The following is a 72,089-nucleotide window of genomic DNA, read 5'->3' as shown; positions in this document are numbered from 1 at the left end:
TTTTGGTAGCTGAACTGTCAATACCCCAATTCTTAGATATAAATACCTAATTTTGAATTATTTAGACATTAACATTTATAATTTCATGTCTTTAATAAGTTAATAAGTGTTATTATGGTAGATGATTAATTTGTGTACCTTAATATAAAGTGTTACTGCGTTTTTAGCTACCTAGCGCCACATGTTTTGATGTCTGTTCTTGTTATTATCTCCGCGAGTTCGTATCATTGAGTGATAATGTCTGCACCCATCGATTCTGTGTCATCTCACGATGTGAGTTGGGTTGAGATGTGCAGCAAAGATAAATAATAAGGTTTTGTGGGTGAATTTCGGTGCAGTCATCTCAGCGTTAGCATTGTGGGGTTTTTTTTGGAAAAAAAATGTAAATGATCAGTTAGATGAGTTTCTTCCCGTTACATGGATATACAACATTCATAGTTTATTAAATAAACATGCCCTCAGACACTGTTTCCTGCAAGATGTTGTGGGAAGGCCCCGGTACCAGGGTCTGTCGGGCTTAACAGGTTAACCTTTATCTCTGTACGCAGATTGTCCTAGCTCTACGGCTGTCAGATTTTGCAGTTGCAAACTCATTCACACGTCAAACCAAAGTGTAATTGCACACACAAATAAAACAAATCCAAAGAGGTGATGCTAATCTGTCAACAGTGGTGTTGTTGATGTCTCGATATTGTTGTTAAAGAAACAACAACAACAACAACAACACAATTCTGGAAATCTTTTTTTGGATGAGAAACTGAGAGCCAGCTCCTCTCTGCCAAAAAAAAGCCCTATGTGAACAGAGGGCGTAAAAGGCTTGACATGTAAGTCCACTTCACTGTTTATCGAGTGTTTTCTGCGGCTTTGCGAGTTTAAGTGAGCCAACTGGTGTGATATGTTCTCTTGGCAGGGCCAATGTCACACAATATGATGCCCTTCTTTCAGCAGATTGTCAGTGATGGGACTGATGGAAAGTGACGCTCTCTGAATCGCACGGCAGCAGCTGAAAGTCACTTTCTCAATCACGTCTGTTTTTTTTGTTCTCAAAAACAGACACACACTCTCACAACAGCTGGAGCATGTAATTTCTTACACATTTTCCCGACACTGACCAGATGTCTCCCTGTAATCTCGGTGCACAGCTTCATCAATAACAGCCACCTGAGAGTGAATCTCATGTCACACTGCAGACCGGTGACATGTGCAAAAGGACATCCTTCAGAACCAAGTGAACATGCATATTTGTGGGGAGCTATATTTAAAAAAGGATAAAGGGTACTTCAAAACTTTATTCTTCCCCTTAAACTTAAACTTATTTCAGCCAATACTTTGGCACTCCATAACTTCAGCTTATTTTCAGCTACAGAAACCATTCAAATATTAAACTATTCAGCCTGTTCATGAATCGATGGGAAACCTTCAACTTTTTCAAAATAGTTCATACTTTTTGAAATATTCAGCTTTTTAAACTCTTTTTTTTACATTGAAGTCAATGGGAAGAGCCTTCAAATCAGCCAATACTTTAGCTCTCCATAACTTCAGCTTACTTTCAGCTACAGAAACCATTCAAATATTAAACTATTCAGCCTTTTCAGCAATTGATAAGAAACCTTCAACTTTTTCAAAAATATTTCATACTTTTGGAAATATTCAGCTTTTTAAACTATTTTTTTAACATTGAAGTCAATGGGAGATGCCTTCAAATTCTGTTTTCCTACACTTTGCGCCAAATGCATCTCCTTCCACATAATTTCAGCCAGACCCTTCATTCCAACTTTCAAATGACCACAAGACCTTCAGCTATTCAAACTTGACTTTTACTTTTGATATCTTTTAAACATTCTGAGATATTGAATTTAGTTTGGAGCTTGGTAGAGAGGCATTTTTCAGATTTTTACATTAGAGTGGATGGAGCAGCTCGTTAACTCTAGAGTGCTTTGATCTCAAAACAGAGTGCAGGACAGCTCAAAATTCTCCCCCAAAAATGTTTTAAACTTGCCATACTTCCCAAACCCTACACTCCTCAGACATATTTTTTCATGGAAAACGTAGGAAAACCTCTCCTAGATTGAAAAATAAAAATAAAATAAGAAAAAATATTAGACAAAATGCCTCTTGAGGGCATGAAGTGACAAAAACGTTCAACATTCCTCCATTGAAGCCCATTGTAATTTCAGGCAGATATTTCCTCACGGTAGCAGCCGCACACCTTTAGTTAAACTGCCAAAAGGCCACATTATTAACCCGAAACTACACAAAAATTACACTTCAGATACTCAACTTCGTTGACATGCTTCACGTTTTGAAATTTCACAGATATCTGTTACGGTTCTTCCACAACACGTTCACATGTAAGAGGTTTATCTCTCATTCAGAACAATGGAAACCTGTGATCTCTACAGAGCTCGTTAGCTCAACTATAAACACCTGTGTAATGGAACACGATGATGTCATCACTCCAACTGACATGCAGCAGACTTCAACAGTCCAGCTGTGAAGACGATTCCGGACAGTTTTGAGATTTCTTCAAATGCCGTTGCCATGGCAACACAATGCTCGCCTTGAAACACGGTTTTCTCATAGCTTCAGTGAAAATACTCCAAACAGCCCAGAACTTCACAGGTTTGATAACGATGCAGCCATAAATGCATCTAAGCGTAGTATGGGGTGTCATCAAATGTCGTTGCCATGGCGACAGACCACTCGCCATGAAACACGATGAGGCTGTAAATCCAATCGACACTGTCCAATCGTCCCCCAATCTTCACTTGTATATAACCGGTCCATGCCTCAACAGCTCTACGACAAATCTGAGATCTCACCATATGCCGTTTCCATGGAAACGCATCCCTCGCCATAAAATATGTCACTATAACTCCTATGCAAATGTTCAAAGAGTGCTCAAACTTCACATGTGTGCTAACAGTCCAGCTTTGAAGACATCTCCAAGACAGTTTTGAGATTTCTTCAAATGCCGTTGCCATGGCAACACAATGCTCACCATGAAACACGGGTTTCTCATAACTTCAGTGAAAATACTCGAAATGGCCCAAAACTTCACAGGTTTGGTAACAATGCAGCCATCAACACATCTAAGAGTATTATGGGATGTCATCAAATGCCGTTGCCATGGCGACAGATCATTCACCATGAAGTTAGTTCAAAAGTTTGCAGTTCAAATATTCTTCTGCTTTCCCAAGCCTTTTTACATTCTTTTCTCATCTTAATACAAATTCATTCACTACTACTTATATCTGATATTTAACTCCTTCAGCCTATTTTCAGCTGCAGAAAACATTCAACTATTACATTATTCAGCTATTTCAGGACATCAAGGCTACATGTTGTTGTTTATACCTTTTTTTAAACCTTTTCTTTGAAATATTAAGCTTTTTCTGCATTTTTTTTGCTAAAAGCAGATACCATTCAGCTAATAACATATTCAGCTTTTTCTGCATTTTCAGCTAAATTCAGCCATAAATGTTCACAGTTTACAGCATTCGCACGCATTTTCTGCAGGAAATGCATTTTCTAGTTCATTAGTGCAATCCACGGGTAATTGGGGGTTATAGTTAACATCATCCCACCGTGTTGAAGAGGTGAGGCATTTCCTAGATATATTGTCCTGTGAAGAATTGTCTCCATTACCAGGGAGTTGGAGTTGAAGCACATCAATCTCAGTGCTCTTAGCAGCAAATGTAATGATCCACTCCATTTGACTAATGTCAGCTTGTAGCGACCCATCCATCTATGACTTTATATAGGCACTCTTTTAACTGAGGCAGGAATTAAAGGCTCCAGATATCCATCATTGTTCTGTGGTCGTTTTACCTCCAGCTGCTTGACTCTTTGGTATGGACCAACAAAACAAAACAAAATATTTGAGCCAGTCTTTTGTATTAAAGGTGTGATAAAGCCTGGGAATGACAGCCGTAGTTTACATTAGGGCCGATACATTTAATCTGTGAGAAACCAACCCAAGAAATACATATATACAGTATCCAAATGAGACCCCTGATAAAAGGTATAAACTAATCCCTGACCAACATGATTGTAAATGATATACTAAAAACGTCCTTCTAAGGAAGTGCCATTGTGTTTGTGACAGCTTGTATTTTACTCCATTGACTTTTCACTGAACTAATTTGTCATGTGTTATAATTAGGGCTGTCAAACGATTAAACATTTTAATCAGATTAATCACAGCTTAAAAATTCATTAATCATGATTAATCACCATTCAAACTATGTCCAAAATATGCCATTTCTTTATGTATATTGTTGTGGGAATGGTACATACAGTATGTATGTATTATTATAACATTTTCCTGTGTGTCAAAATGAAAGACAGCCCACACACCTATCAATCATCAAACCGTGGGGTCTTAATTCATTACGTGTTGATTTCTATCAACGGGGGAGTACTTCAGGAAAGTCGACAGGGGGGGGGGGCTAGTGGAGTACTTCATGACCACAGAGTAGGCTTGTTTGAGACGCATTGCGGCTCGCCTCGAAAGTAGACGAGAATAACCGATCGCAGCCGGGGGAGGTCTCAAATAGCTCGGAGTCGGCTTCGTCTTCTTCTCTCGGTTTTTTGGCGGATTGCAAACAACTTTAAGGTGCATACTGCCACCTCTGGAGTCGGCTTGACTCGGTTTGCATTTATAAAGAATGCACGCATGTGTTTATTCGTTAATGTCAGATATGTACTAAGTAAATACATTTGTGCCTGCTCAAGATTAGATTCAACTTTATTGTTATTGCACATATTACAGGTACTGAGACAACGAAATGCAGTTTAGCTTCTAACCAGGTGCAACAAGCAGTAAAGTGAAAAGTAATGTACACAATAGACAGAATAAAATATGCAATGAATTGAATGATGAATAAACAGTGAGGGGTATGAATACACTAGATATCAGCCTGTGAGCAGTATGAACAGTGTGTATGAATACACTAGATATCAGCCTGTGAGCAGTATGAACAGTGTGTATGAATACACTAGATATCAGCCTGAGAGCAGTATGAACAGTGTGTATGAATATGCTAAGATATATAAAGTATGAAAACGGTAAGCAGTATAGTATAACATATATAGATATTAATTTCATGATGATAAACTTGTGGAACAATGATGAAAAATGGAAATGGAAGTGGCAACGTAAAACTGACACAAAACAACAACAAACTTTTGCCGAGCCAATTGGAGAGTTTCATCAGCAGCACGGGGTAAAAACCACCAATGAGCGCTCAGCTCGAGATACCAGCGAGTCGTTTCCATGGATGTATAATAAGAACTGGATACAGCGTGGGAGGCGGGGCCTCATTCATTCCTATGAGAGTTGGTCATTGGCGCATGATGATAAAATGGCCCAACTTTTGAGAGAGTGAAACGTCACAGATTACCCGGCATGCCTGATAAGTACCCGTATGTGCACTCATAGAGCATGCGCAACTTTAACCAAAATGCTCGTTCACATCAAGCACGTCAATTTGCGTACACGTAACAGCACCGCACGTTCATGGCGGCATGATAATGATTTGTTATCATGATGGATTTGATATTAACGAGGCGGCAGTTAGCAGCTAGCGGCTAGCTAGTAAGTATGCTAATGTACACATCAATCGTTATGTACTTATATTACGCTGTAACAGGATCTAGTGATATCCAAGCAACAGAGCTTCATTTAGCATGAAAGAATGATTGCACTGTATATATATATATAATATATCAGGGTTGCCAACTCTCACGCATCTGGCGTGTGACACACGCTTTCTCTCTCAATCTCACGCTCTCACGCTGCCGAACTATTCTCACGCCAAAAACAAGAATACCGAAGACTAGAAACGGTTTTGAAAACTTTTGTCAAGTAGTGATCGTCTGCCCAATAGAACATCTTTGATAATGTCTTCTGGCCAATCAGAATCAAGATAACGCTGTGGTGTTGTTGCAGGAAGTCCCCACGGAGAATACTTTTGCTGTAGTACATCTCTATATAGGCCTACATCGATACAACATTACGTGTTGATAGAAATCAACACGTAATGGAATAAGACCCCACGGTTTGATGAGTGATTGATGTGTGGGCTGTCTTTCATGTTGACACACAGAACAATGGGGGCTATCCACCCTTATCCACAATGTAAAGTCATTCACAGCCTCTTCCCTCTTCTCTCTGTGAGGAGCAGCAGGTTCAGCTTTCAGAACAAAGTAACACAAAACTAAAATGGCATTCATTTTTTAAATATGTCGTGTAGTAATATATTTATTTATTTGTCTTCTCAAGAGAGGACCAGAATGTGTATTTTATGTTAGTATTTCAAAAAATCTCAGAGAATCCCCCCAGACCCCCCTGCAGGGGTTGGGCTTTCAGCATGTCAACTATTTCACTTGTGGGGAAATTGCAGGATTGGCTCCAGGTCGCCCTTTTTATTTACTTCAAGACAAATGTTCCTTTTTATTTCATACAGTTCAATTTGGATTGAGACAGGGAAATAATCTAAACCTCACGCGTGGCGTTTCACTGTCAAGGGGAGCGTGTATGTAATTACATTGCAAATACTGACTTCACCCCACCACTGTATGGGTTAGCCCTACCATAGATTACCCAACACAAATACTCTCTGGCAACTGCCGACCCGTATTGCGCATGCGCAGATCTAAGATCCAGTAGAAATGATAAAAAAGTAAAAGTCTGCTGCCTTATCTTTCTTACAGTGCAGACGCTTTTCTGCTTGCTCCTGCCTCTGCTTACTTTTTATGCTGATTTTCCTACTCTTATTCTCTGAAAACTTCGAGCAGCGGCTCCTGGACATTAACCGATCACTGGGACAGTTCATCTTCGCAAATAGACGGAGGTTTTCAGCCATATTTCAACATTTTTACGACGACCCCAGTCTTACAGTAACGTGGCCTAGCAACAGCTAAAGCCTGGTAGGCTACTGCATGCTATTTAGCTTAAGCTAGTTGGTAGAAAAATGCCTCCGTTCTCTACAGATGACTTCCACAAACTTCTACAGAAGATAGTTGTGCTGGAAATGAAAATGCAACGGTTGGAAGTTAACGTGGAAGTGAATGGACTATGTTGTGGGAATGACACCACTTTACCAGTGTTGCAAATTAGTGGAAAAGGGTATGCTAACTCACAGCTAGTTAGCAGCTACAAGGATTCCAAGGAACAGGAGGGCTGTGTACCGGGTAATAAATCTACAAGTGGTAGTCCTCCCTGGAACTCTCTGGGTGCAAAGCCGAAGAGTAAATCATTTCCATGGGATTTGGGAGGACGGATAACAGGCAGAGCCCAACACTCAGAAATATGTGATGCGACCGGCTGGCCTGCATTGCTATCACCCAGGAAGAGTGCCTCTTCAACCCCTAAACAGCCGTGGACAGCTGCTAAAGGGAGAATTACAAAAAATCCTCCTAAACCACCAAGTGTGCCAATCCAGAACAGATACGCTCCGCTGACCGAGAGCCGGAGATCTCTTTCTGATGACCTGGATAACCTGTCCTCTTCACACAGCAGGGTAAGGACCAATAGCTACTCCAAAAGCAAAAGACTAGAGGGAAAGCTAACGCCTGGGCCTGAAACTCTGATTGTGGGTGACACTGCTGTAAGAGATGTAAAAGGTCTGTGTAGTAAGAACAACACCAAAGTACTCTGTTTTCCCAAGGATACGGTCTCTGACTTGGCTGAGAAGATCCTGCATATTGGGGCTGAACATCCGACTGTGAAGAATGTGGTACTGCACATTGGAACAAATGATGTTGTGAAACAAGAGTCAGAAGTGCTGAAAGAAGACTTTAAATGTCTGTTGGAAACTGCCAGCTCTCTAAATGCAGAGGTGTTCATCAGTGGCCCTCTACCGCCAGTCAGAAGAGGAGTGGAGAGATTCAGCAGATTGTTTGCACTGAACACCTGGCTTTCAACTGCCTGTACTGACCATTCTGTGCATTTTATTGACAATTTTAACTTTTTCTGGGACCGCAGACATCTTTTCAAGGCAAATGGAGTTTGCCTGAACAAGTCAGGAGTGAAATTGTTTATCTCTAACATATTCAACTGCCTGCGTCATCAATCTGTTCCCTCTGCCAAGGACAAGCGGCAAGAGGAATCAAAACAGGAGATAGACACAACACATCGTGCAGAAAACCCTGAAGAAGTATCACTGCACCCGCCTGAGGAATGTTCTGATTATGGGAGACCTATGAAACACACGGAGGAATCCCCACCGCCCGTCACCCCCCCCCCTGTCAACGACTTTGAGGATACTCCGTTCACCCTTTCACCCACCCCCACCATCCTGGAGATCGTTGAACACATGAAGGAGATACAGAGGGCTGGCACCGATTCCTTCCTGGATTTCAAAGACCAAACTAAGGCGTTACGCAGGGCTGGCAGCATGTCCTTTACCCCCGCCCCTCAACGACGCCCACCAAAATCACCGAAGCAGAGATGCGCACCATCTCTCCCGGCTTCATCACCATGCCTACCACAATCATCCAAACCAAAACAATCTGCAAACTGATATCTGCTGGGTCCAGGCTCAAGGGCGTATGGCACTCTCAACTCTTTCCAGGACATGCCAGGGCCCTGCCTGCCAGTAGCTTTGCCGATATCTGTGTTGATAGGTAATAGATTAAGAGCGGTAAATCATCTTAGATACAGGAAGCGCTCAAACGTTTGTGTGAGTTTATCTAATTTAGCAGTGATTCCATGTCAGCCACAGCTTGTTACAAAAAACATGACTGATAGTGTGTTTAACAAACTTAAACTAGCTTTATTACATGTCAGGTCTTTGGCAGGAAAAACATTTTTAATCAATGATTTTATCACTGAGCACAATCTTGATTTTATGTTTTTAACAGAAACTTGGATTGAACAAAATAACAGTGCAGCTGTTCTTATCGAATCAACCCCTCCCAACTTTAGTTTTATGAGTCAGGAAAGAATGCATAAGAAAGGGGGTGGAGTTGCTATTCTGTTCAATGATTCCCTTCAATGCAGGAAGACATCGTATGGAAACTTTGATTATTTTGAATATGTGGCCCTTCAGCTGAAATGCTCCTCTCGAGCTCTGTTCCTAAATATCTATAGGCCACCCAAATACTGTGCAAGCTTTTTTGATGACTTTACTGAACTGCTGTCTATAGTGTGTATTGACTTTGACCGTCTAGTCATTGTTGGTGATTTTAACATCCATGTTGACAACCCCCAGGACAGAGAGGCTAAAGAACTGTTTTGTGTTCTTGATAGCTATGGACTGACTCAGCATGTGACGGAGCCCACGCACAATAAGGGGCACACTCTGGACTTAATTATCTCAAAGGGTCTGAATATCTCTAAGGTTGTGGTGACTGATGTTGCGCTCTCTGACCATTCCTGTGTTTTCTTTGAGAGCTCTATTTCTGTTCACACAAGTGTTCAAAAAGAGGTAACCACAAAGCGATATTTAACTGAATTACTAGGGAAATGTTTACTCAGAATTTTTCTTCCACACTTGCCCCTGCTAACATCTCAGTAGATGAGCTAGTAGATCATTTTAATTCAAAAATTAAAAATGTTATAGATGCCATTGCTCCAATTAAGGTAAAGGAAGTGACTGGGAAGAAAATATCTCCATGGAGAAAGGCCATGACCGTTAAAACAGAAAAAAGAGAATGTCGAAAAGCTGAACGCAGGTGGTGAAAAACAAATCTCCAGGTTCACTTTGAAATTTATAAAGAGAGACTTGGCCTTTATAATTTGGAATTGAAAAACGCACGACAATCATTCTTCTCTGACATCATTACCAAAAACAAAAACAACGCACGTGCCTTGTTTGCTACCGTCGACAGACTAACTAACCCCCCAGTGTCAGTAGCCTCTGAATTTCTAACCACCAGGGCGTGCAATGATTTTGCCTCCTTTTTCACTGACAAAATTCAGAAAATCAGACAAGCAGTCAGTGCCTCTGCATCAGGAACAGCAAATGTGCTGTCTCTGTGTCCACTTAACATCAATTCAGACATCATGACACAATTCCATCAATTAATGATTAATGATAAAAACCTAGAGGACATTATACAACTTCTGAAGTCCTCCTCCTGCTGCCTTGATATTATTCCAACAGGATTTTTCAAAGATGTTTTGCCTTGCATGGCCTCAGAACTACTTCATATAGTAAACAAATCTCTTCACTCAGGTATTTTTCCACAGGCCCTGAAAACTGCAGTCATTAAACCGCTCTTAAAAAAGAATAATCTAGATGCTTCAGTAATGAACAATTACAGGCCCATATCAAACCTCCCATTTCTAGGTAAAATCATTGAAAAAGTTGTTTTTCAACAGTTGAGTAATTTCTTGCATTTAAATGGTTGTTTCGATGTGTTCCAGTCAGGCTTTCGTCCAAACCACAGCACTGAGACTGCTCTTGTAAAGGTCTTTAACGACATCCACTTAAACACAGACAGTGGCAGAACGTCAGTGTTAGTATTATTAGATCTCAGTGCTGCGTTTGACACTGTTGACCACAGCATATTACTAGACCGACTGGAAAACTGGGTGGGACTTTCGGAAACAGTTCTAAATTGGTTTAAATCCTACTTAAAGGATAGAAACAACTTTGTTTCTATAGGTAAATACACATCTGAGTTGACAAATATGACATGTGGGGTTCCTCAAGGCTCCATCTTGGGGCCTCTTCTCTTTAACATCTACATGCTACCACTGGCTCAGATAATGAAGAACAACAAAATAAGTTACCATAGCTATGCAGATGACACACAAATTTACGTAACAATTTCACCAGGAGACTATGCTCCAATTCAAACACTGAGTAAGTGCATTGAACAAATCAATGACTGGATGTGTCAGAACTTTCTCCAATTAAACAAAGATAAAACTGAGGTAATGGTCTTTGGAGCCAAGGCAGAACGTTTAAAAGTTAGCGCTGAGCTTCAGTCTGCAATGTTCAAACCAACAGATAAAGCCAGGAATCTAGGTGTAGTCATGGACTCTGACCTGAGTTTCAACAGTCACATTAAAACAGTTACTAAATCAGCCTACTATCACCTAAAGAATATATCTAGGATTAAAAGACTAATGTCACAGCAGGATTTGGAAAAACTTGTCCATGCCTTTATCTTCAGTAGACTCGACTACTGCAATGGTGTCTTCACAGGTCTCACTAAAAAATCTATTAGAAAGCTGCAGCTGATTCAGAACGCCGCTGCTCGAGTCCTCACTAACACTAAGAAAGTGGACCACATCACTCCTGTTCTGAAGTCTTTACACTGGCTTCCTGTGTGTCAAAGAATAGATTTCAAAATATTAATGCTGGTTTATAAAGCACTGAATGGTTTAGGCCCAAAATACATTACTGACCTCCTGCTAAACTATGAACCATCCAGATCTCTCAGGTCTTCAGGGACTGGTCAGCTTTCTGTCCCCAGAGTCAGAACTAAACATGGTAAAGCAGCGTTCAGTTATTATGCTCCAAATATCTGGAACAAACTCCCAGAAACCTGCAGGTCCGCTGCAACTCTGACTACTTTTAAATCCAGGCTGAAGACTTTTCTTTTTGTCGCTGCTTTTAATTGAACTTTTCATATCTTAAACTGCACTGTAACTTTTATCCATGTACTTTTTCTAAACGTAATTAAACTCCATGACATTTATGAGAGGGATTGCTCGAAAGCAGAGATATTTGGAATATCTGGCATCGACGGATGAAAAATAGTGTTTTGGTAACACTTTAAAGACTTTGTTATGGAAGCAAAGCAGGGGAGGGGGTGTGTACAGCCTCCTGAGGGTCCGATTGTGGATGTCATGCGAGCAAAATATGGTGAAGAAAGTCTGTCTAAATTAAATCATATTTTAGACTGCACTGTATTTTCCATGTATTTTTCCTTAATGTTTATTGTATTAGCACTGTAACTTTTATCCATGTACTTTTTCTTGTAATGTTTAATTGAACTATTCATATTTTAGACTGCACTGTAACTTTTATCCATGTATTTTTCCTTAATGTTTATTTTATTAGCTTTTCTTTTTTAATGCTTAATGTCTTTCATTTCTTTTTTGTAAAGCACTTTGAATTACCCTGCGTCGAAAAGTGCTATATAAATAAACTTGCCTTGCCTTGCCTTATTGTTCTATTAGGCCAAAATAGAGTGTGTTAATTAATATGTTTGGCAGTTTGGAGTAAGTCTGTATATTTGTTTGTGTGTGTGTTTCATGTATAGGCCTCTCACGATAATTAATTTTGTTGGATACATTTTCCAGGAAATTATTGCGATAAACGATAATATTGTCGGCACCCTTGTATGACCATTTTAGACCACTGACATAATGATAATATATAATAATAATTGAAGTACATCCTTTTGAACTGCTAGTCACATCTTCATGTAAATGGTAATGTATCGAGTTCATTTTTATTTATCGTACGATAAGTCAATTAATTGCTTATCGTGACAGGCACACAATAAAACAGTGGAAACAAATTTGACTTTCATTCGTGAATGAAACTTTGTGCCCTTTATAGTCTGTGTCCAATTTTGTGTATTTGTATATATTGTATATATATCCTATATCCTATATATATGCTAAGGTCTCGCTGCTGACACGATAGCAGTCATTTAGTGTGCCTATGTGTATTTAAACCCATGATATCAAAATCTCACTCCAGCCAGGTGCCCAAAGTTGGCAACCCTGATATATATACTTATAATAATAAGTAATATTAACTTTATTTAATACAACATTTACGGTACAATATTTAATCATACAGCCCATGTAGTATGATAATGAATTACAGCAAACATGTGCAATATATCCATTATTACAGCTCCGTGGGATGGCAGTAAGACGATATGGGTCCGTTCTTATTGTGCATCCATGGGTAAAGATAAACGCAACTCACATTGGTTTCTCAAACAGCATCTCTGTAAACTACGTGTATTCACTGAATTTCACTCTCTGCCTTTAACTGCTCGTCGTAGCTCCAATAGCTCCAGCCCCCACCCTCCCTGTGAGCACAGCTGTTTTAGCGCAGTTCTCCAGTGAAGGGGGGGAGTCTCCCTCCGCAGCCGGTTGGCTAGTTTTGGCACAATTCCATTGTACAGACCGACGTTAACAGCAGCCCTGTCTGTGCACACGGAGACAGTAGGCTTGTTTGAGACGCGTTGCGGCTCGCCTCAAAAGTAGACGAGAGTAGCCGATCGCAGCCGGGGGAGGTCTCAAAAAGCTCGCCTGAAGTCGGACAGCTCCGAGTCGGCTTCTTCTTCTTCGCCTTCTTCTTCTTCTTCTCTCGGTTTTTTGGCGGATTGCAAACAACTTTAGGCAAGGCAAGGCAAGGCAAGTTTATTTATATAGCACCTTTCAGCACCAGGCAATTCAAGGTGCTTTACAAAAATGAAAGGCATTCAGATAAAGGCATTTAAAAACAGTAAAAGATAATAAAATAAACATTAAAAGAATGTACTTGACCGGGAAATGTAAGTTTCGGGGTGGGCCCGCCCTGGTACATCAAATGCCCGCCCAGAGACGTATGTCTGCCGCCGGGTCTGAATATAATGAGATAGTAAGTCAATATAATGAGATAGTAAATATAATGAGATATTAAGTCAATATAATGAGATAGTTAATATAATGAGATATTAAGTCAATATAATGAGATAGTAAATATAATGAGATAGTAAGTCAATATAATGAGATATTAAGTCAATATAATGAGATATTAAGTCAATATAATGAGATAGGAGATAGTAAGTCAATATAATGAGATAACAAAGTCATAATGACTTACAGGATTTTTTTCTCCTGTGGCGCAAACAGGCTTCCATAGAATTAGGTTAGTTGAAAGCAATTTTTTATTTAAACTTAATATTATTGCTTTCAACTAACCTAATATAGCTATGTGAAATATGTTGACATAATACATCTAATTGAGTACACAACAGTGGCGAACCGTCAGGGCCTTCGAGGTATTCAGAGAATACCCTGGAACACTCAGATAAAACAAACAAAACATCGATTTAATTATATAAATAAAATGTATTTAAAATGAAGAAATGAGAATGGTATCTGTGTTGTTGATCTGTAATATTACAGTGTTATGTTGATTTGTTTGTCCTTCTCGGACCATGCACTACGCATTTCAGTAGAAAAGAAAGCAACCAATCAGATCTTGTTCTGGGTCCCTGGGTAGAATATCCTTCAACCAAGGTATTCTACATCCTTGATAGAATGCCCTGCCGTTGCACTGAATGAGGTGAATGGTGGGGGCTCTGCATGTCTTAGAATGCACAAGTAATACACAAGTACAACGAGAGGCAAACAGCTGCTGTAATGCTGGTCGGAACGTCTGCATCTGCTTTAATAAGGAAGTGTATGAGGCTCAACATGTCGAGACGAACGGGCTAACACTTTCCTATGTCAATGTTGACAGTACACCTCACATGTCTGAGTTTAACATAACACAAACATTTACAAGCAGCCACTCTTTTTACCAGTGATAATAATTCTACAACTTATTATGTACAGTATACTTTTATTATATTGTCACCCGTTTTCTTTTGGAAAACCGATCATGAGATAATAACACAGTAGATGGTTGGATTAAAGCTAAGTATTATGTGTATGATCACACATTTATGTTTTGATGATAAGAAAATACAGTTAATAAATCATTTTTTAAATGTCAATATTTTAATGACCTAAAATAAAAACAACCTGTAATATACTCAAGATTAGTGTCATCATGTTGTCATGGTAGTGACTGTCATCCTTAGTTTTTTTCAAATGTTTCTGTGTAACTAAAGTAATGACATCATCTCCATGACACTGCATCATACTCACACTTGACTATTAACGAGATCACATTAAACCCATTCAGATGATCGCTCACGGAGACAGAGATAAATGATTTTCGAGCCAAAACCTCCAAAGCTTCTGATTTGGGAAAAATAAATCTCATGTTTGCTACAAATCCCAGCGATCAATCTCTGCCCCGCCCGTCCGTCTGTTATCTTCTCCCATATGCCCTGGGTCTCTGTTGCCCCATCCATCCACAACGCGGCCTATAACGCTGAGCCTCTGACTGCCTCATCGAGCAACACCGCTGCTCTCTGTCTGGCCCGAGGTCAGCTCAGGGAATGAGATGGAGTTGCGAAGATAGTGGAAAAGTGTCACCCGGGAATGAAATATTGATGGAAAGAAAGGCCTCGCCTCTTGCCCGCGGGCGCCCAGTCTGAGCCACCGCGGATGGTCAGAGGAGAGGAGAGCCAAACACGGAGATCTGCAGGAAGAGGCAGACGGAGGGCAACACGCCATCAACACAACTCTGTCCACGCTCTCCCTCCGAGGTATTGTTATCTCCCCCCCCGCCTTGGCAAACCATAATCAGAATCCCTTGCACTTCACTTGATGTGGTTTATTTCCAGCCAAAGCCTTCCGGGCTTAACATATGATCCCCGTCTGGCAAGTGAGGAATCAATTCAATGTAAATAAGGCGAGGGGAAATAAATCCCAGCATTGGAATTTGCATAATTGCATGCAAGGTAAAGCGAGGGGTGAAACACGGCGGCTTGTTTCAGACTGAACCGTCTGCAGGCTGTTCCACAGAGTAACAGAGAGATGTCACCCCCCCACCCCCGCTCAACACTCGGCTGTTGTTTGCTCGCACAAAGCACCCTCAGAAGTCATCGAGATGTCGTTCATGTCAAGTATGAATCAAGGTGTTTTGTATAAATATATGTACAGCAGGTGGTGTATTCAGTTGGCTGTCACTCATGTTACTGCATGATGCACAGGACTAGTGAGTATGACTCAAGTGTGCTGATGGTGTCGTTCCACGGAACAGGCAGGCGATGAAGCCTGATGACGGCTTTATCTGTGATTAGAAGACAATGAGGTCTCATTATAAACACATTCAAATGCCTTCTAAGAGCCAGACATCTCCTCAAGGCCAATGACAACTTCTGCATTTTCATTTATTTCCAGAATTGTTCTGAATAGAGAATTACGAGGCTCCGCCTGCTTCAAATGGTTGCCTCCGCCTCGAGCTCTCTACTATTTTTAACAGGATGACTTCATGGAAAACACTATTGTCTAACAACAGTTGGACTTGGTCCGATGAAGAGTGAAACAAGTCCTCTGTTTTGGCCGGACTGCAGCGAAGCAGACACAAAGCAACATCTTTGCCGTAAATGAAAAACCAGTTCTATACCAGGAAGTTATTGTCCCTTCTGTTCGATGTAAACACTTTATTATTCATTACAATCACCCACATCTGAGGAGATGACTGCAACATGAAGTACTGTTACACACACATCATGAAAGTGTCTTTTAAAAAGTGTCTAAAGGGGATTACTTAAAATAATATTAATTGTCCAATTGATCAAAACTAAGACATCTATATTAGTGGAAATTATACTTTGCCAGAAGAAACAAAAAGTGATAAAAAAACAATAGGATATCACTATCAGTATCAATATCAGTAATATCAGTATTTATGGTTCAATAGTAATTATCAAAAATAGCTTACATAGCCATGTGACATGCTACTTCAGTCTGCCTGAAGAACAAAGACCGGGACAAAACCCAATCGTCAGATGAGGTATGCAGGAATTAACTATCCATAATCGTCTCCCATCTTATCAGTACTCCCATCGTCTCCCATCTCATCAGTACTCCCATCTTCTCCCATCTTATCAGTACTCCCATCGTCTCCCATCTAATCAGTACTCCCATCTTCTCCCATCTTATCAGTACTCCCATCGTCTCCCATCTTATCACTACTCCCATCGTCTCCCATCTTATCAGTACTCCCATCGTCTCCCATCTTATCAGTACTCCCATCTTATCAGTACTCCCATTGTCTCCCATCTTATCAGTACTCCCATCTTCTCCCATCTTATCAGTACTCCCATCTTCTCCCATCTTATCAGTACTCCCATCGTCTCCCATCTTATCAGTACTCCCATCTTATCAGTACTCCCATCTTCTCCCATCTTATCAGTACTCCCATCTTCTCCCATCTTATCAGTACTCCCATCTTATCAGTACTCCCATCTTCTCCCATCTTATCAGTACTCCCATCTTCTCCCATCTTATCAGTACTCCCATCTTCTCCCATCTTATCAGTACTCCCATCTTATCAGTACTCTCATCTTATCAGTACTCCCATCTTATCAGTACTCCCATCTTATCAGTACTCCCATCTTCTCCCATCTTATCAGTACTCCCATCTTCTCCCATCTTATCAGTACTCCCATCTTATCAGTACTCCCATCTTATCAGTACTCCCATCTTCTCCCATCTTATCAGTACTCCCATCTTCTCCCATCTTATCAGTACTCCCATCTTACCAGTACTCCCATCTTCTCCCATCTTATCAGTACTCCCATCTTCTCCCATCTTATCAGTACTCCCATCGTCTCCCATCTTATCAGTACTCCCATCTTATCAGTACTCCCATCTTCTCCCATCTTATCAGTACTCCCATCTTCTCCCATCTTATCAGTACTCCCATCTTATCAGTACTCCCATCTTATCAGTACTCCCATCTTCTCCCATCTTATCAGTACTCCCATCTTCTCCCATCTTATCAGTACTCCCATCTTCTCCCATCTTATCAGTACTCCCATCTTATCAGTACTCTCATCTTATCAGTACTCCCATCTTATCAGTACTCCCATCTTATCAGTACTCCCATCTTCTCCCATCTTATCAGTACTCCCATCTTCTCCCATCTTATCAGTACTCCCATCTTATCAGTACTCCCATCTTATCAGTACTCCCATCTTCTCCCATCTTATCAGTACTCCCATCTTCTCCCATCTTATCAGTACTCCCATCTTACCAGTACTCCCATCTTCTCCCATCTTATCAGTACTCCCATCTTCTCCCATCTTATCAGTACTCCCATCTTCTCCCATCTTATCAGTACTCCCATCTTATCAGTACTCCCATCTTCTCCCATCTTATCAGTACTCCCAAATGATGTTGCTTTAAGCATAAATCAGTTGAAGGCACTTGGTTGCACATCATGCTGATGTCAGTGCCCTGCTCATTTGCATCTGAAGGCATTACAAGATAACCTTCGTGCAGATCCCAGCAGACCACAGTCGGTGTTGCTCATCACTCACCATTGATCCACTTGGCCTCCGGGTCGTGGACCTGGAACTCCGGTCTGAACAGATCCTCCACAGACAGCTTAGTGTCACTTCCAGGTTGGCTTTCAGCTGCAAAAGCAACAATGAATTGTTAGCATTTGAAGTAAACGTGTGTTGCACATTTTCTTACTAGCACACACACAGTTCAACATCAATCTGAAGCAACAGCTGACCTACGGAATCACTTTAAACACCAACACTTAAATGTTTCACTGACAAGAAAACAACCAAAACAAGGTCACCCTAACATGTATTGCAGATGTTGGAAAGCATCCTGGGATACATGACTGTGTGATGTTGGTAGTTCAGGTATAGTAGTTACTGAAACAAGACATGCAAAACTACAATACATGATTACGATCTATGTCCGACTTTTATCTGCACGGCCGAATATGTTTGGTAACTTTGGCTTATAAATGAATAGAATTTAGATCAGTCAAGAGGTTGCATGAAACTGCAGAGTTCCTAACTATACAAAAGATCATCAACAATATACATACATTACATAAATAGATACTTAAAGGTGGTGTTGGTAAGTTTGAGAAACCGGCTCGAGATCGCTTGAATTTGAAAATACACAACCGGAGAAAATCTGCCACTTCCTGACAGAGCCCCTCCTCCAACACACACGAACGCGCACATGACCAATGAGGGCACGAGACAAGTTTGTGCCCCGATGGAAGGCTGACAGGCAGGTAGGCTGTACTTTTTACAGTATTACGGCTTCTACAGATGAAATTGTTTTATGGATTTTTTGTCAAAGCACTTCAGATATTCATTGCTATCGGGATGTTAAGAGCATTCAATGGAATGTATCTCGAGCCGGTTTCTGAAACTTACCTACCCCACCTTTAACGTAACATATTAACAAATAACTTCATATTTTGATATACAGTTCACCTCTGCCATGAGGCAGGACGTATATGTATCAAACTGTGTACACCTACTGTATGCACCCCGCCAAGTGAAACCAAATGTTTCTCACACATAGGAGGCCAACACTGAGCAAAAAGGGAAGAGTGGATTTACATTAGTCATGTGCCGGTTTAGAAGTGGACCTCCACATAATACAAAATACAGTTTCATTACTGCAACCTGCTGATAACTATTTCAAAGAAGTATTCCAGGTGGCCACAACGTTCTCATATTTATTACAATCAAAATAGAAACAGTTGGATTTTATATTTTCTTGGCAGACACATCTAACTCTGTTGAGTGAGTTATATGCAGTTATTTACCCCCATTCAAAACAAAGATGCTCACAGAACGATACATGTCATATGTTCATTAGCATGATCATGACTGGACGAGAAAACCCTCGTTCAATTGTTGCCCGTGGAAATATTTCATTTTTAATTATGAAATGTTTTGCCTTTAGCGGAAATAGAATGTGCCAATTGTCAGCTTCTTGTGAATAGGACAGCTGCTGATTGTGAGCACAATAACAGGCCAAGTCATTTTGAATGTCAGCCATATTGGCTTTCCTTGATAACTCCAGCGTGTTGATGGAGGCCATGAAGGTCTGACCAGTCGTGCATAAAGCCATTCAAATAAACCACACGTTTACCAAGTGCAACATTGATGTGATGAACACAATAAATAATCAATAATTCTAATACAATATTTTGAAAATACAGTAATGCACAATAAGTACTTGGTACTTAAAAGTATATTTTGATTATAATACTCTACTTTTACTTCAGTAACATTTTGAGTGCAGGACTTGTATCTTTACAATATTACTAAATGTACTTAAGTAAGTAATCGGAGTACTTTTTCCACCTCTGAAATTAGGTACAATGAGCAAACAAATTCAGTGTACTCTTTTCAAATCATTTCATCTATAATTTCTAACTTGAAAAATGTGTTTTAAAAAGATCTATTATTCAACTCAAGACTAAAGTTGCATCAATCTGTGTTGTGCTTTTATTTTATTAGGTTGAGTTAGCAGAACTAAACAAATCACATATATTTAAGATATTTTGACTGAACATTATCATATACTTTACTCATCCAGCAGAAACAGCAACACTAGGAGAAGGATCTGGCTACGCGATATATATATATATCCACGCTTTACACTTATAGTTGCTACTTTACTAGTGAGCCATTTGGTATTGGTCAGGTAACAGGGATAATCCTTTTTTTATTAAAGTTACTCAGATTATTTTACTCACACATCCATTGTTTAGATTGCATTAGATTACGTTATTGTCATTACATAATGCAAGCAGAGTATAACGAATGACTTGTTCCATTAAAACCGGAGATATCATCAGTGGAGGGGTGATGTAGACATGTTTCAACACTCTAAAAAACGATTCATGGGGTTCGTAGATTCCACTTAAAAATGAATACTTTTTCAAAATAACATTTTTGTTTTTTACCTCAACTTTAGGGATATACTAAGTTAGAGTAACTCATATCTATTGAGTTTCAACAGTATAGTTTCAAAACTGAACATACGCTTGGACTCTGCTAGACCGCATGTGGAGTTATCCTGAGAGTAGAACACTTGGTAGCAGTGGAGCAACAGGATTGTAACCTAATAATCTATGAAGTTACCTGGCAGTGGCAAGTAGCCATTTGTGTTCAGCTTAATTTACAACAGCTGCTTACTGCATATACAGTGTGACACAAGCTGCAAGGTACTCATTAGCTACTTGTTTTAAGCTACTGTAGCATACATAGCATACTGATAGCTGTTTGTATCCTCCTATATCCTTTGTTACACAGTTGCAGTCAAACTTCATTATTTGTAGTACAGTATGTATATATTTATATATAGCCTATGTATTTTTTTTCTCGTTAGAATTAACGTTACATTTGATAAAAAAACTGATTTAAAATAAATATGAACAGCAACTGACAATGACCGGCATGTTCAGTTCTTGCAAACCAAGCCTTTGTTATTGTTTCTCAACATTAAAATGTTCTCCTTTTAAGGATGATTTGGTGGAAAGAATAAAAGAGGTTGCTGGAGCTCCTTCTCCAACAGACTGCTGCAGCTCCGCGGTCACAAGGACCCATACAGGAACACATTCCTGCCCACTGCCATAAATCACCTCTGGCTGGAAGAGAACTCTCTGCTCCGTAGTTTCTCTTGGAATAATAAAACCACGTTGTACATTTTACATTTATATAATCTGTTCAATATTTAATAGTAATATTCCATGTCATATATGTATGTATATATATATTGTATATTTAATATCATATCAAATTCTACATGTATATTTTCTATTTCAACACATATATTTTCTATTTTATTTTATTTCTATTCTTGTTTATCTGTAGTTTTGTTTTATTGTAAACTTCCTGGTCTTTTATGCTGCTCCAACAAAAACAATTTACCAAATTGGGATCAATAAGGTACCATCTTATCTTATCTTATCCGTTGCTTGGTGGTGTGTCTTCGTGAAAAGGGGGATCTCTTCAGGGAAAACTTAAGTAAGTAAAGAAGATGCCTAAATCAAACTGTAACTTGTGTTAACCTGAAACACAATGCAATGTTTTCAAATCTGATTGGACCAAAAACACCGAAATGTATTTTCTAATCTACCTATTCCAGGATGGTGAAGTGGAAGCTAGCAGTGAGGTGCTGACGATTGTCTTGACCAGGGGTGCGGGTACAAGAAACGTATTGAAGGAACAGAAGTCCTTCAAATCTGGGATGCGACAAGAGCCTGTGCGATGCTGATGGGGCTAATATACTCACTCCACCTAAGCTACCCAAAAGAGATGTTACAAACGTTGGAAGCAGGTTCATCACTTATTCAAAGGTCCCATGTCATGGCCATTTCTACTGATCATAAATGTAAATGTGTATTTGTGAAGCGCTTTGAGCATCTGGAAAAGCGCTATAATAAATATAAGGAATTATTATTATTATTATAACTCCATTGTTGAGGTCTACTAAAATAGATTCACATTGTTCAATGTTCCAAAATCACATTGGTTTCTCACAGCATCTCTGTATAGTCTGTGTATTCACTCTCTGTCCTACGGCTTGCTGGAGCTCCTTCATAACAAGGGGACGGGTGAGAACCGGAAAAGCATGACATGGGACCTTTACATTTTTTGTATTTACTTTTATTTCATGTTTGAGAACATTTCTAATACTCAAACAAATTAAGGTAACAATTTGCATGGACATTTTTGAGTAGTATGGACTTCAATAAATAAATGCCAATAGCTTAAATGAAACAAAATGCAACTTAATATCACTCCATCTTTACGATTAAAAAGAAGTTGGTTCAACTTCATTTTTTTTTTTTTAAAGGTGAAAGCAATTATGTTTGTAGTACTGAACTAATTGAGTTAATCAGATTATAAATGGGTACTCGGATGAACTTAATAATCGATTAAGTTGGAAATACTTAAAAAGATCAACGCAAATTGTTACCTCAATTTATTTAAGTAGAGCCGGTGTATTTTTTTTAGAGTGAATCTTTTCATTTTCTAATATTCCACCAATCTTGTCACAAGGAGCACATTGTTGTACACACATCTGTGTAATGTATCTCTCACAGCAATATAACATCCTGTTGAAGTGTATTGCACAGCATTTGATTCTGCTTTAATAATGTTCTGGGTCACTTGATAGCAGTAGAACAAGCTCAGCCATTTGCAAAAACATAATGTGTTTCCCCAAGAAACGAAAGAGTGAGGTGAGACCTGCAGAAGTGGATGATAATGATCTGTGGGGCAGTCATCTAATGGTAATGTAGGAACTATAGCCACACACAGCTTGCATGCCTTAATGTCATACACATTCTTGAATGAAAGAACGACAGAACCTTGTACAGTTGAGGCGACTAAGGTGAAGCTACAGAAACACGTACACCCTGATGTCAACAGGGATGTTTTAACTAGAGCGACAACAGGACAATCGGACCGCAGAGCCAATCAGAGCTGAGTTACCCGGGGTGAGGAGGATGACGGACATGGTGATGAGAGAGCAGACCACCAGGATGACCAGCAGGGCGATGGCAATGCCTTTCCAGTTCCTCTGTGGAGGAATACCCCCGCCCAGGTCCTGGAGAGAGAGAGAGAGAGAGAGAGAGAGAGAGAGAGAGAGAGAGAGAGAGAGAGAGAGAGAGAGAGAGAGAGAGAGAGAGAGAGAGAGAGAGAGATGGAGTTAGGGGGGAACAGGAAATACATATTGACGTGTTTTCATGATGAAAACAAAGACCTTCCAGCTGATCAGTATTTCAGGGGGATATTTACACATTACAGCTACAGTGACAAAGCAGATAAAAGGTGAGCGATACAAAAGTAGCTTACGTGTTAAATATAGAGAAAAAGCACACATTAGTGATACAATAATACAAATAAAGACAAATTACTACTCATCCAAGGCTGGAAATGAGAAGCAGCATTTCAATAATTATGTGAACATATTATGGTTTGAGATCCTATACAAAATATATTTTGCATAGAATTGCCCAAAATAAGTAAATAACGGACTGCATGTCGTACAAAACGCACACAGTGGTGCCTACTGTACGTACTAACACGGGTCACATTGAATCTTTCCCATCCTGCCCCCTTCGTGGTGAAGGAATGAAGCGCTCTGCATGCGCCTCACTGTGGGCCAGAACACTTGGAATTCAACAGAATGTGCTCAAGTTCAATCACGGCCAGCCTTTCCATTGAAGCACACCCTCTGACCTATGGAGAGAAACACTTCCAGTTATTTGTTTGGGCAGATAAGCAAACATTTGCATTCCCGGCTCTGTCTCTCAGACTGGCTGCAGAGAGATTTGGCTGCAGAGAGATTTGGCTGCAGAGAGATTTGAGTGGCCGTAAAGTTCAGAGAGGGAGATGTAATCTCCAGTGGAGAACATATCCAGGAGGGTGTTGAAGCTGTGGCGTACCACTCCCTCTCTGAGTCCTGGAATCAGACGGCCTTAACGCGGCTCACCACATCTGCTGCCCCTGTAAGAGGAATTAAGTCTCACACCCTATATAGTATGTCTTCTCACCGCAGCTACTCCTGGCCTCAATTACCCACAAAACCCTGCAGGTGAAATACAGTGATCACTGACCACCAGCCCACGACTGCATCATGATTGGCTGGAGGGAAGGTGAAACAAAATGATTGCCAATTAGAGCTCGTTTCAGATTTTACAAAGAAGCTTCCATCTCAGACTTTTTCTGAAATCCATTGTCTGGGTACTTGACATGATGGTTTAGAGTTACTGTGTCCCTGTGATACCTATAACCACAGGTTGAAGAAGTACTCAGATCTTGTACTTAAGTAAAAGTAGAAGTACCAGAGTGTAGGAATACTCTGTTACAGAAAAAGTCCTGCTTTCAAAATGTTCCTCAAGTGAAAGTAGAAAAGTATTCTCATCACAATATAGTGAAAGTAGCTACAGTAAAAGTAGTCGTTGTGCCGATTGGTCCATTTCAGAATAATATATCTGATATGTTTTATAATGATTGATCATGAAAGTGTTCTCAAAGCTGGTGAAGGTGCAGCTAGTCTGAATGACTTTGTAGACTGCAGGGTAGCTGGTGAAGGTGCAGCTAGTCTGAATGACTTTGGAGACTGCAGGGTAGCTGGTGGATTTACTCCAGGTGGAACTAAAGTCTGATTCAACACTTGGTTATATTTCACATCATTCATCCACATCTGTAGAGTAACTAAAGGTATTAAATACATGTAGTGGAGTACAAGTACATCATGTACATCTGAACTGTAGTGGGATAGAAGAAGTACACAGTAGCATCACGTGGAGATACTCACTTACTGTAAAGTACAAGCACCTAATTGTACTTAAGAACAGTACTTGAGTTACTTTACAAACTGTTTACAACTCAACAAGTCAAACATGCAGACTGACCAGCTGACATGAAGTGTTTTCTCTCACATGTCATAAAGGAGCCGAGATCACAAAGGCAATCTAATAGAGTTGCAGCTCCTCCTTCCCCACCTCCTGCAGCCTTTCTCACACTGAGGAACAGTGTGAGAGGAGTCGAGCGTAAATGGAACTGTATTGTTACCATGACCTCAGACGCGCAGTTCCAGATGCAGTGTGACATTACTCAGAGCCCCCCCAGACTCATAAGACTGCTCTATTATCAGGCCCGCTGCTCATTTCATTAACACCACAGAGGGCTGACGTGTCCTTGAAAAGCCACGGCGACTCTAACTACCCCTGCTCCTCCATGCATGACATTCTTTCTCCCACTCTTTCTCACTTCCTCTCTTTCTCATTTATCCCCCAATTTCCTATTTAGCCACATTTCAATCAGTTTATTAACTCAATTATGAACAATGAAGGAACCACTAAGATCCTTTTTAACCGCTTATATTGTTTAGGAGTAGCCCTGACTAAGCTACGTACCAGAGGAGATGAGACAGGAACATGTATCACGATCATTGGACAATCAATGGAGGCATCTACGTGGTCTCTTTGAAGATACGGTACAGGTTGGGGGACTTCATGACCCTTGCAGGCATTTTTTCAAAATCATGCTTAACAGGATTTAAAGACACACATCATGATTGCTCGATACATAATATATAGGTGTAATCCCAGTGGCCATTTTAATAGTGATTTAAAAAAGTTAGGCCAGTGAAGAAGAGCCTCAAACCTGCATTATGCATAATATCCAGCAGGGGGCGATTCCACACGTCACGTACAAAGGGGCCCGATTGTATAGAAGTCTATGAACAAATGTCACGACTAAGCCCTTTTCAGAATCATATTTATTTAATAACTGGATTGTAATTATTATAAAAGTATTAACTGCTGCTGAATATGTTAACCTATGTATCATAGTTTATTTTTAAGAATGTTGAACTATATTTTGTATTAGCTTATAATCAGAATCTGTAAAGTAACTTAAACTGTCAGATAGTGCAGTAAAACGTACAACACTGGCTTCCATAATAGTTGTGGATAAAATATAAATACTCAACTGAAGTACAAGTATCTCAAGCACGGTACTTGAGTGCATGTCCTTTATTACAGTCCACCACTGGCTGCCCCTTCTTTCTTCTGTCTGGAAGTCAAAGTAAAGGACAGATGCACACACTCTCCCGCACAGCTCTATCCACACTCAGTCTCGCACTCTATACATGTAGCAGCTGTCATCACATCACTGTCCGTGTAATCTAAGCTGCAAGACAAGTACTCCTCAGGATGCCGTGGCACTGTACAAAGTGATTGCCTCGTAAATTGTAATATCTGACATTTGTGTCTAAATGTCAGAGGAAGATGAAAGTAGTGCTAAAGAGACTGCTGGTGCTTACAGGACGCCCAGAGTGACACACTTACTGACTCAACAGTCAGCACCCAGATCAAGTCATATCCTCAAACCAGAGGTGGAAAGTTACGAACACTTTGATTTCAGTTAAATATATTATGTCAACAAATCTCACATAACTGTATTATGTTAGTTGGGAGCAATAATATAAGATTGAAATAGGTTCAAGTTAGTATGTATGTACATGTTGCGCAATAGGCTTGGTTGTCAGGATTGTGATGATTGATACTTTTCAACATTTGCTCAAACTGGTTTTCAAAAGAACTATTTGTGGCAGCCTCTGACACTTCTCCGCTTGTGAATTTGTTCCAGTGTGTATTTTGACCTATGTGTAATGTAAATATATACAGAGTGAAGAAGACATTGAATTCTCCCTCTGGGATTGATGAACACATATGTGTTTCTTTCACCCGGCAGGCAGCCATTTAAATCACACACTTTTCTATATGTGTAGCTTCTATTTGATCCATCTTGTTCAGCTTTCTGCTTTCACACTCGGTCTTTACGATAAACAAGCATGCTCTGGAAATACAATAAACATATCAATTCATCAAACTTATGTTACTTTCCCTCAATTGTTTCATATTGCTTTCACTCCAGCCAGAGGGTTACCTCAATCTAACTAAAGGACAGGGTCTCTGTTGGTATGGATGTCTGTGCTTCAAGTGTCTCAACCAGCGTTTATCCGATCGAACTCACGCTTGCCGGGCGTTTCCTGAGGACCCCAGGAAGTGCAGTGTCGAGTGTGACATTTTCCAGATGAGCGGTTCTCGAAAAAGTTAAACATAATGAAAGTACTTCTGAGTGACCTGACAGAATAACAAGAACTACGACATCTCTTAAAATCCCTGCCTGCTATTTCAATGAAGCTCAGCGTCATTTCTTTCAGGAAGACAGGAAGACTCCGCAGCTGCAATCAGCTCATCATGGGCGTCGTCTTTTAACCGATTACATTTCCTTTCAATCTCCAGCATGCCATCATCGCGCTGCAGTCACACTTTGCAATTGCTCTCCTCTCTCCTGCAATCAGCTGTGATTTCAGGTGTTCATGCTGCGACCCGCCTCCCTCCCACCCCCCTCCCGTCTTCCTCCCACTCACCTCCCGCCTCCCTCCCACCCCCCTCCCGTCTTCCTCCCACTCACCTCCCGCCTCCCTCCCACCCCCCTCCCGTCTTCCTCCCACTCACCTCCCGTCTTCCTCCCATCCACCTCCCGCCTCCCTCCCACCCACCTCCCGCCTTCCTCCCATCCACCTCCCGCCTTCCTCCCATCCACCTCCCGCCTCCCTCCCATCCACCTCCCGCCTTCCTCCCACTCACCTCCCGTCTTCCTCCCATCCACCTCCCGCCTTCCTCCCATCCACCTCCCGTCTTCCTCCCATCCACCTCCCGCCTTCCTCCCATCCACCTCCCGTCTTCCTCCCATCCACCTCCCGCCTTCCTCCCATCCACCTCCCGTCTTCCTCCCATCCACCTCCCGCCTCCCTCCCATCCACCTCCCGTCTTCCTCCCATCCACCTCCCGCCTCCCTCCCACCCCCCTCCCGTCTCCCTCCCATCCACCTCCCGTCTTCCTCCCATCCACCTCCCGCCTCCCTCCCATCCACCTCCCGTCTTCCTCCCATCCACCTCCTGTCTTCCTCCCATCCACCTCCCGTCTTCCTCCCATCCACCTCCTGTCTTCCTCCCATCCACCTCCCGTCTTCCTCCCATCCACCTCCTGTCTTCGTATCCAGTGCCAGGAGAGCTCATCATTCGACCACACCTCATCAGATCCAGATCTTCAGCATCACCACAGTGTCTGGACCCCGTGGGGCTTTCCTATTATCACTGCTGCACTTCCTCCTATAGGTCTACTATTGTGAGGCATATAGGTCTCAGATATATAAACACATGTCTATGAAGTGCTTGGCTCAAAACACCAAACAGATCACCTGTTGTAGCCATGCCTCATCCCCCTCTATGTCAGCCCTGTGAGAGAAGTGCTGATTGTGGGTCTAAAGCTTAAACAAAAACAAAATTAGAAAATGAAAAAGAAGGGAGAGGGAGCTTATGCTCATGCGGGATAATTCTACCGGCAGATTCTCAGCTAAACTCTGCCATGATTAAACGGAATAATATGTTCAACTTCACGCATTATTTCTCAAACAGAATGGAGCTTTAACCATGTTGGAGGTTTACTAAAAGGTGAGTTCCATTTTGTATTTCCTGCTTTTTTGCACATACTCTCTCCAGTACAGGTTAGCTCTGAGTGTTAGAGACGGAAATCTGGATCAGCTCCGTTGTCCCCCCGTCTTTAGAGATTTGGGTACGGAGAAAAAGAGAGAGGGTTTTATTTCTGACCGGGAACACATATTTATGTAAAAAATACATCAAAAGTGTGTTGATAGGAGAACTTTAAAGGTCCCATGTCATGCTTTTCCGGTTCTGACCCATCCCCTTGTGTTATGAAGGTTTTTCTGCATGTGAACGGTCTGCAGTCTCAAACCCTCAAAGTGCACCCTGCAGCGAGTACAGCTCTAACACAGAGAAGACCTGTCTGCTGCCCCAGAACGCCTCGTAGGGGATTTCTCTTTGTCCATTGTTTTCCTGGGTAGAGTGACGTGCCTATACCCAAATGGACCCATTGGACCACTCCATGGAGCTCCTCTCTCACACACACACACACACACACACACACACACACACACACACACACACACACACACACACACACACACACACACACACACACACACACTCTCACGCAGCAAAAGGAAATGAACCCAGCTCACACTGTCCACTCCTCGCCGCAGCGAGCCACGCAACGTCCCGCCCACACGGCACCCAGACCCCACGCAGCCTTCTCATCTGTTTGTCCTTGCTGGAGTCATGTTCTGGTTGCTAACAAACGCCATTTAAAACATAAACACTGATGTTCCGCTGTAACGGTGGTGGACTCATCAGAACAGAGTGGGCGAGATGACCAATCAGAGCACAGTGGGCTCATACTGTAGGGAGGGGGGGGCAGGAGCTCCAGCAAGCCGTGTGGGACAGAGAGTGAATACACATGCTCTACAGAGACGCTGTGAGAAACCAATGTGAGTGTGGAACATTGAACAATGTGAATCTATTCTAGTCGACCTCAACGATGGAACTATGATCAGTAGAAATGGCCATGACGTTGGACCTTTATACGATATCAGGATCTGGGCCTAATCGCCAAAGACTATTAACATGACTATTATATGGCGTACATGTCAATAAAGGTTCTTTAAACCAAAACATGAGGTCTTTCCTGATTGAACTTCCATTAGTTATCATTTATTTATTCAGCCCAGACAACGATTAGAAGCTTTAATTAAACCGCCTGAGTGTAAGTCTACCTGAGTCTCGGTGGAACACATGCCATCACACTCAGTCAACACAATCAATTATTCAACAGGTCGAGTAGACCACAGCCAATGTAGGGATGCATGTGTTGTAAGGGAAGTGTTGAGGCGTATATGTGAGCGATGATGGCAGCGTCAGGGTTGCTCGGAGGACGCTCACACACTCAGTGGTTGAGTGAGATGGCTTTCTGTGTAAAATCAGTGGAGTGGCTCTTAGGAGGTTAGGATTAATTGCACGATTCAAATCATGTTATTTGCCTACAATTTCAATTGACAGATTGTCAGTTGCGGTGAGATTATTCCGCCACAGTTTCTAAAATCGATGTCTGGAAATCATTTGTTGTTCAAAGCACAAGATGAAGAACACAGTCCTCTGATTGCTGCAAAGCTGGCGATCATATGGCTGAGCTGTGTGCTATCGGAGGCCGTTCTCTGTAAGCACATCGTCTGTCTTTGAAACAGCAAGAATAGCCTTCAGAAGGAAAACCACTGCAAGCGAAAAAGAGCCACGACTCCCATCATTACAGGCAGCCTTTAACGAGAGGGAGAGACGGTGCAGCAGAGGACTCTTGCTGGTCCAAATGAAAATGGAACTTATACTGAATATTTACTTATAATGCGTTGGGATTGTTTAAATCAGTCTGCATGTGGCATTGCACTGTGTTGCTGTTTAGAGTGTCTGTCATATTGTGCACGATAACGACAGCTGGTCCATTTACACACTATAATAATATTTATTTTTGCTTTGTTTTTAAAACTGTCTAGCAGGTTACGCTTTAAGAGGCTTTAGGGGTCTAAGGAGCCAATTGTCAGGTACGTGTGGTAATTAAATGATAATTGCAGTCCTTCTACGTGGGGGTACTGAATGTCCTTTTATACATAGATTTGCTTGATTTCTCCCGAAAAATCCTTATACAGAATATATTGGTATCATGAATAATTCACCATGTAAACACATTTGCAATATAAATCAGCACAGCTTAGAAAGGCTGAACCGTAAACAACAGAAGGTGTCTGTTTTAAAATCAGGAAGACATTTATTAATGAGAGTACTCACTTGGGAACGTAGCGCTAAAGAGCACTAAATATATATACATATTTATTCTCTTTCAAATCAGAATGGGACTTGCGTCTTTCTCTCCGTAGAGAAGAAAAAGAAAAGGTGTTGTGTAAAGATAAAGCCACAGCTTCACAAACATGCACAACACACAGCGTTATTTGTCTATACATATACATGAAGAATAGACAGTGGGGAATCACTGAGCAACAGAAGCCACCCACAACTGCTGATGTTCATAAAGACCAATCAGATTTGACTTTACATTGTGCATGTGGACACCCCTTCTGTCCAGTAGCTGGTGTTAGTGTAATCTTTGTTGCTGCTTCGCTGCCCATGAAGGCCACACTAATAATAGCTGGAAACCATCAATAAGGCGTGTGGGGGGGAGTGCAGGAATACTCTGTCACAGTCAAAGTCCTGCATTCAAGTTCCTCAAGTCAAAGGAGAACAATGTTACCATCAAAATATAGTGAAAGACAGTAAAAGTAGTCGTTGTGCAGATTGGTCCATTTCAGAATAATATATCTGATATGTTTTATAATGATTGATCATGAAAGTGTTCTCAAAGCTGGTGAAGGTGCAGCTAGTCTGAAGTACTTTGGAGACTGCAGGGTAGCTGGTGAAGGAGCAGCTAGTCTGAAGTACTTTGTAGACTGCAGGGTAGCTGGTGAAGGTGCAGCTAGTCTGAAGTACTTTGGAGACTGCAGGGTAGCTGGTGAAGGAGCAGCTAGTCTGAAGTACTTTGTAGACTGCAGGGTAGCTGGTGAAGGAGCAGCTAGTCTGAAGGACTTTGTAGACTGCAGGGTAGCTGGTGGAGGAGCAGCTAGTCTGAAGGACTTTGTAGACTGCAGGGTAGCTGGTGGATTTACTCCAGGTGGAACTAAAGTCTGATTCAACACTTGGTTATATTTCACATCATTCATCCAGATCTGTGACGTCACTAAAGGGATTAAATACATGTACTGTAGTGAAATAAATGTACGCAATGTTTTTCTGAATTGCAGTGGAGTAGAATAACAAAGTACCAACAAATATAAATACTCAAGTAAAGTACAATATCTGAAAATTGTACTTAAGCAATGTACTTGAGTAAATGCACTTTACACCATGGTTCTATTTCCCTTTGTCTTGCATTATCACATCCTCAGTACTCATTGTACGAGTTCATTGCTGGCATCTAATTCCCACAGAGGGAGAGAGGGAGAGAGGGAGAGAGGGAGAGAGGGAGCACGATAAGACTCTATGTACAATGAGGATGCTAATGCTGCCTTTGGATGTTTGATTAAGACCCCTGCCATCTCCATCGAGCCCCTGCTAATAAGCCTGTTCCTCACCGGATCACTGTACAAGTCTCCATGCAGGAACCTTCCAGCACCGGCACCAAGCTTCCTGTCTGAGCAGTCGGGCTATTTATAGAGCTGAGCAACCCAGCCTGGACCCTGACCTTGGAGAGAGTGTGACAAATGACAAGCAGCATTTCAGCAGAAGCCGGGCCGTGTGAACAGTGACAGCAGGTCGGAGTGCGAGAAAAATAATGCCATCTGTAGTGGCTTATTGTTGTTTACCCATGAAATAGCATTTCTCAGTGCATCGTGAATCATGGACAGCCACAGCCATGCTGGGGTCTTGAGGCCTAACATCTCACATTGATCCAGTGGCTAATAGGAAACAGCGAGCTTAGCTGTGTGTTGTCATCCTATTGTATTTAGCATTAGCAGCTCTGCCCTGAAGGATGCTGCCACTGGCCTTTGGTCCGTGTGAGATAATGCTCAATTAGTCTGTGTCCCTCGCGTATTGGTTTCAGATACATGCAAGGTTGTTGACTCACAGGGCACTGCAATGGTGTGACTGTATATTAGGATGACTGCTGGGTTTAGCAACACAACAGCATTACACATCACAGCGTGAGTCGCATGGAGAACCAGGTGCTCAACATGCATTTGCTCCTTATATTTAATATGTTACTGATGGAAGAGTGGCATTAATAGAAGAGACAGAGACATGGAACCCCTCCTGTCACCTCAGGATCTGTTTAAACTACTCTTACATTAACACAACAACATTAACCATCACTACATTTGATTTCTCTCCCTGTTCAGTCGTAAACAATGTCTCAGACTGCTGGTTACATGAATACTTATAAAGAATATACTCTGAAATGAAATGAATGAACATGGTTGTCGTGTTGTGTGTGTACTCTCTGAGAGATGAACATAATCTAGGTTACCCATTCCTTTCCTCCCGTAGGTCATTGTTGACTAGGACCACCATACTGTACAGAGTTCAATACACCGCTTGCAATGAAAGCGGTGATCAGTATTCGTATTATCACAGCATATCACAAGGCCTTGAAGCAATGAAATGTACAACACAATATTTATGATTGATGAAAGTAGTACATTGGTGATGTAAGACATATGGGCTGAAGCTTAAAGACAACTGTTGTTATTGTTTACAAGGTCTGCTCGTGTCCTTCCCCTACTGTCATTGGAAATACAGCACCCTAAAACACCTTTGCTTCTCTGTTCAAGCACAACGAAAGAACATGAAGGTTAACATGTATGTTTGAATCTTTGTTTCATAAGATACACTGTTCCTTTCCTCTGGGATATGTAGCAGTCCCATGCTTATTTAAAAGTGATGTGAAGAGGTAACTTTGCATATTAAACACATGCTCCCCAGCCACGAGCAGTGTTGGGTGTAACGCGTTACAAAAGTAACGGAGTTACAGTAATATATTACTTTTTGCTGTAACGAAGTAATGTAACGCATTACTAATGAAATGTGGGTAATATATTACCCGTTACAATGCTCAGTGACGCAGTTACAACACATTTTAACCCGAAATTAAATGGTACATAGCGAGACATTCCGACACCAGACAAATTGTGCGGGTAGATTAGTAAACCTGGTGTTTACCCTTCAGGCTTCGCGTCGGGATCTTCGGGGCAGTTGAATGTTATTCACCCTCTATTCAAAAAAGAGAACGGAGCGAAAAATACTAACAACAAATTGTGTCCGGTGCGTGTGACCTGCTCCGCTGCGCGTGCATCATCTCCAAAGTGCTTCCACAGCAGTGACACACATCTGTGGATAATCATGTATACGAACATGGTGAAAGCAGCCATCACTAAACGCCAGCAACACTGCGTCTACTGCAGACCATAGCAACGGGTCAGATGGGGACATCACGTTACCCTCCGCTGTGGACACTAGCTTACTCCCGCCTGACTCGCCGCCCTCAACCCCGGAGCAGCACTCTTCATCGCCCGAAACACCGCCGCCCCTCTGCGGCCCGCAGGTGCCAGGATACCACGGCAACACAGAGCCTGCCCAGGTAGATCTAAACAAGTACCCGCCTGCACAGTGGGGTTAGGGGGTCATTTTGCAGCTCGTGGTATACAAATAGACAAGGGCTAGAATATGTGAAAATAGTGCCATATTCTGCCTGCCTGTAGAAATGTTGGGTCAAAAATAATGCATCCAATAGCACAGATGCCTTCACCACGAATGGCTACAAAAAGATCTCATATCCCGAGCTTATCAACAACCTGATGTTGCAGCTGAAATGATCTCCAGGTCACAAAGTCAACCTCACATGATGATGATGTGATCCAGTTTTCAAGCACAGTACATGTTCTCTTCCCAGAGTACATGATGGGACCAAGGTGATGTTTAGTAGGCTACATGGTTTTAATAATACTTTTGCTTTTCAATGTTTGCCATTTCAAACCATGAGCTGGTTCAAATAATATTTGCCTTGATTTACAATATGTTCTCATTTGTTTTATCAGCACAGTTTTGAAGCTGTTGTGCTTTTCTTTGTCACAGTCCACTTTGGACTGTTTGAAATATTTCAGGATTGCACTTTTAACTCACTTGAAATGTTCTCACTTGCTTGGTTTCAAAACAAAACAAATGCCATCATCTGTTCATTGGGACCATCAATGCTATTTCTCATTGCTGTTGCCGGCCACTATTGTTCACGTAAACCTGCTACTGCTGCCCCCCTGTAATCTCAGAGGCACCCTGAGTCATGTTGTTCTGGAACCGGGCCTGCACACGGCCACATACTAAACGCACTACAGAGCCCATTCCGTGTCCTGTTAGTGTTTACTTCCTGTCTGCCTTCTTCTGGTGATTTATCTGACGTCCAGCGCTCCGTCTTTTAACCTGTTTTCCTTTCTCTTTCTTGATCCTCCTTAGCAACCTTCATTATAGTCCTTGTCAACTAAGCCGTGTAATACAAGTTGTGAGTAGCCTTAAGGGCCTACACAGTTGTTATGCTATACCACATTGCCCTTCACTGGATGTATAATGAGCTGCACTAAACTACATTTTAGCATTTAAAATACCTAGCCATTCTTTTGCGGTTATTTTGGTGAAAGTAACTAGAAAAGTAACTAAAGTAGTGTAACTCATTACATTTCAGAGACAGTAATTTTGTAATGTAACTTATTACTTTCAAAAGAGAGTAATAAGTAATATGTAATATATTACATTTTGGAAGTAACTTGCCCAACACTGGCCACGAGTCAGCGTGCCCCAGAGCTGACTCAGCCCTCAGCCGTGTTCAGGCAATGCCTTAAATAGCACACACTGAATGAAATAATAAACAGCAAACGAGTGAAGAGAACAGAGCAGGGGAAGTAGAACCCACCTTCAAACAAACCCTGCGTCACAAAGACAGGGGTGAGGTTGTCAAAGTGTTGAGTGAGGCCCGTATATTCAGCACAGGAAGTCAGACTCACCATGGATGTTCTTACCGAGCTGGAGAAAGTCTTTGATTCTCGTCTATAGTCAGACGGGAAAGGTGTGCTCACTAAAGAGGCTCACGTCCAGCCTTCAGTGTGAGGCAGTGCCTGCAGTAAACAGGATCTGAAGCATGCTCCCACCGCAGGGTGAGGAACTCTCACTCTTTATCCTCATGTTCACTCTTAGCCAGGTTTGGGAGTAATGGATTATATGCAATAGGATTTCCTAATTATTAAAAAAGGTAACTGTATTCCCTTACAACAGGTTTCTTCTTTTCTAAGGTCACATTGTTCTGTTGTCTTTTATAATACACTAAAGTAAAAAACCGGGGGGGTTATGTATTGTAACCCTAGTTATATAAGCACGGGTGGAGCCCTCTACTGGACACTATGGGTACTACTCTCTATCACGTCGTGCGTGCATTCACCTACTGAGTTACGTAAACGTAAACTACCTGAATGCGCGCTCAGGCCCACAGTATATAAGGTGGCTACGCCTTCCGACCGTCACCCTACACCCTCTTCAGCGAGCGGCATAGGACATTATGTCCAGGGGGGGGGTCAGATACCTACTGACCCACAGCCCTCCCCCCTTTCACCAGTCATGTGTTGCCCGGACAAGCACAGACGACGAGAAGGAGCCAGCGTAAGGTGCAGCGGTGGAAAGGCATAAAGCAGCTTTCTTGGCCTCCCGAAATGAGTCCAGACCTGCTTCACCACCTCCGGGTGAAGCCTCCACTCGTCTGGCAGGGTTCCGCCTCTTGATGAGGTTGGCCCCCCCGTTCTCCCGTCCTGGGATGTGCAGGGCCCTTAGAGACAACACATTCTGTGAAGCCCACACCCACAGGTTCTCTGCTGCGGTCAACAAGGCTACGGAGCGGACTCCGCCCTGCCTGTTGATGTACGCCACTGTGGTGCGGTTGTCGCTCCTCACTAGCACATGTGTGCCCTGTATTAAGGGTTTGAAGTGCTGTAGGACCAGCATCACTGCCTGCAGCTCCAGGAGGTTGCTGTGCCGAGCCTCTGTCAGAGGCCAGCCGCCACCGACAGCTCTCCCTAGGCACGTCCCCCCCATCCTGTCACTGATGCATCTGTGAAGACCCTGATATAGGAGGTCACTCGCCCCAAGCTCCCCTCCGCAGATTCTCTGGGGTCCCCCAGAATCGGAGGTTGCTCTCTACTGAGGGGGGGATGGTCACCAGACATCGTTTGTGCCTCTTGGGATCTAAACGAAGGCAGATAAACCACCTCTGCAGGTGACGTGTATGCAACAGTCCGAGTGGCACCACGAAGTGAGCAGCCGCCATGAGACCCAAAGTCTGCATGATGGTCGAAGCTGTCACCGTCGCTCCCTGAGGCAGTCTGCAAACTGCCCGAAGCAGGTCTGCTTTCTGTCAGGGTGGCACGTAGTCTGCCTGCATCGAGCATCACCCCAGATATTCTCCCTGCTGGTGAGGTATGGGGGAGCACTTCTTCCAATTGATCGCAAAACCCAACTTGGTTAGGTGTAGGATCAATTGGGCTGTGTGAAACATTGCCCATTCCCTGGACCTGACCGTGATTATGAGGTCGTCTAAAACCCTCATGCCATGGGGCTGCAGCGCTGTGGCCACACATTTGCTGAACGTGCGTGGGGATAGGGAGTAGACGAACAGCAGTCTGTTGTACTCGTAGGCTATCCCCTGGAAGGCAAAACGCAAATACGTTCTGTGCTTTGGTGCAATTTCGACATGAAAGTAAGGTCGATGGTTGTGAACCAATCGCCTGGCTGCACCAGTCCCAGTAACTGTTTTATAGTTAACATATAGAATTTTTTGAATACAATGTGGAGCTGTGATATTGGTGGCCCGCTCCACCGTCAAAACCCTCCGTAAAAGGAAGTTTGACCCATGGGGGTTGACACAGAAAGGGCTGATTTACCACTGAGGTCCTTGAACGCACCGCCATAATGCAGTTTTCACTCAGAGAAAAAAAGGCATTCATCTGAGTTTTTACGCTAGATGCAATGTGTCCTCTAACAACATCACGCCGATCACAATGCCCCTGTACCCGCATAGCGCTTTGATAGCACTTCCTGCGGTTTATCACATGCGTGCGCCCACCAGTTGTCTCCTTTGCTGGAGTTATAACCGGGGCGGCGAGTGGGGAATCTGTCCAGACAACATTATGGTGAAGTGCTGGATTGTGGAAAGGAATGACTCTTAACTGGGATAAATGCAATCATTTGAAAGGTAACCCTTTAGCTATCTGCTACAGTAGCTTCCCGTCTGAAATGAAGTGCACATGGCCATCGAGCCTGTTGTATTCATATCCGTATATTATGAAACGAAAAACAACTAAAATGTATAATGTTTTTTTCGCTTACTCAGGAATTAAGTTTGGTTAATTGTAGATATATTAAATAAAAGTTCCTTCGCAGCCAATGTAAGTAACAGTAGCTGCTTCGCTTGCTTCAATTTGTTGTGACATTGTTGTGTTAGTTATGAATTACCGTCTCTCCAGCATTAAACAATTCATCATTGAGCACTAAGGTAGGCCACTGTGTATATGCTATATAGAACATGTATATGCCAATGAACAAATTACATTTCACTTTAACCTGATTAATAATACATAGCTGATAGCTGCTGTGCCTCACATCACACCCTACACACCTTGCTGTGTCACATGAAGCGTGGCTGACAGGACTTTACATGTTCTATACATAGATACAATATCTCTTGTGATGTTGCATCTATACACAGGCTGTTTAGGCATCTGTAGACTGAATCAATACATGTGTTTACATAATGGCAAGTGACTTCTACAATATCTGCCATCCCCAGCTGTAGAGAAAAAGATTTAGGAACAATGGTTTTTAAAAAAATTTCTCAACTAAAATGCCTTCACTTTTATTCATCACTATCAGTAACATTGCATGCAATAATATGTAAGGATATATGTATATAGTGTTTGGGAACTTTTTAATTCATTAAGCAATAATTGGGCACAGTCATCTGTTTGAGATTTGAATCAATGTTTACACTGTTTGATTTTGGGCGAAAGACATTTTAATATTCTCTGTTGTATTAATGTTTGCTAATTCTATTGCTAGCCTCACTGAAGTCACTAATGCATAGAAAGGGAGCAACGCCTGATTTCATTACACTAACACAGGCCGGGACTGGATTTAATGGGACATAAAGTAGGACAGAATAGAGCCCAAAGTACAAGTGAGGATCCATTTAAGTGCAAATCACCTCCAGTATGTGAGGCCGATAAAGATCATTCCAATAATCAGCCTTACTTTGATTTTCCAATGCACATAAATGCAATATAACATCATGTACATGGCGGGTGTGAGAGCCATTGTCTTCACCCCACAGTCACATCTCTCATTTGAAGGCAAGTAGACACAGTTGACTACTTTCCTGGGCAAATTGTACTCCAGGCTGTGGATAGGATTGTAGCCATTTCCTCTCAATTCCAAAACAGATCTCATTTATCGGTAGAAATACAAATGTAAAGCTGAACCTGACATCAGCAGCTGAATGTGTCGGTGCTGACAGGAAATTGTCTCTCTGTGTGAGGTTAAAGTGCTGCTGTGTCTTTATACCTATGGAGGGACATTGGAGGAATCAGCAGTCGCTCAGCTATACTTGCTAGTTGAGAGGGCATTAGTGGGGAAGGAGAGGTGGGGGGGGGGGGGGGGGGGGGGTCTGGAGGGGCTGGTTAACTCTGAGTGGACCTGACCTGGGTGGAATATTGAAAATGGATTGTATAAACTAACCAACAACATAAATCTCTCTTCATCGCCTTCAAAAACGGCCACCTTGGAATTGTCTCAGTTATCATCATTATTTATCAGCGCCTTCCAAAATGTAGAAAGAATAATTCATGTTTTACCTCAGTTTACAATTGGGAGTTCTGGCCCGGCTGAACCTACTTCGAAAGCGCTCAGAGAAGGAAATACATCTTAACCTGTTAAGCCCCGAGCCTGTTTTCCAGGTCTCAGGCTCGAAAATGACATTCAGGGTTCAAGGATTCAAGGGTTCAAGGGTTCAAGGGTTCAAGGTTCTTTATTTGTCATACGAACATAGCTACAGTGTAGTTATGTCGATGAACACTTTAGGTCACAGGCTTCTCCAACAGTGCAACACAATAACACAGATAAACAGAAAAATATAGTGCAAGTAAATATTAAAAAGTAAATACAAAAAGAAAAGTAGTTTAAAAAAAGTGAAATAGTGAAATAAGAGTCTATATGGAAGCTATTGGAATGATATATTAGATACATAGATACATAATGACTAAGTAGCAGTTCAGGTGTTTAACAGTCTTATGGCCGGTGGGATGGAACTGTCTCTGAATCTGGTGGTTTTTGTCCCGATGCTGCGCTAACGTCCGCCATTCAAAATGAATAAATGAGAATCGTATCTGTGTTGTCGATCTGTAATATTACAGTGTTACGTTGATTTGTTTGTCTTTCTCGGTCCATGCACTACGCATTTCAGTGGTTTTGTGTTAGAACAAAGCTGTGTGTCTACAGAAGGTCCAGTTGTGATAGAGACGGTTGGCCACTGCCTCACACACAGGAGGGACTACCAGGATCAGGATCAGAATATCATAGTGTAGAGAAATGGAAACACACATGTTGACGCTAACAACATGTCTGTGCAGATCGTTTTTACTGAAGTTACAGGACTATAAACTCAGATGATGGAAAGTGTGTGATATTGATGATGTAAATATAGTGCAAATAAATCTTTCTGATGTGTCATTTAAAATCCCAATAATGCCACAGTCACACACACTTAGTAACAAGTCTCCTTCTTTATTCACTCATTATCCAGACGCGTCTTTTATCAAACCATCACAGCCCCGCACCGGGAAACAGCTCGGTCGGATGGGCGTCATTTCTCACATGTGTGTTGTTTGAACAATGTGAAAGATATTTATCTGATAACAACACATAATAACTAAAACCCTTACATGTGCCAAGGCCCTGCCTTAAATAGCAAAGTAAATAAAAAAAGACATTTTTATCTACTCGAAAACATATTTTGCTTCCTCCTCGGCCCATGTTTTCCACAGCTTTTAAATATAAATGTCAATATTAGTAAATAACGTTTATTGTACGACAGTGGGTGTCTGTAATATTATATTCCGTTACCATAATCATATATGTTTGACTAACTTTTATTAACTAAAGTCTCTGTTTAAAACATGTCAAAACTAAGATCTGGAAGGAAACAAATAATCAAAATGTCCCATGAATAATATGCTACTGTCACAAATGATTAGAGCTGGAAAGCACCCCACAGCTCGTACTGTACGATAAGTTGCTCTCAATATCCACGATCAGTACATTATGGTGGGGTCAGTAGATGAATGTGGGGGTCTATCTATCGTAGAGTGCCATCAATGCCACTGCCCTCTGAGATGAGCCTTTGATTATCTAGTGACATCGATCCCCGGCTGCTCGCAGTGCTTACTATAAGTCCTGAAGTGCAGAAAACGGTGTTTGCCAGAAACACTGGTGCACTTCATGAGGCTGCGCTGATGAACTGAGTGAAGGCCTGGACCGGGCAACCATGTCAACATTAATGAGTGCAATATGCATGGGATTAACTCAAAAGAACCTCGATGGATCAATGGGAAATCTGTGCCAATGGTAAATGGAATTAAACAGGCGAGTTAATGTGCATCGGTACAAATCTCTGTCTGCGCCGAGAGACGTTCTGCATCGGTGGCTCTTCACTAACTCATGAGGGAACTGTTTGAAAAGCTCAACAAGACCGACAGTGAACTGCACAAAGAAAGCTCTTGTTTACCAAGCTGTGTATGCTTTGTATCAAAGAATACTCCAGACAGGAAGGAGTTGCACTTCTCTCTGGACATTTGTTACATCAATCAAAAAGATATATTACGGTTTAGTGTTGATATTTACGTGTTAATCTGAACACCTCCACAACATATATGTTTCGAACCACTGATGATCCCGTTCTGCTGTCTGGTAACACACACGCACGCACACACACGCACACACTCACTGACTGTTCCTTCTTCCTAACTCCTGGTCTCTCAGGTGAGACTGCAGTCTGTCCCCTGTCTGTGTCAACACTGATGACTCCAGCCTGGTAATTGCCTTTTAATCCTCCGAGGATGGAACATGTGTCAGCGGTGGTTTATTCTGGGCCCCGCTCGCCTCAGGATACAGAAAGCTTATAACACCAAGGTCACAGTGTGAATCACCACCTAGCTGGGACATGGTGGACAGAAAAGTCAATGTGAAGGAGATGCACTCTGTACCCTGCATCATGCATGCCAAGTGTCTTTGAGCAACGCATGATCTGCAGCCAGGAGAAATTCTAAACCCTGGATTAAATCTGTGATTAAAAACAGTTTAAAAAAGAACGCAAAGGCAACCGTATCTAAATCCAGACCGACTGGGAAAGAAAAATCCTTTGCGATGTTCAGTGAGTACAAATACAATATTCCAGCTCCCCTGAATCATGAGTAAGCACATTTGTGATATTTTCAAAATGTATTCAGAGAGAGGTGAGAGCAGATGTGTGCTGAACATTCATTAGGATGACCTTATAGCACAAACACACACACACACATCCTGTATTCAAATCAGCTGCTACAGTATGGACACAAACCGCCCTGCTGTCTGTTCCCTGAATGGATGGACTGCAGAGTGGCACAGAACGTAACCCAAGTCACACCATTATCAGCGTTTAACATTCACAGATTCTCCTCCAAAGAATACAAAACTGTCTCCACCAGCAAGACAACAATGTCGTTGTTTATTTATTCTGTGACAACCTACAGTATCTCATGTAAAGTAAAGAACAGCGCTGTCTCCAGACTAGACTCAGCTAAATACATTTTTTAAACCGTCCAATCCACATATGAAAATAACTGCAGATGTATGTCGCAATATCAATCACAACTTGTGGCTGTCCCAAAGTTGCCACATTAAATCAGTTACTGCAGGCCAACATGGCGGCTGGGTCACACACGTCCACACGTTACAGCTAAATAGAACAATGTAATGCATTTCTGAAAACATGTGAAGCTAGAATTAGCAATGCAGTACCAGAATCATGATCGATGTTTGATCAGCTCCATCTAATGCATTGCTTGCCAAGGATTGCTGAATGTGGTCCGTGCAAAGTGGGGTCGACTTCAAATCGTTTGCTGTTGGTCGAGGCTCAAATGTCTGCAAGTCAAAATTCACCAAAGTTGAACTCTGCAATATGCAAAGATGGAAATGTGCTTTACCACTGTGAGCAAACGTTGTATTTCCCCTGTACTCACTTACAATGGGAATACACCGAAGGTAAACATTGTCGACCTTGCCCGTAAGCACAGCATCAGGAAAGCTCACATTTAGTTTGGCACACTATTGACTTTGTGTAGATATAGCTACTGAAACCTGTGCTGGATGTGTTTCCATGCCTCACCCTCTCCTCTCGATGTGACTCAAACCATATTCACCTCGCACCGCTGCAGCCCACTTCATTTTGCCCTCCCATCATCCTCTTCATCCTGATCCTCTCAATCAATTGGTCATTTACACCCGTATACTTTCCTCTCTTTACCTTTCCTACTTTCTTTCTATACCCTTCCATTGTCCATCATATTAAAGCCCGTCTTTATCTGCTCTCCTTTCCTCCCCCCTCTCTGAAGCCACGGTGAAGCAGCAGCAGTATCCAGGACATTTTCTCCATTAGTGTGAATTACAGCATCCTGGGGCAGAGGATCAGAGCAGTGAAAGCTCTCCTCTAACTCACAGTAAGGCAGGCATCCATTTCTCCTACCACTTGCCTTTTGTCCCAAGCAGAGACAACAACAGCTCAATTAACAAAGAGACTGAGACTGCCTGTCTCCCCCCGATGACTGCAGAGAGGTCAAACTCCAAACAGTCTCAGCTTTTTCTGACAGTGAAAATAAAGACGGGCTGGTCCACTGTAAGGTTTCACTGCACACATCTATATTCTCCAAAGTGAAGTTATGTACGTACTCTCTTTGAGTATATCAAGAGAAACAGTCAAAATGCACAGGAAGCCGGCATGGACGAGTAACATCAACTGTATCTTTCTGTCTGCTTCTAGGTTTTTTTTATAATTGTATTTATCAATCAATCCAATTAAACATTATGTATTCAGCCCAATATCACAACATACACAGGGGGCTTTTCAGTGTGTACATACAGTACGACACCCTCTTTTCTTAGAGCCAATGCAGTAACTAGGAAAACACTCCCAAAGAATGTAGAAAAACGTTATTAAGGTTATAAATATCATGCTGTGCAACCGAGGAGGTATACCTCTCCCAGGACGCACAGACATCAATGTCCTGTATGTATAAAACAATTACAACATTGACAATCCAAATGACAAATATTATAGTATAAATGTATATAAAACAATATGGCACCACGAAGATGTCAACACATGTTAGGTGGTGCCAAAAAAGAACAACGTGAGTGTTGGGTGACTTTATCGATTATCTAAAAATGCCATGGATTGTCCATAGTCCCTTTAACATGTGTATCTGTATAGATGCCAGTCTGTCACAGGGCTGACACATGTACAGTAGATAAGGCTTTCAGTGTTTAGGATATGAACACTACGTGGTGATTAGTCTGAACACAGAAGGATATCCTTTCGAAAGGTTAATTATGAACTTCACTTTAGATCAGGCACACGGGCACTATTCCCAATGTAACATTGTGTGGCCTGGAACAGTGTTTCTAAAGGAACAAGGAACAAAACAACCACATTAACTAACCTAAACCTCACAAGCGGGACTCACTACTCTCCCCAATAACATGAAATTAACAGTGTGTAACAGGTATTTAAAGGGGGGGGGGGGTGCCATCCCCTATGTTAGCTAAATGACTACATGAATAGAGCCATAAAACGTAGAGGAGGCTGTTTGCTGGTTCATGTGAACAAAAGCATATCATTTAAAACTTGATTAACCGTCTCTTCATACAGCTCAGAGACTCTGCACAAGAAACCAACTTGATAGTAAACTGTTACATGAACAGTTGGTACAACTAGAGAATGCAATTCCTGAAGAATTTGCTAGTGGGAATGCTTTATGCTGAAAATGTGACGCTAAACTGCTATGCTGAAATGTAATGTGTAAGAAGAAAGTGAAGAATTGAGATTGAAATGATACATGAACACTGGGGGCTTGAATGTGTGATAAGAGAAGAAAAGAAAGTAAAAAAGGCTTGGAAAAGCAGCAGAATATTTGAACTGCAAACTTTTGAACTAACTTGATGGTGAATGATCTGTTGCCATGCCAATGGCATTTGATGACATCCCATAATACGCTTAGATGCGTTGATGGCTGCATCGTTACCAAACCTGTGAAGTTTTGGGCCATAGGGTTTCGAGCATTTTAACTGAAGTTGTGAGAAAACCGTGTTTCATAGTGAGCATTGTGTTGCCAAGGCAACGGCATTTGAAGAAATCTCAAAACTGTCCCGTAGATGTCTTCACGGCTGGACTTTTAGCACACATGTGAAGTTTGAGCACTTTTTGACCATTTTCATAGGAGTTATAGAAATATCATGTCTTACGGCGAGGGATGCGTTGCCATGGCAACATCTTTTGAGGAAAACTCACTAATGGCACATAGATATGTTGAAGGCAGGACCATTAACCTTTATCTGAAGTCTGCTGCTCTGAGCATGTCAGTTGGAGTGATGACATCATCGTGTTCCATGACACAGGTGTTTATAGTTGAGCTAACGAGGAGTCCAGAGATCAAAGGTTTCCATTGTTCTGAATGAGAGATAAACCTCTTACATGTGAACGTTTTGTGGGAGAACGATAACAGATTTCAAAACGTGAAGCATGTCAAGGAAGTTGAGTATCTGAAGTGTAATCTTTGTGTACTTTCGGGTTAATAATGTGGCCTTTTTGGCAGTTTAACTAAAGGTGTGTGGCTGTTACCGTGAGGAAATATCAGCCTGAAATTACAATGGGCTTCAATGGAGACATGTTGAAAGTTGTGTCACTTCATGCCCTCAAGAGGCATTTTGTTTAATTTTTTTTTTCATTTTTCAAGCTACGAGATGTTTTCCTACGTTTGTCATGAAAAATTATGTCTCAGGAATGTAGGGTTTGGGAATTATGGCAGTTTTAAAAAGATATATGAAGGCACATTTCAAGCTGTCCTCCACTCTAGCTTTGAGATCACACACCTTAACGAGCTGCTCAATACACACTAATGTTACAATCTGACCAAGGTCTGAACAATGTTTGATATTGCTAAAAGTATGAATCAGATTTAAAAGTTGTTTAACATGAATAATGTCAGAAAGATGTGGAATATGTTAAAGTTGGAATGAGGTTTCTGAGTGAAAGTATGAATGAACAGTTTGCAGTTGAAGTCGCATGAAGATTTTTCAAGTCTGAAGAGATTCTCCATTGACTTCAATGTTAAACATTTGATGAATTATCAAGTTTGCGTACAGCGATCGATGGTAGAGGTACAGATGATGCTCACTCACTTTATTCTAAAACACCTGGAAAATCCTTTAGCTTATGCTAGATTAATGTTCATGGACTTTAGCTCAGCTTTTAATACTATTCTTCCCCAAATGATGTTAAAGAAGCTCAAACAGATGGATGTGAACCCTTACTTAATCAGATGGTACCACTCCTTCCTAACTGAGAGACAGCAGCAGGTGAAAGTGAACTCGACCCTCTCTGACACACAGGTCATAAGCACAGGGGCGCCACAAGGCTGCGAGGTTAGCTCTCCTCTTCTCTTCACACTCTACACAAATGAGTGTAGGAGTCAGCACACACACAACCACATCATAAAGTTTTCTGATGCCACAGCCATACTTAGTTTACTGACTAGAGACTCAGACATTTCTATGTATAAACTTGAGATTGAAGAGGTCGTGAAGTGGTGTGAGGCGCACAACCTGGTGTTAAATGATCCAAGGAAATGATCTTTGACCCCAGGTCAGCAGGTGATCACAGCCCCGTCCTTATCAACAGGGAGGGAGTTGAGCAGGTTTCACATTTTAAATATTTGGGGATTTATTTTGATGCTCAGTTAGGCTGGGCCCACCAGGTGGATCAGGCATGCTCAAAGATAAGCCAGCGTCGGCTCAGGGTTCATGGAGTGGATGCATGCATCATGTTAATGTTCTACAGGGCAGCAATGGAGTCTATTATTCCTTATGGCATCACAACATGGTTTGGTAACTTGTCAGTTCAATCTAAATCACTACTCCAGAGCTTGATAAAAAGGGCTGCAAAAGTAATTGGCATGCTTCCACCGTCCTCTCTTCAGGAGATATCTGAGGAGATGGTGAGAAAGCAAGGCCGTCAAATCACATGCGACCCCAAACACATCCTGTACAGAGAGTTTGAGTTGCTGAAGGCATAGATTACCAAACTGTAAACTGAACAGGTATAAGTTTTCCTTTGTTCCGCTGTCACTCAAGCTGCTGAACAGTCAGAAACAATTGTGATTATGCTGTTAGGAGTTGTTGGGAGGTGCAATGTTTACAGTGTAGTTTGTGCAATCGAGAAGGTTAAATAGGGGAAGTGCATTATGTGTAATAGGTATGGACACACTAGGGATGTGTGCAATCTGACGGACACTATGCATAGGTGCAATAGGGAAAGTGCTGTACCTGTGTGTTTCCTGTGTGTTTCTTTGCCATGCGATATGTGACCTCTGTTCTGTATCTATGACTGATTGACCTGAATGTTTTATGTGTATTATCTCGATGCCCAAGACACATTTCTTGTATCTCTGGAATTATGAAAGTTATGAATGAGAAAAGTAATAGCCATTGATTCCCGACCGAGCTGAACGTTTTGATGTTTGAACGGAGTTTCTGCGATGTGGAATGTGGGAGGAGAAGAGGCGCACAATAACCCGGCGGAATAATAAAGAATTGTGTGCGTAGCATAACAGATATTAGCATTCCCACTAAATTAGACATTACTGTATAAATGGCCACCAGTAAGTAATAGCGTCACAATATAAACATAACAAGTACTCCTGCACATGGACACACATGAATAACTGACAGCTGTTCTCTACAAACCAGTGTGAGCTGTGAAAGAAAGACGAGCACCAAGAACCTGGGAGCTGTGAGCAGACAGGTTTACCAGCGTGAAGCCATTCATCCTCATTTACCTACTGGTGTGTGTGTTCTTCATATATATGTTAAACATGTCAATAGCTCATGGCCTCATCGAATAATCGTGGGACCCCCCGGACTGTTCGTCCCTCCAATGAAAATAATGTGAGCCATTCCTCATCGCACATTCCTCTGTACATTGAGCACATGTCTGTTCAATGCTACTTCTGTAATAACAGCACAGCTCTGCTTTGTTGCACTTGCTTTTTTCTGTATCATAGTTTTTAACATAAATGGGGCGACCCTGCGAGCGAGTTCAGGCAGTCAACTCGAGCACAACGATACATTTACACGTGAAGCACCTCGTCCCTCTTACAACCAACCAAACACAATCTCCTAACCCTGCCGCTCTGTTTAACCCTCCTATTGTCTCCGTGTCCCCCCCCCCTTACTTTGGTGTCACGGTCAAATGTGACCGGTCCTGTTTTAGCTGCTATTACATGAACACACAAACCATTCATCATCACCACATTTCATTTAACACCCTTTCAAACGGTACATATTGTATCAGAGTACTGGTACACATGAAGAACTGCAGTACATATACAAAGATCAGACACTGAACATGTACTGGTGAGCCAGGTGTGATCCATGTGGGGGGAGGGGTGCATAAGAGCGGGACATGTGTCAAATTGTTCTGTGTGTGTCCGTCCGTCCGTCCGTCCGGGAACACCATGGTGTTACAAAGTAGACTAAATCATCCAGAATTCAATGAAAGTGGTGATCAGCAAATGTCTCCTGTGAAGGATATCATGAAGCCTGAATGCACTCGAATGTAAAACTAAAAAGTTATGATTGATGAAAGTAGTAAATCAGTCAGATTTGACCCGAAGACAACAGGAGGGTTAAGATGCCATATCTGCTGCCGCTGCCTCTACCTCTGCCTCTGCCTCTGCCGCTGCCTCTGCCTCTGCCTCTGCCTCTGCCTCTGCCTCTGCCTCTGCCTCTGCCTCTGCCTCTGCCTCTGCCTCTGCCTCTGCCTCTGCCGCTGCCTCTGCCTCTGCCTCTGCCTCTGCCTCTGCCTCTGCCTCTGCCTCTGCCTCTGCCTCTGCCTCTGCCTCTGCCTCTGCCTCTGCCGCTGCCTCTGCCTCTGCCTCTGCCTCTGCCTCTGCCTCTGCCTCTGCCTCTGCCTCTGCCTCTGCCGCTGCCTCTGCCTCTGCCTCTGCCTCTGCCTCTGCCTCTGCCTCTGCCTCTGCCGCTGCCTCTGCCTCTGCCTCTGCCTCTGCCTCTGCCTCTGCCGCTGCCGCTGCCTCTGCCGCTGCCTCTGCCTCTGCCTCTGCCTCTGCCTCTGCCGCTGCCTCTGCCTCTGCCTCTGCCTCTGCCGCTGCCGCTGCCTCTGCTGCCGCTGTGTCCGTGCCCTTCTGCTGTGTTCACGCTGCTGCTGTGTTTCATGTTGCCGCTGCTCGCCTGCCCCCCACCACCCACGCTCCATCCCAGCATCCACCTGTAGGCCCGAGCCTAGACGCCAAACTCAAACTATATGTGCTTCTAATAGACATATGAAGAAACACGTGAGTTGTCTGACTGAACTTTTTTAATGTTTCTATGTTTATTCCGTTTTTGTGCAACTTAAATACAAAGCAAATGCCATTTGTTAAGCTTGGTGATAAACTGGATGTTCATTCTGACTCTGTGTTGCGATCCATTGCTACATGTTGTTAGGACAATCAAATCAGCATGTGCTGATCAGACTCGTGTATCCTCTGGAGGCCGAGAGGAGCTCACTGAAGAGGAACCAGTCGAGCCGTTGATTCTCGACAGCATATGAACGAGTACCTCTCTGATTCACCTTCCACTCCTGTTACATCAACAGTCACGACCAAGAGTTTGAGATACCAATTCAAATTCAATGCAGCAGACCCAGAGATATTTTATTCCGAACCTACCTCATCCTTCTCGATATCTTACACCTCAACAACCAAAACCTGTCTTCCTCAGAACGTATCTAGCACCCAGATAATTATCTCAGATAATGTATAGGTTTACCAAAAATGTATGTATCTAAGATTTATTTTAAATACTGAATGCAAACATCCAATATGTTTCAATGAGTCCAGTTATAGGGTTGTACATTTTAATCTGTGTCTTGCTTTCATGTTGGTTAACACATTTGTATTTCAAGTACAGGTTTGCTGAGTATTCTTCCTCAGTGATCACTCACATGTTACATGCATGTTGAAAGTTATGTAAAAGGTTAACCATTTTCAAAAGGGCTGGTTTCTCCAACAAGTTGCCATCATAGTTATATATTGAGCCAACGATACAAACAACTGAAACCTTCGGGGTTATGGATTGGTTCCCATTAACACATCAGTATGCCAGGATAGTCACTTCTAGCTTCACTGACTAAACCACAAACAATAAGGCTTCCTAAAACAATGGACCTTACTAATCATCCACGGTACAATTAGTGTTCCTCCACCGTGCAGATATTTAAACAGCTCAGGGCTCCACCTATTATTTAAAGATGCCTCTATGATTCCCCCTTTTGTCATTCCCTCAGCATCGTCATGCAACTTTGACAAGAGTAACCCTGTTGAGAGGCCGTGTGAGGCTGTGGGCTGACAGTAATAGCTCTGGCTCTGAAGGCACTCTCACGCCTGCTGCATACATCTTATGCAATAACTTCGAGTGACTGCCCGACATACTGTAGGATGATCAAACAGTTACTGCAGCTTTTAGAGCGTGAACAGTTGGCTTTAGCAATGTACAGCAACACATAGCTCAATCATCTGGCTTTAAGTATTTCGATTTTCATTTTTCTCATCGACACTAACAGGAATGCACCAAAACTCTTAACAAATCGAAGTCTTAATGATGTCCTGCAGCTGTTTTGCAGACACATGAGATTATTGAATCCAATAATGAGCATTGGTAAAAGTATGAAACAGCGATGATGTGTGCAGCCACAGCATTGGCATCGCCTCTCAGCTGTGAGCGACAGCAGCTTCACTAATTAAGTCAATGCTCACACGAAACAATCCACAACATGACTTTTAAACGGCCTGCAGGCCACTGAGCAGCAGAGTGGATGGGAAGCTGTGAGATATCACATTTCTACCGCATCCCATGAGGCCTTCTAATATCCCAGGCACATAAACCCAATTATGAGGCCGCGGTTTTGATTTCTTAGAAGAAGAGGTTACAGGGCTAAATTCAATTAAGAGCAAATATATTTAGTAATCTCTAGAGGGAGCTCCACAGTGCAACATATAACTAGTTATAGGTGTAATAGAAAAGTGCATTGACTGAGCGGGGGTTACATGAGCCTGCAGGAGCACTGTGGACATTTGGAGAGAGAAATCGATAACTGATGGTGATAGAGGCCGGCTGTTTGGCCATGATACAAAGACGCGTGATTGTCGAGTTGCACACGCCAGATGGCAAAGACTCTGGTTCCCAGTAAATGCTTGAAAAAGCATGGAGGCCGCAGCGAAGAACACTTGATAGGCACATGCACTGGGACTCAGACCCGCACTGGGTCCCTTTATGCCCCTCTATCAACCTCTGAAAATCAGTCACTCTAATAAAGGCTAAGCTAGCCCACACTGAAAACACTGGGACATTGACTTTAATTAAATGTATTATATCAACACATTTCACATTTAAAACTACAGTTTTAAGTATTATTATATTTTATATATCTGTGGAGATAACACATTTAGTTAAAGTCAAGGTCCCAGTTTTTTTATGCAAATGTATCTATGACATAAATACATCTTGAAAGAAAACTCAAAAGTCACATAACGATGCAGTGCGTGTCACCTCCTGTGCAAAGGTGCTCAGGGACATTTAACCCCTGCAGTGTAACGGCAGCCTGGGGCCGGATATGGAGTGTGTGTATCTGGGACACAGTGTGTGTTCTCCCCTCTTACAGACTCAATCTCCACCACTGTTCTCTTGCAAGGTGTCGCGGGCAGCTGACAGGAGGCAGCGGCTGAATGGCAATGCCCCCCCCCCCCCCCCCCCCCCCTACGGACACACTGTGCATGTGCCCACGGCATTCAACATTCCCCTGACAGCTGAATGAGCTCCACGCGCGGCTGAGAGCGTCTTGATTGTTTCTACAGAGGAAGCCCAGGTTAAATCCGCCGCTCACTAACATTGAGGCTGATGGATACTTCATGTCTGCGGGCAGAGCCGCCTGCATGCTGCCGGTAAAGCATACAGATGAAGCCACACGTTGATTAATGGTCTGACCTTGCAGAGAGTTTAATGCGCGCGGGTAAAGTGGGAGAAATGGAGAGCAAAGAAAAGCCGGTGCCCACCTCATCCTGCTGCGGCTGGTTCTGCCTCTGGTTCGGCTGCTCCTTGGTGGCTGTCATGGTAAACTCCCGGTTTATTTAACTTGGTTGAATCCGAACAGAAGAGACACCGGATTCCCGTGAAAGTCAGGAGAGGGGAGGATGCGGCGTCTTGTCAAACTGCGGAATCTTAAAGAGAAGAGTGAGGGGGGACGGAGCCGTCACGCGCGGAGATGTGCGAGCTCTCTGACGAGGAGCCAACCCAGGCTGTGTGTTCACATCAGCCCCGGCCGGGAGGGAGGAGAGTTCCGGACACGCTCGTTACCGAACCGAGAGCCGAAGTGTTCTCACATCTTTCCCTCCGACACCAGTGAGGAAGGGGTGGGCTCGGTAACTCTCTCGATCCCCTGTCTGCTCTCAGTGATGCTGCTGTTTGGGAGGACGGGAGGATATAGCCCGAAAGGAGAGGAGGAGGAGGAGGAGGAGGAGGAGGAGGAGGAGGAGGAGGAGGAGGAGGAGGAGGAGGAGGAAGGGGGGGGGGGGGTGTACAAGTGGTCTTGTGATCCCGAGAGGGTGGGGGTTACATTTACTGGAAAGACATTCGCAATACTGACTGTCTGTGGCTAAGATGGATAAATTGGCTGATCAACCAATCAGAGGCTTGGTGGTTCGATCCCAGCCCCTGCAGTGTCGAAGTGTCCTTGGGCAAGATACTAAACCTCCAATTGCATGTCTACGGTAAAGTGTATGAAAGTGGATATCAGCCTCAGCTAAATACCATGTCACGTGTATTATTATTTGTTTAAATCCCCGAGTTCAATATGAATACTGACAATTAATGAAACCGACAATCAAACCAAATTAGTTTAAGCAGGAGGGCAGACAGCATAGCTTATACAGACAATAGCCCTCTCGTTAGTCATCCAGTTTCAGGATTACAAAATAATAAATAATCAGTCTATAAATACACACACGATGAGTGCAGTATGGACAGTTCCTCTGTGGATCATGTGTGTGCACAAGGGGTGTGACTGTTTTGCTAATGCATGCTGAATCCCCCTTCACGCGCAGCCTCGGAGCTGCAGCGGGAGGAGCTGTCCGTGGAGCCGAGAAGCTGTCCGTGGTGCTGACAGCACACACAGCAGAGCCCTTAACACCGGCCTGTTTCAGACAGTGGTGTAAAGTAACTAAGTACATTTACTCAAGTACTGTACTTCTGTACAATGTTGAGGTACTAGTTTACACTACAACAGTACAATACAGAGGTAAAAAGTATACTTTTACCCCACTACATTTATCACTTTGCAGATTTGAATTAACGATGTTAAATATAATCAATCATATAAGTTCCACCTGGAGTAAATCCACCAGCTACCCTGCAGTCTACAAAGTACTTCAGACTAGCTGCACCTTCACCAGCTTTGAGGACACTTTCATGATCAATCATTATAAAACATATCATATATATTATTCTGAAATGGACCAATCTGCACAACGACTACTTTTACTGTCGCTACTTTCACTATATTTTGATGAGAATACTTTTCTACTTTCACTTGAGGAACATTTTGAATGCAGGACTTGTACTGTAACAGAGTATTCCTACACTCTGGTACTTCTACTTTTACTCAAGTACAATATCTGAGTACTTCTACTTTTACTCAAGTACCAGATCTGAGTACTTCTACTTTTACTCAAGTACCAGATCTGAGTACTTCTACTTTTCCTCAAGTACAATATCTGAGTACTTCTACATTTACTCAAGTACCAGATCTGAGTACTTCTACTTTTACTCAAGTACAAGATCTGAGTACTTCTACTTTTACTCAAGTACCAGATCTGAGTACTTCTACTTTTACTCAAGTACCAGATCTGAGTACTTCTACTTTTACTCAAGTACCAGATCTGAGTACTGCTACTTTTACTCAAGTACCAGATCTGAGTACTTCTACTTTTACTCAAGTACCAGATCTGAGTACTTCCCCCACCTCTGCTTTAGCTGGAGCTGTTGTGCTGTTGTACAGGAGCGGCTACACTCGGCCTTAATCAAGGATCTTAAACGGTCAATACAAGAGATTCAGCTCAGCTCGCTGGGCTGCTATAAACGTGCGGGCCAAATATGATATTGCACGGCCCTTTGGAGCACTTAGCAGCGGGATGACACCTGTGCACCCGAGCTGTAGCACTGAAAGCAGGATCATCAGAGCAGCGTTCTCTGCGGTCACAGGCTCAACGTTATGATGCCGCACTGTAAACACTCACACACAATGATATGACGTCTCGTATATTTAATGTCTCTGCCAGACGAGGATCAACAATGTGTACCTGCATCGGAATGCTGCTGTGAATCACTGTGTAATAACCCACACGAGCTCTCACTGTTGCCATACTGGACAGTAGTGCTGAGAAAAGAAAACATGTATATATAGAACAATTATTATGTGGTTGTATTTAGCTGACGATTTAGTTCAAAGCCACTCACAATTAGTGCTTTGAAAAAAACAAGAATCCTGCCGGTATATCAGCTTTTCAATAAGCCAAACTAACAAACACACATTGTGTATTATACTGCATTGGCTTCTAACCACAGAAGTGAGGACAGAGTCCAAGACACATTTCCTTACGAGGACAATTAAGTGTTTTTTATAAGCCAAACATTTCTATACCATCCACACAAGTGAGCTATAAATGATGCTACTTCAAAACCCATCCAGCTGAATACTGGAAGTGCATTCTGAGGTGGCCAGACACAGTACATTGACATGATAATGTTGCTCCTTCATGACTGTATGAAGTTAAAGTTTATTAACTTAACTTGAGGATTCAAAGTGGTACTCCAAAAATCAATAGGTGACGTCCCGACGTCTACTGTACAGCTGTATTGTTGGTACCAATATAAAGTCCCTGAACTACCGCAGAGAGGAACAGCATCCCTCCATGAGGACACTTCTGCTCTCACACTCCTTTCATATGTACAGCAGATCACATTAAACACGAGCGGCGTCGTGTTAAAAAACCATCCCACTTGTATTATACGAAGGAAACAAATCGATCTGTGTGCTCTGTTTGTAGACAAGGGTGATTCATCTACTTGGAGAAGTGCGTCGGTCCAAGTCGGCCTACGGCAGCGCTGTCGATATGAGAAGCAGGCGTGTATTTAGCACAGCTTCTCTCTAACATAAATACTTGTTTGGATGTTTTATTTTGCTCTGACATTAGGTCTTGAAGAATGTGCCTGAATATATAGTACTGTACATTTGTACTAATGCTAATTTGTAGTACATTTAGATCTTATGTTAACTTTAGTTGTGGGGCTCCTTTAAACTAGAATTATGACGTGCAGTTGTGGGCCTTCACCAACAGTCAAGCTCCATTTTCCATCCTTGTTTTTCAAATAACGTCATACCTTTTTCATATTCTCCATTCATGTGAAACTGTCATTACCATATGACCTCTTGAGTTATGATCACAAACCTGCTTTCTGAGGTCCTTTGTCCACCAAACTCAGTTGAGTCCAAAGACACATCCTCACGGTGTTGGACAGTAAGACAGCCCGGAGACATTGTGCATCACGAAGGCACCGTCAGACAGATCTGTGTTGACGCAGAAAACAGCCACCTCGGGAGATGCTGTGCTTTATCCCCGATACCAAATTCACAATCGATCGCGTCACTAAAAAACAATCGACATGAAGCGGTCCTTGGACTCGCCTGGCCCCCTGGGGCCCCGGGGCAGTTCCTCTCCTGGTAACCTTGCTGTCGATAACCATTTTAAAAGTTGAAGGTGGGCATTAGCTTTTCAGAGAGCGGAACTCGGATCTATTCCAACTCCCAGCACACAGTGACAACACAGATTAAATCCCCTGTCAAATATTTCAGAGTTGGGAGAGACGCCAGCAGAGACCTTCGTACTCCCTCACCCAAAACATAACGCTCAAGTATCTTCTGTTTGACCTGCTTCAGAATGTCAGAGACGTGAAGTTATTATAAAGTAAACATTCTGCAGTACAGCACACCGTGGTCGTTCATGAAGATCAACCAACGAGTTGAATCATAACAAAAAACATGTTTGGTTGATTCTCCGGACGTGTTAAGTGTGTTAGCAGAGCTCTCATTAGCATAAGTCCTCTTAACCTTTGCCTTTGTGCACCACTCTGAGAGGGACTAATGGTGTTTGCACGTTTGGAACAGGGAGCCACACACATTGGATCTGCTTGCATGATGAATACATTTGATAACCTTTTGCAGATTGTTTCATGGAAAGGGAACGGTTCCATCTGCATTCTCCATTAGCAGCTTAACATGCTGGCTCCCCTCTGACTGTCCCACGCTCTGTGATATGCATCGTAGTGTTTATAAGGTCGCACAATGAGACTACTGTCTGTGTTGATGTTGTGGCCGACCTGAAGGCTTGTCTTTCAAAGAAAATAGTTCCTCCCTGAAACCACTCACAACAAGGTCTGTGGTTATATAACCCGGTCATAACATGTATTGCTTTGGTTGGTACCACAGTCCCTTGTATTGTATAACAGCCACCTCGGGAGATTCTGTGCTTTATCCCTGTGACGACCCCTCCCCCCTTCTGCCTGGCTGTGCTCCCTGCCTTGCTGTCCTCTGGCAGGTACTGGGAGTGTCGTCCTGTTTGTGCCCGCCCATCTAGAGGCGGAGCCACAAGAAGGTATAAAGGTTGCCCAGCTGCAAGGATCACTCTCCGATTCAGATCCTGGCATGCTGCAGCAACCTCAGCCTACAGCCTGTGCTAGGTGATGCACCCTCCAACATGCTACAACACCCTTCCACACACTCACACACTGCTCACACTACTGACAGTCTGATTATTACATACACTATTCATCAGAGGTGTTCTTCTATAACCTATATTTGGCATTTAACTCTGTGTGGCCTCCCTGTTTGTTCCAGCCTTTGGAAGGTTGTAACAAGTGGGGGCTCGTCCGGGATCATTTCCGGTGCTGGATAAAGGACATGATGACCTATTTCAGCCAGGGAGTGTTCACACAGCTGGTTGGTTGACTCTCAGTTTTGTAGGGGAAAATAGGTCAGGTTGATCTTACTCTGTCTAAGTAACTGGTCTTACTCACAGTTGTGTTTCTGTCCAAGGCAAGCTATGTTTTCCGGTATTGCTGTTTTGTGTTAAAGGCTGTCAAATGTTTGGAACCCTTATTCCTGTTAGGTATAAGCAATGAGAGACACAAGTTGTCTCCATTGAACCTTTTTTTGTTTTTGTTTGTTATTGTTGTGTAGTAAGTGGCTAGAGCATTTGCTCGGGTGCACTCCATGACTGCCTAGGTGATTTTCAATTGCTGAGAATTAACCGGGTCACTGGGCTTTTGTGCTTAAAATCCTACCACAATTCTACACGAAGACTAGGGTTGAGTGAGTCAGTAAGCATTTGGTAAGGTAGTTAGCCAGAGGAGTGGGGTCTCCATATGTAAAACTGTCTTTCACTAAAATGAAAAGCCTCTATGATCGACGTGCAGAACGTTGTGAGTTGAGTCCTGGGGATCAGGTTTTAGCACTGCTGCCTGTAGTTGGCTCCCCGTTTCAGGCCAAGTTCTCTGGCCCTTATACAGTGTCCAAGAAGTTGTCAGACCTCAACTATTTGATAGCGACCCCTGACCGGAAGAAGTCGGTGCAGTTTTGCCATATAAACTTGCTAAAACCGTATTTTTCCCGTAAACCTGTGCCAGGTGTGGTTTGTTCTGTTTCCTCAGATGCTGCAGTGGTGACAGTGGGTCACCCGTCACCATCTCTGGATGTGGGGGCAGGGGTTAAGGTTGAAGAGGAGTATTCCCCAGATGATGGTCTGTTGAGAGGACGGCTTAAGAATTCGGAGTCACTGGCTAATCTGGGTGGAATGCTGGGTCATTTATCCGAACCGCGGGGCACAGAGTTGGTCGATCTAGTTAAAAACTACCCCTGCCTGTTTGGAGACACTCCATCTCGCACCCACCTTATAGAACACGACATTGAGGTGGGTGATGCTAAACCGGTACGACAGCGTTTTTACCGCATATCTCCGGACAAACGAGAGCATTTAGAGGCAGAATGCTGGAGAATAACATTGCTGAGCCGTGTGCTTCTAGTTGGTCTTCTCCTTGTTTGCTGGTTACGAAACCAGATGGTACATTTAGACCATGTACTGATCTCCGCAAGGTGAATTTAGTGACCAAACCTGACTCGTTTCCACTCCCTCGCATGGAGGACTGTGTGGACCAGGTCGGTTCTGCGAAGTTTGTCAGTAAATTTGACCTGCTAAAGGGTTACTGGCAGGTCCCGTTAACGGCAAGAACTAGGGAGATCGCCTCATTTATCACGTCCAGTGGGTTGTACTCATACACCGTAATGCCATTTGGGTTACGAAATGCCCCAGCCACGTTTCAACGCCTGATGAACCAGGTGGTGTCAGGTCTTGCTGGCTGTGCTGTGTATCTGGATGATGTTGTGGTATACAGTGACACTTGGGAGGAACATCTCCAACACATTAATGCGCTGTTTGAACGTCTTGCCTGGGCTTGTCTGACCGTTAACTTGGCAAAGTGTGAGTTTGCTAAGGCAACGGTCACCTACCTGGGTAAAGTAGTTGGCCAAGGACAGGTTAAGCAAGTGAGGGCAAAGGTGCTGGCAATTGACGGTTCCCTGTTCCCACAACCAGAAAAGAACTCTCTCGTTTTCTGGGCATGGTGGGGTACTATCGTGGGTTCTGTCAGAATTTCTCTACGGTGGTTGCGCCCCTCACCTCTCTTCTCAGCCCTAAGGTCAAGTTTGAATGGTCTCCTCGATGTCAACAGGCTTTTGAGGCTGTGAAAACTGTGTTGTGCTCGGCTCCTGTCCTAGCAGCTCCCCAGATGGACCAGCCCTTCATTCTTCATGTGGATGCTAGTAAGGTTGGAGCTGGGGCAGTACTCGCGCAGGTTGATGAGAGCGGCTCCAAATGCCCGGTAAGTTTCTTCTCTAAGAAATGTAACTCATCAATTAAACTATTCGATCATTGAAAAGGAGGCACTGGCACTCATCTGGGCATTAAAACATTTTGAGGTGTATGTTGGGAGTGGAGTTGGGCCCTTGGTGGTCTATACAGATCATAACCCCCTAACCTTTCTGCACTCGCTCCAGAATCCAAATCAACTCCTTATGCGTTGGTGTCTCTTCCTCCAGCCTTTTCATCTGGACATTAGGCATGTCAATGTGTGGATAATACAGTAGCTGATGCCATGTCCAGGGCTATAACCTCCTAGGTTAACTAGTGTTTTTCTCCCTGCAGGGGTGTCTGTTTTTTCTGTTTTGCCCTCTCTTAAAATGCTTCTTAGGTACCAAAGTTGCTGAGGGGTTGAGCTATAGGCTACAGATGTGCTTGCAGGTTGTATGAACATTTCAAGGTTAACTTTGGTTGTGTCTATTGTGTTTTTGTGCCTCAGGTTGGAGGATCCTAGTGGGTCCTCCATTTTAAGGGAGGGGGTGTGACGACCCCTCCCCCCTTCTGCCTGGCTGTGCTCCCTGCCTTGCTGTCCTCTGGCAGGGACTGGGAGTGTCGTCCTGTTTGTGCCTGCCCATCTAGAGGCGGAGCCACAAGAAGGTATAAAGGTTGCCCAGCTGCAAGGATCACTCTCCGATTCAGATCCTGGCATGCTGCAGCAACCTCAGCCTACAGCCTGTGCTAGGTTTGATGCACCCTCCAACATGCTACAACACCCTTCCACACACTCACACACTGCTCACACTACTGCCAGTCTGATTCTTACATACATTATTCATCAGAGGTGTTCTTCTATAAACATGTTAAATAAACATATATTTGGCATTTAACTCTGTGTGGCCTCCCTGTTTGTTCCAGCCTTTGGAAGGTTGTAACAATCCCCGATACCAACTTCACAATCGATCGCGTCACTAAAAAACATCGACATGAAGCGGTCCTTGGACTCGCCTGGCCCCCTGGGGCCCCGGGGCAGTTCCTCTCCTGGTAACCTTGCTGTCGATAACCATTTTAAAAGTTGAAGGTGGGCATTAGCTTTTCAGAGAGCGGAACTCGGATCTATTCCAACTCCCAGCACACAGTGACAACACAGATTAAATCCCCTGTCAAATATTTCAGAGTTGGGAGAGACGCCAGCAGAGACCTTCGTACTCCCTCACCCAAAACATAACGCTCACGTATCTTCTGTTTGACCTGCTTCAGAATGTCAGAGACGTGAAGTTATTATAAAGTAAACATTCTGCAGTACAGCACACCGTGGTCGTTCATGAAGATCAACCAACGAGTTGAATCGTAACAAAAAACATGTTTGGTTGATTCTCCGGACGTGTTAAGTGTGTTAGCAGAGCTCTCATTAGCATAAGTCCTCTTAACCTTTGCCTGTGTGCACCACTCTGAGAGGGACTAACACACAGGGAGCCACACACATTGGATCTGCTTGCATGATGAATACATTTGATAACCTTTTGCAGATTGTTTCATGGAAAGGGAACGGTTCCATCTGCATTCTCCATTAGCAGCTTAACATGCTGGCTCCCCTCTGACTGTCCCACGCTCTGTGATATGCATCGTAGTGTTTATAAGGTCGCACAATGAGACTACTGTCTGTGTTGATGTCGTGGCCGACCTGAAGGCTTTTCTTTCAAAGAAAATAGTTCCTCCCTGAAACCACTCACAACAAGGTCTGTGGTGTTATAACCCGGTCATAACATGTATTGCTTTTGGTCGGTACCACAGTCCCTTGTATTGGAGGGGAGGGAGACATCTCTATGGCTGCCATCTTTAATAAGACCCAGAAACTCACAACAAAACAATCTACAATCAGAAAAAGTAACTGTACTGTAACTGTAAGTACGTCTTGTATATTCTTCACCTTGATCACAGTATTCTTAGATGTAACAGCTGCCCCTTCATATATCTCCTGATGACTGTTGTTAGCATGTCATTAATACAACATCGTTCAAATTCTGCTTGCCACATGTTCTTTGCCCCTTTATTCATTTGTGCTTAATACATTGTACTGCCCCTCAGACATTTTGTAAAGACAAAATAAATAAATACTTGACCTATGCTGACATCACTCCTATTGTTTTCAGTTCATTTGTATTCACATTTCACTGTTTACCAAGTGTCTACTGTAGGGGTTACTTTAGAGTCTCTTCACTATTCTAAGGGTATGTTGACCGTCAGCTCTTCTCAGGTACTACGTGTCTTCAGGGTGAATACAGTTGTAGAAATACACATTTTCCAACTGTATATGTTGTACTATGTGATATAAACAGAAATCGTGTTAAATGTTTGTCATGATTATTTTACACTGTTTATGGGAAACTGTGAATGTCATAAACGTACCATCCATCTCTCAAAGTGTATTAACCTACATATGAAACACTTCTGTAACATAAATTCAATAAACAAACTAATGGTAATTCTTCAGATTACAGATTACTGGACAGGAGGCTCACAGATACGCATTTCAAAAACAGACTTTACAATTACCAGCAGACGTATGTGCTTTTACAAAAGCTATACAAACTTTATTTCACACCGCAGTATTACATCAGCATTTCAAAACGTTAAATGTGAACTATACAACTTTTTTTAGAGCAAAACTAGACATTTATAACCCTAGAGGCACACTCCTCCCCTAGGACTAACATGTTGTTGCCCCCACAATCTGTTTAACATACAAGTTAAAAACATTAAAACCATGTTAATGAGACTTTTTGTGATAATGTATATTAACGCAAAGGCAATTCTGTTAATAAATACACTCGAAATACATTACATTAATAATTGTACTTCAGTATCAACATTGAAACCACCATTGGTCTTCCCCCCGCTCCATTTGCAGGGGGGGGGGGGGCTTCCTGACACCACAGGGATTGCAGGAGGATCTGTACTTTCTAACACTTCCCATGTAGCACGGGTCCTTTTAGAGATGTGCACATTTCTCCGCTTGGGTAAGGTTAGCTGAGCATCTGGGGAGCGAGGTGGGGGGGGCAGTGCTGCTTCCAGTAGGACTCAGGATGCTTTTAGGATGAGGAAGGTAGTAGCATTACATGTAGGCTGAGCAGAGTTATTGGATCAGAGGCAGTGCTTTAAGAATTCAACATGGCACCTTTTTGCATTTGGGCTCTGGGAGGGGTTTGAGGTGTCTGCTGTTGATAAAGTATGTCTGACCCCGTGGCAGTTGAGCTCAGACATTCAGGAACTCCATTGCACCGGACCGCCCATGAAAGTACCTCATGAACCGACGTCATGTGACCCAGCTGGAGCACATGACGCTAACACAGCTACTGTCAGCAGGGCAGCATCCCCAGGCTGGATTCAAAGTGAACAGCAGAGAACAACTCTTCCCTGGTCCATCATGCCACTGCTCTGGGTTATACATGTCATATATCAGAGATCACCAACTACATTTGTCCAAGGGCCGAGATGTAACCAATAGACACTATCGCGGGCCAGCGATTTTTATACAGCCCAGAATTTTATAAATAGTATTCAGATTACTTTTGGAATACTTTCTTTTTCCATAACAGATGGGTATGTTGTGGGGAACAGGAGACACTTATTTTACTGTTTTCATGGCTTATCAAGAACTCAAACACAACATCTTGGTGTCATTCTGGACAGCTCTCTCAAACATCACCCTGACTGCATTCTTTGTACTGTCTTAAAACCTTTCCTTAGAATATGTTATGAATTGTAAGGTGTCCTTGGGTGCTTTGAAAGGCGCCCTTAAATAGAATGAATTATCATTATTATTTATTATCTGAAATGATGTAATAACTTTTAAAACTGTTTCCAGTCACTTGCCCCATGCCTTCAGCAGCAGCAGGCCATTCACTTTGATTTCATCCCGTTATAAATGTCATTATCTTGACAAAAAAGAAATGCTACATAAACGTTATCTTGCACATTTTATCTAACCATCTCCGTTTCTAACTTTCAATATATTTAAAAAGAGATCTCTCTCTCATCTGCGTGCGGGGGTGGGCCTCACAGACACGCTGCACCTCTCTCTCGCTCACAGACATGCTGCAGCGCTGTGCAGTGTGCACACAATTCTGCCGGTAATGAATATTACATTTTGTGAGGAAACTTTTCCACCAATAATTCCAATAAGTATTCCAAAATGTATTCACTTCAGGTTTACGAAAGTAACTGTAATCAGATTACGTTTTTCAAATGTAACGCCAGCTGAATACAGTTAGCCTACTTGATTTTTGTATTCTGATTACATAACGCCGTTATGTTTTCCGTTACAACCCAACCCTGCTTCCAGGCTACTGTCCCGCAGCTCCAGCCTCTCTGTTGGACTGTGTCGCAGCGGGGCTACTGCTGTGGTGCGGAGCGCATTAACCAGACTCTTCACAACGAAGGATCACTTCTTCTTCAGGGGAGGGAAGGTTTCACAGTCTACTGTCCCGCAGCTGCTGCCTCTCTGTTGGACTCCGGTACTGCACCTTACTCACGAGACGTTGTAAACAAAGAAATGGGTGGGGGCAGAGCCATTTAATGGCACTGGGTGGGGGGTGAATGCAGTAACCACTCCGCCAACGCCACAGTCACCCCCGTCGTGCGGGCCGGATGAGAATGTCTGGCGGGCCGGATGTGGCCCGCGGGCCGCCAGTTGGTGGTCACTGTCATATATGATTCCAGTTATCCATTGCAGTGAAAGTTACTAGTTACCAACGAGAATCTCAGCCCCCCACCCCCATTCAAACTGAAAGGCATGTTACTAAACCGTTACTATCTCTGTATGTCACCAATGTAATGTTTGTAGTTCAGGTAACTTATTTCACGTATGAGTATAAGATACTTTATAAAGTAACACTGGTCAGTTATAAAACTGCAATGAAAAAGCACAAGGTGGGCAGCGATCACATCTGCCTCACTGAGGGGGGTGGGGGGGTCTGAGCCCACATAACTGATGTTCCCTCCACGTTAGCTATCTCTAGCAAAAACATTGAGCATCTACAAAATTGGAAAATGTCACCTTACATTTTTTTTAAAATTAGTCTTCAAATGAAAACAGGAAGTGATCAATCATGTATATGGAGACAGATATATTTTGAATAAAGAGGACTTCTACAACAAAGTCACTGGCATCATTGTCCATATGCATATGAATGCAGCTAGTCTGAATGACTTTGTAGACTGCAGGGTAGCTGGTGGATTTACTCCAGGTGGAACTAAAGTCTGATTTAACACTTGCTTATATTTCATCATTCATCCAGATCTGTAAAGGAAAAGGTATTAGATACAGGTAGTGGAGTAGAAGTACACCATTTACCTCTGAACTGTAGTGGAGTACAAGAACCTCAAAAGTGTACTTAAGTACAGTACTTGAGTTGATCTAGCCAGCTACCTTCCACCTTAATAATTAGTCATTAGTAAATATACTTGGTTCCATCCCACCACTGAAACTGAAGTCGTCATCATCTCCGGAACGCTCCGCCGTCATGCTGACAGCAGCTTTGAGTTGTGACTTCACACAGACTGAAGCCATCATCGCTGATAAATCCAGACACAGTTTATAGAGTGGAAAGTGTATTCCTCCCCCTTCCTCACCCAAACTGCACACCCTTGCTGATTTATTCCTTTGATCGATCTCCTCTTTCATTAAAGGCCAAATGATTGCAGGGAAAGCTCCCGTACACTGAGAACTATTACAAACGTAAATCAAGCAATTTCAGATTGAAAGAAAGATCCTGCAGTTGTGTTGAGCAAGTTCTTTTGATGTCTTCATTACTTTGTCTGTTTGGCACAGCCGTGCAGACAGAGCCCTGTTTTGAAGTCTACCCATAAAACTCTTTCTACAGTCCCTATTTGCATAATCAGCACCAATCTGAGGATCCTGGTGCCATGAATACTGACATGCAAACGGTCGATTTGCTCTGCAATTTGAGTTTTTCCAACGGCCTGTAAGTAAGTAAACATCAGACACCACATGATCATTAGAAAACCTATTCATCATTAGAAAACCTTTTCATAATGATAGAGAGTGTGCTAAGTGAGATCATTCTGCAACATATTACAATCTCTTCAAGTAAAGTACTGCTACGTCCTGGAAACTGCAGATGTAGCATTACTATCCTGGTCATGGATGCATTTCTGAAATGATTTGAGTCAAAGGAAATGGAGAAAAAGGAGAATTGGAGAAACCATTTTACTTTAAGGTTGCTAATATTCCTATAGTTAGTGTTTCTCTATGACTTCCTTGTTATCTTTTATATTATTTTATGGGAATAGATATCCGTTTAATATTTGCTTTAAATGTATTATGAGCCAAATAACGGGCTTGACTATATTTTGTCCTTCTCTTTCTCCTTTATGAGAGCTCACTAAGACAACATTCCAATCAGGTTGATATTGCGATAAAGTATTTAATTTTTTTTTTTTCATGGCAAGTATTTATCTTAGATTTTTTTCAAATGTGTTCCACTGGTTGACTGTGCATCAAAGTAATACTTGTAAGTATATCATTAGACAGGATACATGTGTTTAGAATGATTGGGGGCCAAACGCCATCACAATGAGCTGCCAGTTTAACATCGTTGGTGGGGAACGCTACGTGCAGCAGTGCTGGGATTACAGCAGCAAGGCACCCTGCTGCTGATATGCAACGCCATCATTTGGCACTTCATGTAATTCATGTATCACTGTTGTGTATCTTCGGGGAGGGTCAGATGAGTGGAATGAAATCCTAATGAGGGATCAGACTGTCACATGACCTCCAGTCAGAGTCTGGTGTCTCCAGGTGATACACAACAAGTCTCACGACTGAATCTGCACCTCACATAAAATAATAATGTGTGTGTTGAGAAATCTATCTGTCAACATATACTCATACAACCGTCTGGTATCTTACTGAAGTGATTCCTTGTTTTTGGTGCGTTCTCCTTAGAATGTCCAGCAACGTGTGTCAACCGGCGCTCATTACACGCGAGCAGACTAGCACCGGGTTATGTTTAGGAAGATATTGTAGTTTGGGTTCAAGTAAAATGGCGAATTCATGTTAAAGAGATGTAATCATTTGGGTTAAAGTAGCTTAAGAAGCGGCATTGTGTCAGTACAGAAGTTATGTGACAATAATGTTCAAGATCTACCTATTGCAGAATTGAGTGAAAAAGACAGCCCAGACAGTGCTTCCAATTTGAGGCCTTTTATAGGCTAATTGCATCTGAATTACTGTTACAATGAAGGCTCCATAACCAGCTCACGGCATATAGGTAAGGGTAAAGTGCTATTTTTTACGAGTGGGGGGTGGACCTCACCTCCTCTAGGGGGGTCCTCACCTCTTCTAGGGGGGTCCTCATCTCCTCTAGGTCCTCACCTCCTCTAGGGGGGTCCGGGGGGATGCTCCCCCGGGAAGATTTTTTTTAAATATTGAAGTTGAAAGCATCAATCTGGTGCACTTTGAGAGCAGCATGAAGAGATCTATGGATACCTCTCTCACCCATATGAAACAGAACTGTAATCAGATGTTCTTTTTCTTTATGGATATTTTACAAATCACTCCCCTTTTAAACTGTATTCTTGTTTTACTGCCATTTAGTATTTCATACCTGTCACTAAATGTGCTATAGAGTGGCGAAGTCATGCCCATCTACTTCCGGTCCATGGGACCTTATTTCGAAAAAATGATGCATTGAAGTCAATGGAGAGAGAACTTATCTTTCGATCCCGTTTGAATTGTGCCATGAATTACACATATGATGTTTTTCAATCTTAAAAAATCATTTCCATGTCAAAAAAGTCACAGTTTGTCGTAAAACTGTTGAAATATAAGACTATGAAAAATACGCAACTAGAAAGACTACAAATCCCAGAGTCGCGTAAGTGATGTCATAACTGTTTTCCTCCACTAAGAGACAGTTAAGATCAGCGCCATATAGATATAATCTATCTCTATGGCGCTGGCTAAGATAACTTTAACAAGATGCCTGTGTGCTTAGTACCAGGTTGTTATCATACCAGCAATGGGTCTTGCTCGTTCTTTCGCTTCCCGTCTGATGAAAGGACCAGGAGTGGCTGAATCAAGTTAGCTACCTAGCTAGTAGCTAGCACGTTAGTTAGCATTACAGCCTTGTCATTTTTATTAGCCTTAACATGAAGTAACATTAAGTAATTCAACATGTTAAACAGTGAGAGTAGTAGTCATATTTCGTGAACCCTTTGAAGAGTACTGTCACACCGGTGTGATCATTCTATAATACACAATTTAAGCCCGGGGGAGAAATGCTAACGCTACATTAGCATCTGCGATCTTTTCTACTTCATGCTATCTGCACAAATGGTTGACATTCAACATTGAAAAGACCAGGCAGTTCAGAGAGAATCAAAGGAAGGCAGGCAGGCAGCATTGCCTGACATTCTTCTGGACGTGTTTCATTGTGGTGATTTTATTTTTGTTTTTTTTAACCTTTATTTATACAGATAAATCCCATTGAGATCATTGATCTCTTTTTCAAGGGAGACCTGCTCAAGTAGTTCCACATGAAACATAAAAACATAAACAGAACAACAAAAGGACATCATCCAGCATCATGTACATAAGTATCCACATAAAGAGGTACCAATAGCTTCCGATTGAGTAGCATCCAACCGAGCTTTAAAAACATTTAGTGGCACCAGATTGTTCAGTTTCTATTTAATTTGCAGACTATTCCAAGACAGAGGAGCTACGCATCTAAAAGCTGTCTTCCCTAAGACAGTCCGAGCAGTTGGCACATTTAATAAAACCACAGCATTCGATCTCAGGCAGTAGCCACTTACAATTCTCCGTGAGATCAGGGAGCAGATATAAGATGGAAGTTTCCCTAACATGGCTTTGTATATAAAATTGTACCAGTGACTGAGCCTCCGTACAGTTAGTGAAAGCAAACCAGACCTTGCATACAGGGTGCAGTGATGGGTTAATGCTTTACAGTTTGTCACAAATCTTAGTGCGCAGTGATACGCAGCATCTAACTTGACCAGGCAATTGGCAGGTGCATTCATATACACCAGATCCCCATAGTCCAGCACAGGTAAAAAGGTCACAGTGACTAGCCTTTTGCTGGCCTCAAGCGAGAAACAGGACTTGTTTCTGAAAAAGAAACCCAGCCTAACCCTCAGTTTTTTAAGCAGGTTATTGACATGAAGTTTAAAAGTGAGACAATCATCAAGCCAGATACCAAGGTATTTGTAACAGGCAACAACTTCAAGTTTTGTTCCTTGCGTAGTTACAATATCTAAAACAGGCTCTGGTGTCTTTTTAGCTTTAGAAAAGAGCATTACCTTGGTCTTCTCAACATTTAAAAGAAGCTTTAATTCAGAGAGCTGAGTCTGAATAATGTTAAAAACAGCCTGTAATTTAACAACAGCCTCTTTAATGGAGGGACCTGCACAATACATCACGGTATCATCCGCATAAAAATGTAAAGTAGCTTCATCCACATTTTCACCTAAACTGTTGATGTAGATGGAGAATAAAAGTGGTCCTAAAACAGAACCTTGGGGAACATCATTTGCAATGTTCAACCACTCAGAAGACAGTCCTTCAAAGTGAACACATTGGGACCTTTCAGAGAGGTAGTTCACAAACCACCCACTGCAAGGCTGGACATGCCTATACTGGCTAGCCTCTGCTTTAAAATGTGATGATCAACGGTATCAAACTTTGGAAAAGTCAATAAATAGAGCTGCACAACTCTGCTTATTATCTAAAATACTCGCCACATCATTCACCACTTTCATTGTCGCAGTGATGGTGCTGTGTTGCTTTCTGAAGCCTGACTGATGTTTAGACAGGATGTCATTTGTACATAAAAACACCTTTACCTGTTCACTCACTAAGCGTTCAAGAACCTTAGCCAGAACTGACAACTTAGAGATGGGCCTATAGTTATTTAATAAGGTGGCCTCCCCTCCTTTTAGCAAAGGCAGCTGACTTCCACAATTTTGGAATTGTGTTAGTGCTGAGGGAGAGGTTAAAAAGAGTAGTGAGTGGTGGAGCAATAAAATATGCAGCTATCTTTAAAAATAGGTGATAGTGAGGGTAGTCAATCATATAGTAATATTACAATATAGTAATCATAGATAACACGGCAGGGTCGGTTACAGTTTGTTTTCATCTGATTTCAAATAAACAAAGTCTTGGCTTTCAGAATATTAAACTTGTTTCGGCAAATTCAGATGATAAATACAACTTTGAAGCTTTTAACGGCACAATTACAAGCGGAGAACGGAGTAACTTAACGTCACAGCAGGCATAACAACAGCCGATGTTTCTCGTGAGTGTTTTCCCCGGGAAATAAACACAATACACAGAAACGCATAATTACACAAACACACACACACACACACACATTCACGCTTCCCCTCCAAACGAAAATATCTTCCCTCCGTAGTATTTTGATCATTGGTCCACTAATAATCAGTCAGATCGATGGATTCCAGAGAAGAGAAAACTTTGAAGGCCTTTTTCTCAAAATGAGGACTCGGTGACAGTCATTATATAATGTGACATATTTCGCTTAATATTTGGAGTAAAAATACAATCCTGATATCATTAGAAAGCTAGGAATCTCCTCTTTCCAGCAGTGTATATAACTCAAAATGTGTCTTCGAGTCAATGCGACTGATTTCGATAGAGCAGGTCACATATGTGTAATTCGTGGCACAATTCAAACGGGATCGAAAGATAATCTTTCTCTTTCCATTGACTTCAATGCATAACTTTTCAGAAATAAGGGTTGCGTTCCAATAGTCCATTTAGCTTAGGAACCTTCCTAACCAAGTGAAATGACCCGGAAGGACGTCAGTGGCAGCCATGATAAGTGCCGTTCCAATTCTCTAAATGAAAGGAAAGGAGGTTTCAAACTTCCTTTATACCTCCTTTAGCTTAGGAACCACTGGACCTCCCTTACCGAAAGGAGAGGAGAAAATGATGCCCCACAATGCATTGCAGCCGCAGCATTTGCCGTCACTCAACAGTCGGCCGTTCACGGAAACAACCGATTATGACCGATAAATGATATCATGAAAGTTACGGTGCTTATTAAGCTTTTTAAAACGTATGTGGTAAGTTACAAAGTGCTTTGTTTTGAACGTTCATCAGTATTATAATCAAAAAGAGAAATATGAACGTTAGTTTTTACTGAAATGATCAAATAAAGAACATCTCACAGTCTTTACTGAGCTGTGTGGAGTTTGTTCAACTTTTAAAAGATGTTTGAATGGTGATATACACAGAGATAGATGTTAAGGACTAACGTTTATAATAAATACATTTGTATTGATTTTAAGATCTTTAGTTCATGCAATCATACGTATTGGGATCATTGGTATTAATGTGGACCGGAGGGAGAGGGTGACGAGCATAAGTTTCACTTTCCTTTTTTATTTCAATTCCAACTTTGGTCCTGCAGAATATGTTTCTCTGTTGTCCACGTTCATAAAGCAAAGCAGCAGCATCAGAGCACGGTGCAGAGTCTCCAGATGAGTTCACAGTAGTCCCTCGTTCTTATTAAACATCCATGTTGTAGTCCGCTGTATAGAAAACTGTGGTTTCCATAGTTCCCCCACAGCAGCAGACGCACACAATGACGTCCGCTGGCGCATCATAAACACGTCAGATAGTGAAAGTGCATTCGGATTCTCTAAAGTACCGCAGTCTCTTCTCCTAAGTCCTTTTGAATTCTCCTATCCACTATCCCTTAACCCCGTGACGTTTCACTCAGAGGTCAAGGAATAGGAGATAGGGTTAGAATTTAGGAGCTGATTTTTGGATTATCGGAACGCAACCAAGGTCCCATGGAGGTCCACCGGAAGGGGAGGGACTTCACCACTCTATTGCCACACACACACAGAGCCGAGCTTGAATGACACAAGCACACGTGTATTTCCATGCAACTCTCTGATTGGTCTGGTAACTTGCCTCTGTTGCATTCACGAACACGGGAAATTACAGTCCTACCGTCCTCTCTTGTGTCATGATGAGGTTCACGCAAAGCACGGTTAATGTATTATATTATTGAGCCACTGCTCTAGTGAGACTGAACAATGACCCGTGTTCCTCTGCCAGTGTAAAAGTGTGCAAGGAACAGTACTATCCTAGTAAAGTAACCTTAGAGTGCAACACACACATCCTCCCATCGTTCCCTCACCGAATTTCAACACTGTAGATTATATAATAATAATAATAATAATAATATAATAGAATATATCTTTATTGTCATTATACAAAGTACAACGAAATGTCCTTGGCAACTCTCACTGCAGTAAAAAATAGACACAATAAATAAATAAGAGTGGTAAAAGCAGAGGTAGTAACGATGACAGTGCAACGAGATAAAATTCAATGTCAATGTGCATATTTACACCTACAGTCTAAATATATATTTGTAAAATAGCCATAAGTATGTCTAAATAGTAGTGCTTGCAGTCTTTGAGGGGTGGAGTGTGTGTGTGTGTGTGTGTGTGTGTGTGTGTGTGTGTGTGTGTGTGTGTGTGTGTGTGTGTGTGTGTGTGTGTGTGTGTGTGTGTGTGTGTGTGTTCACAGTTGTTGTAAATCAATGTGCTCTGAGGTTGGACAGGGATGGGAGTGATGGAGGCCGAAGCTCTGGGATAGAAGCTGTTCCTCAGTCTGTTGGTGTGTGATTTTATTGTCCTGAACCGTTTGCCAGATAGAAAGGAGTCAAACAGTGAGAGTCCGGGTTGTGTGGTGTCTCTGAGCATGCTGCTGGCCTTCTTCCTCAGTCGATTGATATAGATGCTGTCGAGGTCTGGGAGCTCAGTACCGACAATGCGCTGAGCCACCTTCACCACCCGTTGCAGATCCTTGCGCTCTGCGGCTGTGCAGCTGGAGTACCACACAGTGATGCAGCTCGTCAGGATGCTCTCGATGGTCGAACGGTAGACGTTTACCAGCAGTGTCTGTCATAGTCTGGCCTTTTTCAGTTTCCTGAGGAAGAAAAGTCTTTTTCACCAGGTTTGAGGTGTTGGAGGTCCATGTCAGATGGTTCAACATGCTGACTCCAAGGACCTTGAGGTCCTCCAGGCTC

At 42.6% G+C, this 72,089-nt stretch overlaps 1 protein-coding gene across 1 annotated transcript; it reads right to left on the bottom strand.

Annotated features, from left to right (window-relative positions):
- Window positions 1-15,777: 15,777 nt before the first annotated feature.
- Window positions 15,778-52,463, bottom strand: LOC139435997 (inactive dipeptidyl peptidase 10). Its single transcript, XM_071207120.1, has 4 exons — window positions 52,069-52,463; window positions 23,083-23,197; window positions 18,133-18,228; window positions 15,778-15,875 (listed from the first exon to the last, which is right to left on the bottom strand). Exons 1-4 carry the CDS (start codon window positions 52,123-52,125, stop codon window positions 15,778-15,780), a joined length of 366 nt encoding a protein of 121 aa, XP_071063221.1. The 5' UTR covers window positions 52,126-52,463.
- Between the last annotated feature and the right edge of the window lie 19,626 nt (window positions 52,464-72,089).

Source organism: Pseudochaenichthys georgianus, chromosome 21 (assembly GCF_902827115.2).
Source record: "Pseudochaenichthys georgianus chromosome 21, fPseGeo1.2, whole genome shotgun sequence".
NCBI lineage: Eukaryota > Metazoa > Chordata > Actinopteri > Perciformes > Channichthyidae > Pseudochaenichthys > Pseudochaenichthys georgianus.
The sequence above is the reverse complement of the archived record's forward strand: the minus strand, read 5'-3'. Positions and strand labels throughout refer to the sequence as shown.

Coding starts and splice junctions, on each gene's coding strand:
- LOC139435997 (XM_071207120.1), bottom strand. CDS start 52,125: ATGACAGCCACCAAGGAGCAGCCGAACCAGAGGCAGAACCAGCCGCAG. Junction 23,198..52,068: donor ACCAGCCGCAGCAGGATGAG/GTGGGCACCGGC, acceptor CTCTCTCTCCAG/GACCTGGGCGGGGGTATTCC. Junction 18,229..23,082: donor CGTCATCCTCCTCACCCCGG/GTAACTCAGCTC, acceptor TTGCTTTTGCAG/CTGAAAGCCAACCTGGAAGT.